General features: G+C 46.6%; 1 protein-coding gene, 1 long non-coding RNA gene and 1 pseudogene across 3 annotated transcripts; 2 read left to right on the top strand and 1 right to left on the bottom strand.

Moving 5' to 3' along the window:
• The first annotated feature begins 18,739 nt into the window (after nucleotides 1–18,739).
• On the top strand, nucleotides 18,740–20,059 carry LOC133245252 (cyclin-C-like; annotated as a pseudogene).
• Nucleotides 20,060–30,630: 10,571 nt separating this feature from the next.
• Nucleotides 30,631–58,634, bottom strand: VANGL2 (VANGL planar cell polarity protein 2). 2 transcript variants are annotated; one of them, XM_061401488.1, is made up of 8 exons: nucleotides 58,291–58,634; nucleotides 43,110–43,370; nucleotides 42,851–42,971; nucleotides 40,371–40,978; nucleotides 39,465–39,601; nucleotides 38,830–38,965; nucleotides 34,976–35,207; nucleotides 30,631–34,187 (listed from the first exon to the last, which is right to left on the bottom strand). In XM_061401488.1, the coding sequence occupies exons 2-8, from the start codon at nucleotides 43,178–43,180 to the stop codon at nucleotides 33,927–33,929; spliced, it is 1,566 nt and encodes a 521-aa protein (XP_061257472.1). In that variant the 5' UTR covers nucleotides 43,181–43,370; nucleotides 58,291–58,634; the 3' UTR covers nucleotides 30,631–33,926. The 2 variants fall into 2 exon arrangements, with proteins under 2 accessions (XP_061257472.1, XP_061257481.1); XM_061401497.1 differs by lacking the exon at nucleotides 58,291–58,634 and adding an exon at nucleotides 57,915–58,157.
• LOC133238415 (uncharacterized) lies at nucleotides 45,708–52,164 on the top strand. Its single transcript, XR_009733527.1, has 3 exons — nucleotides 45,708–48,507; nucleotides 51,184–51,364; nucleotides 51,835–52,164. It is a non-coding gene; the product is annotated as an uncharacterized LOC133238415 (long non-coding RNA).
• Nucleotides 58,635–71,453: the final 12,819 nt, after the last annotated feature.

Genomic DNA, 71,453 nt, shown 5'->3' on the forward strand with positions numbered 1-71,453 from the left:
GGTATTTCATTTGGGAAGAGTTCTAGCTTTCTATTTGCTATAACATTCAGGTTCATTAAAGTTATGGACAGAACATCCGGCCACTGTGGTTTGGATAAATAAACTGACACAACCCTGGGCCATTTTGTTTTTTTAAGTTCTATACTCATGTTTTATTGGCCTCTTTTCATTCTGGAGAGGTGGGCAGTGAAATCGTTGAATTTCAAGGCAGTGAATCTCAAGGTTTACAAATTTCATCATCTCTCCCACAGAATGTGTGCCCTGATGACTATTGTTAGACAAAGATACTGCAAAGTGAGAGATAGTGTCTTTAGAAATCATTTACTGATTCCTAAAGATTTCTAAATGATTTACAGAAATCATTTACAACAGTCCTAAGTGATTACTTATGAACACATGCTATAAAGGCATAAAGGTACATAAGGTCACTAAAGCATCTGCAGGTGAAATTCACTTCTCTTGTGTACAATCAACCCAGTTCAGTTCAGTTCAGTTCACTCACTCAGTAGTCCGACTCTTTGCAACCCCATGAACCACAGCACACCAGGCCTCCCTGTCCATCACCAACTCCGGGAGTCCACCCAAACCCATGTCCATTGAGTTGGTGATGCCATCCTACCATCTCATCCTCTGTCGTCCCCTTCTCCACTGCCCTCAATCTTTCCCAGCATCAAGGTCTTTTCAAATGAGTCAGTTCTTCGCACGAGGTGGCCAAAGTATTGGAGTTTCAGCCTCAGCATCAGTCCCTCCAATGACCACCCAGGACTGAACTCCTTTAGGATGGACTGGTTGGATCTCCTTGCAGTCCAAGGGACTCTCAAGAGTCTTCTCCAACACCACAGTTCAAAAGCATCAATTCTTCGGCACTCAGCTTTCTTTATAGTCCAACTCTCACATCCATACATGATGCTGGAAAAACCATAGCCTTGATTAGATGGACCTTTGATGACAAAGTAATGTCTCTGCATTTTAATATGCTGTCTAGGTCGGTTGTAACTTTCCTTCCAAGGAGTAAGCGTCTTTTAATTTCATGGCTGCAATCACCATCTGCAGTGATTTTGGAGCCCCCAAAAATAAAGTCTGACACTGTTTCCCCATCTAGTTCCCATGAAGTGATGGGACCAGATGCCATGATCTTGGTTTTCTGAATGTTGAGCCTTAAGCCAACTTTTTCATTCTTCTCTTTCACTTTCCTTAAAAGGCTTTTTAGTTCTTCTTCACTTTCTGCCATAAGGGTGATGTCATATGCATATCTGAGCTGATTGATATTTCTGCTGGCAATCTTGATTCCAGCTTGTGCTTCATCAGCCCAGTGTTTCTCATGATGTACTCTGCATATAAGTTAAATAAGTGGGGTGACAATATACAGCTTTCCCTACTCCTTTTCCTATTTGGAACCAGTCTGTTGTTCCATGTCCAGTTCAAACTGTTACTTCGTGACATGCATGCAGGTTTCTCAAGAGACAGGTCAGGTGGTCTGGCAATCCCATCTTTTTCAGAATTTTCCAGAGTTTATTGTGATCCACACAGTCAAAGGCTTTGGCCTAGTCAATAAAGCAGAAATAGATGTTTTTCTGGAATTTCCTTGCTTTTTCGATGATCCAGCAGATGTTGGCAATTTGATCTCTGGTTCCTCTGCCTTTTCTAAAACCAGCTTGAACATTTGGAAGTTCACGGTTCACATATTGCTGAAGCCTGGCTTGGAGAATTTTGAGCATTTACTTTACTAACATGTGAGATGAGTGCAATTGTTTGAACATTCTTTGGCATTGCCTTCCTTTGGGATTGGAATGAAAAGTGACCTTTTCCAGTCCTGTGGCCACTGCTGAGTTTTCCAAATTTTCTGGCCTATTGAGTGCAGCACTTTCACAGCATCATCTTTTAGGATTTGAAATAGCTCAACTGGAATTCCATCACCTCCACTAGCTTTGTTGATAGTGATGCTTCCTAAGGCCCACTTGACTTCACATTCCAGGATGTCTGGCTCTAGGTGAGTGTGAGTGATCACATCTTTGTGATTATCTGGGTCATGAAGATCTTTTTTGTACAGTTCTTCTGTGTATTCTTGCCACCTCTTCTTAATATCTTCTGCTTCTGGTGAATGGTGAGGTCCATACCATTTCTGTCCTTTATCGAGCCCATCTTTGCATGAAATGTTCCCTTGGTATCTCTGATTTTCTTCAAGAGATCTCTAGTCTTTCCCATTCTATTGTTTTCCTCTATTTCTTTGCATTGATCACTGATGAAGGCTTTCTTATCTCTCTTTGCTATTCTTTGGAACTCTGCATTCTAATAGGTATATCTTTCCTTTTCTCCTTTGCTTTTTGCTTCTCTTCTTTTCACAGCTATTTGTAAGGCCTCCTCTGATAGCCATTTTGCCTTTTTGCATTTCTCTTTCTTGGGGATGGTCTTGATTCCTGTCTTCTGTACAATCAACCCAAACCTTTACCAAAGCCACCATGAATGAGGATGAGCTGCCTTCTTTCCTTTGAGGCCTGACAGAGCATAATTTGTACAATACCACTGGACGCTGTGGACCCATGGGGCAAACCAGCCTGCCTGATCATTCCTAGAACCCTTCTGTTAATGTGTGTCGTGTGGTAGGCTATACAAGCCTGGGGCCACCCAGCACCCATTTAAGAAGCCCTAAAGATGATCTGGTGTCAAAAGAAAAAGAAGACGAAGCACCATAGGAGTCCCTAAGAATTCGGAACGTGGGATCTTACTTTGGAGCAGAGCAATATTTGAGAGAATTGTCAGGAGAATACAGTCAGTTGATAAAGATAAGAACAAAGATAGTAGGACTTCCCTGGTGGTCCAGTGGTTAAGAATCCGCCTTGCAGTGCAGATGATGCAGGTTCGATCCCTGGTCGGGGAACTAAGATCCCACATACTGCATGACAACTAAGCCCGTGTGCTACAACTAGAGAGTCTGTACCCCACAGTGAAACATCCCTCACGCCACAACTAAAACACAAGGCAGCCAAATAAATACATATTTTTTTTAAAGACACCTATGAATAGAAAATGACCACAGCCCTGGTTGTGTTATTAACCAAAGAAACCATTTTATAATGACCAAAACAAAGTTAGAAAAGAATTTGAGAAATGTTTATTTGTCCAGAAGCAAGAAACCCCTGTTTTTACAATTAATGCAGTGCCCCAAAGCATAGCCAGATTCAGTGTAAAAGTTAATTTTGAGAAGAGCACCCACTTTGGTAAGACAATATTTTGTCACCTAACAGAATATGCAGAAACAAAAAGACTCTTCATCTCCCCTACAAAATGCTTCAATTTTACACTTTTTTAAAACTCAAAACACTATTACACTCACAAAACTACCCTTCTGACACCAGAGTGTGGGTTTCCTGCCTGTCAAGCAATTCTCTATGACACCAACTGTGCGTCCTGCAGTCATTTCAGTCCTGACACTGTCTACCTGGGGTTAGCATTAGACCCCACAGATGAAGGGCTCAGTCCCATGAAACTACCCCCACTTTACAAGTCTCAGGTTATCACCTGTGCTTCTGAACAATCAGCCATAAACCAGGGTTCCTAGGACCCCTTCTTGGGTTCAGTAACCTGCTAAAACTTCTCACAGAACTCAGGGAAACACTTATGTTTATCAGTTTATTATATAATAAAGAATATTAGAAAAGACACAGATGAACAGTTAGATGAAGACATAAGGTGAGGTCTGGGAAGGTCCCATGGAACTGGAGTGGTCCCCTCTCCCAAATGGTGAATGTGTTCACCAACTCAGGTGCTCTCTGAACCCCTGCTTTGGAGCAAGTGGTGGACAAGAACTGAAGAGTAAGAGTCCCCTATATTCTACCTGTTCATGCAGCTGAGATGTGAGAGTTAAGATTGAGGCAAGCTGTTCAAATAGTGTTTAGCTTTTCCTTTTCTGCTGAGAGAGAGATGTTATTGCAACAATGTAACAGCAAGCCCCACAAGTATCAGCCAAAAGGCTATAAGGAAGTGTTCACTTTAAGTATCCACAAAGTTAAAATTAATGCTGTCAGTAGTAAGGAAATAAGGGTTTTTGGTAGACCAAAACCAGATGTTCAGTTCCTCAAGCCTGGGTCTGTCACATGAAACAGTAACTGCAAAACCTCACATTCCTGACACAGTACATGCTAAGTCACGTCAGTCTGTAACCCGCCAGGCTCCTCTGTCCATTGGATTCTCCAGGCAAGAATACTGGAGTGGGTTGCCATACTCTCCTCCAGGGGATCTTCCCAACCCAGGGACTGAACCCACATCTCTTATGTCTCCTGCATTGGCAGGCGTGTTCTTTACCGCTGAGCCACCTGAGAAGCCCTACTGACACAGAGCCACTCTCAAGTGTCTGGTTAAGTCATTGCCCCCTGCTCCACAGAGAAACATTTGCTTTGTCTTTCAAGGCTATTAGAGGTTGAGCTACTTTGTATTAACCGTTTATAGAAAGCCTCTCTTGGAGGTGACATTAAGCTGACATTTGAATGACAAGAATCTGGCAAAGGAAAGTCAAGTGATCTACATTTCAGGCAGAGAATACCTAATACAAAGACCCTTCATTAAAAATGAATATGTGTTCCAGGAACAGACAGAAGGACTGAATGTGGAGAATGAAATAAAGATAAACCATATGTTTTTTAGCTTGAGCATGTAAGTGGATGGTGATGCTGTTTAATGACACATAACCACCAGTGTGAAATAAAATTCATATTTTATGGCAAGATGAGAAAAATACAAACATAAAAATTCTTCTCTGCCCTTTGACCTCCGCTCTCCCAGCACTCAGCCTCGGACAAATGGTGGTGCCCCAGACAGTAAAGAATCTGCCTGCAATGCAAGAGACCCGAGTCAGGAAGATTCCCTGGAGAAGGAAATGGCAACCCAGTCCAGTATTCTTGCCTGGGAAATCCCATGGACAGAGAACCTGGTGGGCTACAGGCCATGGGACCTCGAAGAGTCAGAAAGGACTAAGCAACTAGCACTAACTGACTAACTCTCCCAGCACTATGCATTGCGTATCCACACCACGCACTGACCAAATCTCCCTCAGCAGCAGGAATACTTGCTCAACCATAAAGAGCAGCATTTTCCTGGCATCAGCAAGACAACTCTTTAAAAGATACCTTTCCTTCTTGATCACTTATCTGTAAGAGAGAAAAAAGCGGCCTCCACAGCCGTGGCTTCTTTCCACCGGAGGCATCCCTCCCTGCCCCAGATAGGGGTGTAGACAGACTTTCCCCCAAAGTTTTCCTTCCCTAGCTGGACTTAGTCTGTCCCTAACCAACGCAGGCCCTTACTCATCCCTCCTGGTTTTACCACCGAGGTGGAGATGCAGCAGAGGTAGATCTGATGACATCTCAAATTGATTTCTGGTTCCTTACCACCAAGACCTTTGCTTGATTTGCCTTTTCCTCTGATGCCACCAGGGGTGGAGCAGAGTAGCGTTTCTGGAAATGTTTTCCGAGGTAGGACTAGTAGGGGAAACATCCGTCTTCCATGTGCCCATGCACATTCCTGAATATAGTCCTCACCACAGTAGCAGCAGTCAGTCATAAAGGGATGAACAACCAAGATGTCCCTTCTGAGAGTCACCATACCAGTATATGTGATACTGGTATCACAAAAGGGTCACCAGTGAGGAAAAAGTGATTTTTGTCCTCAAGCTACTAGGGCCGACCCTTCCAGTTCATTCCCACAGATTCCACAAAAGGAATATCTAGGGAGTTGAGACAAAAACCACCAGAGAGCCTCCTCTGATCCACTAACAGCATTACCAAAGGAAAAGAAGCCTGCTGTACTTCCAGTCCAGAATTCTCAGCCTATATTCTTAGAAACCTCATGCTCACTAGCAGCGCTTCCAAAGCCCCTCTAGCCTGAGAGACATTCCTACAGCTAGACCTCTGCCTTACTCCCAAACGTGCTCTTGTAACTTTCAGCTCCTAGCAAGGTTAGACACTTCCATACTTGGGGTCTAAGTAAAAGCACATGGTATGGATCACAATTCCCTTGAAAGTCTATAACCTGATAGATTAGGTTAGTAGTTTTAATTCCCCCATGCAATTACAAAATGATCAAAGAAATCAGGAAAATGTGACCAAGAAAAGAAAGTTTGGCCCACAAGATTTGCCCATGTCTGGCCGCTCCCCTTGCACGGATGTTCGGTGTCTCTTGGCATTGCCAGGTCGGTATAAACCCCCAACAATGCTCCCCTTTCTGGGCTGCCTTCAGTCATTATGAGCACCTCAAAAACCACAGAGCAGGGCTCATCACTTGCTTCACGCAGGGCGTGTCATTCATTCACACAAGCACACAGTAGAGTTAGTAGAGTAAGAGGAGAAACATGTATACTGAGAAAGCAGAGAGGCTAGAGTTCTTAAGTGTTCTTACCTTGTCCTGAAGATCCCGGATGAGCCCCCAAGATGTTGGCTTATGGTGAACGATGTCAGATTCGTGATCTCTGAAGATTTAGCTTCGGGACCAGGGACCAGGCTTGATCACTCAAGAGCTTTTGTGTAGCAGAGTTTTATTAAAGTGGAAAAGGAACAGAGAAAGCTTCTGACACAGACATCAGGAGGGGGATGGAGAGTGCCCCCCTTGCGAGTTTTAGAAAGGGATTTATATAATTTTTCAGTTGGTTATCACAGTAAATCAAAGAATGTCTCAAGGTTGTAAAGGTCTTACCAGACCCATGAAGGAGAAACATGTCCTAGAGCAGGATCCATTGTTGTTACATAAGCCTTAGTACAGAGTTTAAGCTGAGTTGTTTTGTTGTGTAATCATCAGCTCTGGACTTAAAGAGAAAAAAAAAGTTTGTCCTTTTCTCCTCTTTGAGAACTCCAGACCCCTCTCTCCTCCTCAGGACTCCAGATTTATTATTGACCTACCTAGGAATTGACTCTCTCATCTTTCCAGGAATTCTGGAAAATAGGATTTCCATGTGGCTTGTTAAAAATTCAAGGAAAATAAAATTCTGAACTAACAATTCTTAACTCAGGATTTCCTCAAACAGTACACACCGTTTTATCATCTATTTATAAGTTTTGCAAGGCAAAAAGCTTGCCCTATGGATTCTGCCGTCTAAGCGTGAGAGATTTCCATAGTCTCTCTTTCCTTTGCATGCATGCTAAGTGGCTTCAGTCATGTCTGACTATTCTCGACTCTGTGGACTGTAGTGTGCCAGGCTCCTCTGCCCTAGGGATTCTCCAGGCAAGAATACTGGAGTGGATTGCCATGCCCTCCTCCAGGGGATCTTCCTGACCCAGGGATTGAACTCTGATTTCCTGCACCTCCTGCATTGCAGGCAGATTCTTTACCACAGGGTCACAGGGGAAGCCTCTCTTTCTTTTAGTTTTGAGCAATTGTTATATAGATATATATATCAGCAGGGCACATTAGATGCTCCAATTCTCTCTCACTTTAAATTTCCAAAGAGAGTTTTTGTTCATTTATTTTTTTTTTTTTTTGATTTTGGATTTGAAGTTTTTTTAATTTTCACACAATTTTTAAAAGTTAGTTTCCATTTACAGTCATTACAAAATATTGGTTATATTGCTACCCAATATATTGGTTATATTTGCAAATGGTGAAATTTCAGTCTCTTTCTCTCTTTTAATTGAAGAATAGTTGCCCTGAAAGTGAAAGTGAAAGTGAAGTCACTCAGTCGTGTCTGACTCTTAGCGACCCCATGGACTGCAGCCCACCAGGCTCCTCTGTCCATGGGACTCTCCAGGCAAGAGTACTGGAATGGGGTGCCATTGCCTTCTCCAATATTAATTATTCACAATATTAAAGGTTATATTTCACATATAGTTGCTATAAAATTTTGGCTATATTCCTTGTGTGTACAATATATCTTTGTAGCTTATTTATTTTATACATAGTAGTTTGGTCTTCTTAATACCCTACCCCTATTTTGCCCCTCCTTCTTCCTTCTCCTCAGTGGTAACCACTAGCTTGTTCTCTATGTCTGTGCATCTGTTTCTTTATTATATGCACTAGCTTGTTCTATTTTTTAGATTTCACATATAAGTGATATCATAAAGTATTTCTGTTTCTCTGTTTGACTTATTTCACTTAGTATGATACCTTCCAAATCTACCCATGTTGTCAAAAATGACAAATTTTATTATTTTTTATGGCTGAGTAGAATTCCATTGTGTGTGTGTGTGTGTGTGTGTGTGTATCTCACGTCTTATTTATCCATTCATCTGTTGACACACACTTAGGTCACTTTCATATTTGGAAATTATAAATAATACTGATAAGAACTGAGTCTGATCCCTGGGTCAGGAAGATCCCCTGGAGAAGAGAATGTCAACCCCACTCCAGTATACTCACCTGGAGAATTTTATGGGCTGGCGGGCTACAGTCAATGGGGTGGCAAAGAGTTGGATATGACTGAGTGATTAACACTTTTACTTTCTCAGACTTTCAGAAGAACCCTGGGGTGCATGTATCTTTTCAAATTAGTGTTTTCATTTTGGGGGGGTATCTGTTTAGGAATGGAATTGCTGGGTCCAATGATAGTTCTATTTTTAGTTTTTTGAGGAAACTCCATACTGATTTCTACAATGGCTGCACCAATTCACATTCCCACAGTGTACAGGAGTTCCTTTTTATCCCCTCCCCCCACCCGCCAACATTTGTTACTTGTGTTCTTTTTGATGACGGTCATTCTGACTGGTTTGAGATGATACTTCATTGTGATTTTAATTTGCATTTCTCTGATGATTAATGATGATGAGCATCATTTCATGTGCCTGTAGATCATTTGTATGTTTTCTTTGGAAAAATGCCTATTCAGGTCCTCTATTTTTTAACTGAGTTTTTTATATTGAATTGTATTCAGATCAGATCAGATCTGTCAGTCGTGTCCGATTCTTTGCAACCCCATGAATCGCAGCACACCAGGCCTCCCTGTCCATCACCAACTCCAGGAGTTCACTGAGACTCATGTCCATCGAGTCAGTGATGCCATCCAGCTATCTCCTCCTCTGTCGTCCCCTTCTCCTCCTGCCCCCAATCCCTCCCAGCATCAGAGTCTTTTCCAATGAGTCAACTCTTCGCATGAGGTGGAGTTTCAGCTTTAGCATCATTCCTTCCAAAGAAATCCCATGGCTGATCTCCTTCAGAATGGACTGGTTGGATCTCCTTGCAGTCCAAGGGACTCTCAAGAGTCTTCTCCAACACCACAGTTCAAAAGCATCAATTCTTCAGCACTCAGCCTTCTTCACAGTCCAACTCTCACATCCATACATGACCACAGGAAAAACCATAGCCTTGACTAGATGAATCTTTGTTGGCAAAGTAATGTCTCTGCTTTTGAACATGCTATCCAGGTTGGTCATAACTTTCCTTCCAAGGAGTAAATGTCTTTTAATTTAATGGAGTTGTGTTAGTTCTTTATATATTTTAGATATTAACCCCTTATCAAACATATCACTTGCAAACATCTTCTCCCATTCAGCAGACTGCCTTTTCATTTTGTTAACAGTTTCCTTTGCTATGCTAAAGCTTTTAAGTTTGGTTAAATCCCATTTGTTTATTTTTGCGTTTGTTTCCCTTGCTTGAGGGGCAGACCCAAAAAGATCCTGCTAAAACCTATGTCAAAAAGCATACTGTTTTCTTCTAGGAGTTTTATTGTTTCTGTTTCTACATTTAAGTCTTTAATCCATTTTGAGTTTATTTTTGTATGTGGTGTAAGTGTTCTAATTTCATTCTTTTACATGTAGCTAATATTCCTAATACCACATAGTGAAAAGGTTGTCTTTTCCCCTTACTTCCTATATCATAAATTAATTGCCCCTAAGTGCATGAATTTATATCTGGGCTTTCTATCCTATGACTGTTTTTATTACCATACCAGACCCATACTGTTTTGATTACTGTAGCTTTGTAGTCATAGTCTGAAGTAAAGGAGTATGATACCTCCAGCTTTGTTCTTTTTTTTTCAAGATTGATTTGGCTACTCAGGGTATTTTGTAGTTGTATATATATTTCAGGATTATTTTTCTAGTTCTGTAAAAAATGTCATGTCTATTTTGATAGGGATTGCATTAAATCTGTTGACTGTTTTGAGTTGTATGGACATTTTAACAATATTAATTATTCCATTCTTCTGGATTCAGTGGGAAAAGGCGAAGGTGGGATGATTTGAGAGAATAGCTTTGAAGCATGTACATTACCATATGTAAAACAAATTGCCAGTGCAAGTTCCATGCATGAAGCAGGGCAACCAAAGCCGGTGCTCTGGGACAACCCAGAGGGATAAGGTGGGGAGGCAGGTGGGTTAGGATGAGCGGGGCACATATATACCTGCAGCCAATTCATGTTGATGTATGGCAGAAGCCATTGAAATGTTGTAAAGTAATTATCCTACAATTAAAATTAATTAATTAATTTTTAAGAAGTCTTCTCTTCAATGAACATGGGATAACTTTTCATTTACTTGTACTATCTTCAATTTCCTTCATCAGTGTTTTATGGTTTTCAGAGTATATGTCTTTCACTTCCTTGGATAAGTTTATTCCTAGATATTCTCTTCTTTTCCTCTATCTTTTTTATTTTATTCTTAAAACAAAAGGTTTATTTGTTTAAAACTTTTATTTTAGTTACCATTGCTGACCTGAATAAAGTAACTCCTTCATTTCTCAAGGAAATCTATTGACAACATCCTAAAGTCTCATGATTTTAACACTCACTTTTTAGCAATTATTTGGACACAGTTTCCTTATTGAAGAGAAAGAGAGGCTCTTCCTGGTCAAAAAGCTTTTGTGTCCCTTGTTTTCAAGCAGAAGTTTTTCCATGGAACTAAAATGACATTTTTATCAAAGGAAACCTTCCAAGTTGGCTCCTCTTGGTTAGGTTCCTATAATAAGGTCCCATTACTCCTTCATTACATTCAGTATTTTGTTATCAATATCTATGAACAAAGACCACATCTGTAGTATTCAATGCCATATCACCAATACCTAGCATAGTTCCTGACACATAGAAGATACTCAACAAATATTTGTTGAGTGATTAAATGAGTGGAAAACACTGGACACACATAAAGAAGCTTCCAGAGCATCAACCACAAGATCATTATGATCTCAAAGACTGCATAGTAATTGCAATGACTTTCATAAAGAAACTTGAGAAGGCATTTATTGGTATATTAAATCCTTGGTACATGGTGGTAGTTTTCTTTCTTTCTATACATATGTTCAGTTCAGTTCAGTTCAGTCGCTCAGTCATGCCCTACTCTTTGTGACCCCATGAATCGCAGCATGCCAGGCCTCCCTGTCCATCACCAACTCCCGGAGTTCACTCAGACTCACGTCCATTGAGTCGGTGATGCCATCCAGCCATCTCCTCCTCTGTCGTCCCCTTCTCCTCCTGCCCCCAATCCCTCCCAGCATCAGAGTCTTTTCCAATGAGTCAACTCTTCGTATGAAGTGGCCAAGGTATTGGAGTTTCAGTTTTAGCATCAGTCCTTCCAAAGAACACCCAGGACTGATCTCCTTTAGAAAGGACTGGTTGGATCTCCTTGCAGTCCAAGGGACTCTCAAGAATCTTCTCCAACACCACAGTATAGAAGCATCATTCTTCGGTGCTCAGGTTTCTTCACAGTCCAACTCTCACATCCATATATGACCACTGGAAAAACCATAGCCTTGACTAGACGAACCTTTGTTGGCAAAGTAATGTCTCTGCTTTTGAATATGCTATGTAGGTTGGTCATAACTTTCCTTCCAAGGAGTAAGCATCTTTAATTTCATGGCTGCAATCACCATCTGCAGTGATTTTGGAGCCCCAAAAAATAAAGTCTGACACTGTTTCCACTGTTTCCCCATCTATTTCCCATGAAGTGATGGAACCGGATGCCATAATCTTAGTTTTCTGAATGCTGACCTTTAAGCCAACTTTTTCACTCTCCTCTTTCCCTTTCATCAAGAGGCTTTTTTAGTTCCTCTTCACTTTCTGCCATAAGGATGGTGTCATCTGCATATCTGAGGTTATTGATATTTCTCCCAGCAATCTTGATTCCAGCTTGTGCTTCTTCCAGCCCACCATTTCTCATGATGTACTCTGAATATAAGTTAAATTAGCAGGGTGATAATATACAGCCTTGACGTACTCCATTTCCTATTTGGAACCAGTCTGTTGTTCCATGTCCAGTTCTAACTGTTGCTTCCTGAACTACATATAGGTTTCTCAAGAGGCAGGTCAGGTGGTCTGGTATTCCCATCTCTTTCAGAATTTTCCACAATTTATTGTGATCCACATTGTCAAAGGTTTTGGCATAGTCGATAAAGCAGAAATATATGTTTTTCTGGAACTCTCTTGCTTTTTCCATGATCCAGCAGATGTTGACAATTTGATCTCTGGTTCCTCTGCCTTTTCTAAAACCAGCTTGAACATTTGGAAGTTCACGGTTCACGTAATGCTGAAGCCTGGCTTGGAGAATTTTGAGCATTACTTTTCTAGTGTGTGAGATGAGTGCAATTTTGCAGTAGTTTGAGCATTCTTTGGCATTGCCTTTCATTGGGATTGGAATGAAAAGTGACCTTTTCCAGTCCTGTGGCCACTGCTGAGTTTTCCAAATTCGCTGGCATATTGAGTGCAGCACTTTCACAGCATCATCTTTTAGGTTTTGAAATAACTCAGCTGGAATTTCATCACCTCCACTAGCTTTGTTCGTAGTGATGCTTTCTAAGGCCCACTTGACTTCACATTCCAAGATGTCTAGCTCTATGTGAGTGATCACACCATTGTGATTATCTGGGTCATGAAGATCTTTTCTGTACAGTTCTTCTGTGTATTCGTGCCACCTCTTCTTAATATCTTCTGCTTCTGTTAGGTCCATACAATTTCTGTTCTTTATCGAGCCCATCTTTGCATGAAATATTCCCTTGGTATCTCTAATTTTCTTGAAGAGATCTCTAGTCTTTCCCATTCTGTTGTTTTCCTCTACTTCTTTGCATTGATTGCTGACAAAGGCTTCCTTATCTCTCCTTGCTATTCTTTGGAACTCTGCATTCAGATACTTATAGGTTTCCTTTTCTCCTTTGTTTTTCACTTCTCTTCTTTTCACAGCTATTTGTAAGGCCTCCCCAGATAGCCATTTTGCTTTTTTGCATTTGTTTTCCATGGGGATGGTCTTGATCCCTGTCTCCTGTACAATGCCACAAACCTCCATCCATAGTTCATCAGGCACTCTATCTATCAGATCTAGTCCCTTAAATCTATTTCTCACTTCCACTATACAATCATAAGGGATTTGATTTAGGTCATACCTGAATGGTCTAGTGGTTTTCCCTACTTTCTCCAATTTTAGTCTGAATTTGGCAAGAAGGAGTTCATGATCTGAGCCACAGTCAGCTCCCGGTTGTTTTTGCTGACTGTATAGAGCTTCTCCACCTTTGGCTGCAAAGACTATAATCAATCTGATTTCGGTGTTGACCATCTGGTGATGTCCATGTGTAGAGTCTTATCTTGTGTTGTTGGAAGAGGGTGTTTGCTATGACCAGTGCGTTCTCTTGGCAAAACTCTTACAGCCTTTGCCCTGCTTCATTCCGTATTCCAAGGCCAAATTTGCCTGTTACCCTAGGTGTTTCTTGACTTCCTACTTTTGCATTCCACCTGTTACTCAGTCACTAAGTTGTACCTGACTCTTTGGAATCCCATGGACTGTAGCATGCCAGGCTCCTCTGTCCACTGTCTCCCAGAATTTACTCAAATTCATGTCCATTGAGTCAGTGATACTATCTAACCATCTCATCCTCTGCTGCCCCCTTCTCCTTTGCCTTCAGTCTTTCCCAGTAACAGGATCTTTTCCAATGAGCTATCTCTTCACATTAGTTAGGCAAAGCACTGGAATTTCAGCTTCCAGCATCAGCCGTCCCAATGAATATTCAAGGTTGATTTCCTTTAGGATTGACCTGTTTGATCTCCTTGCACTCCAAGATACTTTCCAGAGTCTTCTCCAGCACCACAATTTAAAAGCATCAATTCTTTGGCACTCAGTCTTCTTAATGATCCAACTCTCACATCTGTACGTGACTACTGGAAAACTATATGGACTTTGTCAGCACAGTGGTGATATCTCTCTGTGTGTGTGTGTGTGTATATATATATATAGAGAGAGAGAGAGAGAGAGAGAGTATTTCAGTCACTCAGTCATGTCTAACTCTTTAAGATCCCATGCACTGCAGGATTCCAGACTTCCCTGTCCATCACCAATTCCTGGAGCTTGCTCAAACTCATGTCCATCGAGTTGGATCTCCTTGCAGTCCAAGGGACTCTTAAGAGTTTTCTCCAACACCATGGTGAAAAAGCATCAATTCTTTGGCGCTCAGCTTTCTTTATAGTCTAACTGTCACATCCATACATGACTACTAGAAAAACCATAATTTGACTACACAGATGTTTGCTAGCAAAGTAATGTCTCTGCTTTTAATATGCTGTCTTGTTTGGTCATAGCTTTTCTTCCAAGGAGCAAGTGTCTTAATTTCAGGGCTGCAGTCACCCTATGCAGTGATTTTGCAGTGATTTTGGAGCCCAAGAAAATAAGATCTGTCACTAGTTCCACTGTTTCCCCATCTACTTCCCATGAAGTGATGGAACCAGATGCCATGATCTTAGTTTTTTGAATATTGAGTTTTAAGGCAACTTTTTCACTCTCCTCTTTCACTTTCACCAAGAGGCTCTTTAGTTCTTCACTTTCTGCCATAAGGGCAGTGTCATCTGAATATCTGAGGTTATTGATATTTTTCCCGGAAATCTTGATTCCAACTTGTGCTTCCTCCAGGCAAGCATTTCTCATGATGTACTCTGAATATAAGTTAAATAAGCAGGGTGACAATATACAGCCTTGATGTACTCCTTTCCCGATTTGGAACCAGTCTCTTGTTCCATGTCCAGTTCTAACTGTTGCTTCTTGACTTGCATACAGATTTCTTAGGAGGCAGCTCAGGTGGTCTGGTATTCCCATCTCTTTCAGAATTTTCCAGTTTATTGTGAACCATACAGTCAAAGGCTTTTGCATAGTCAATAAAGCAAAAGAAGATGTTTTTCTGGTATTCTCTTGCTTTTTCGATGATCCAGCAGATGTTGGCGATTTGATCTCTGGCTCCTCTGCCTTTTCTAAAACCAGCTTGAACATTTGGAAGTTCACAGTTTACGTATTGTTGAAACCTGGCTTGGAGAATTTTGAGCATTACTTTACTAGCGTGTGAGATGAGCGCAATTGTGTGGTAGTTTCAGCATTCTTTGACATTGCCTTTCTTTGGAATTGTAATGAAAATTGACATTTTCCAGTCCTGTGGCCACTGCTGAGTTTTCCAAATTTGCTGGCATATTGAGTGCAGCACTTTCACAGCATCATCTTTTAGGTTTTGAAATAACTCAGCTGGAATTTCATCACCTCCACCAGCTTTGTTCATAGCGATGCTTTCTAAGGCCCACTTGACTTCACATTCTAGGATGTCTGGCTCTAGGTGGGTGATCACACCATTGTGGTTATCTTGGTCATGAAGATCTTTTTTGTAGAGTTCTTCTGTGTATTCTTGCCACCTTTTCTTAATAGCTTCTGTTTCTGTTAGGTCCATACCATTTCTGTCCTTTATTGTGCCCATCTTTGCATGAAATATTCCCTTGGTATCTCTAATTTTCTTGAGGAGTTCTCCAGTCTTCCCCATACTATAGTTTTCTCCTATTTCTTTGCATTGTTCACTGAGGAAGTCTTTCTTATCTCTCCTTGCTGTTCTTTGGAACTCTGCATTCAAATGGATCTGTCTTTCCTTTTCTCCTTGGCCTTTCACTTCTCTTCTTTTCTCAGCTATTTGTAAGTCCTCCTCAGACAACTATTTTGCCTTTTTGCATTTCTTTTTCGTGGGGATGGTCTTTATTCCTGCCTCCTGTACAATGTCATGAACCTCCATCCATTGATCTTCAGGCACTCTATCTATCAGATCTAATCCTTGAGTCTATTTCTCACTTTCACTGTATAATCATAAGGGATTTGATTTAGATCATACCTGAATGATCTAGTGGTTTTCCCTACTTTCTTCAATTTAAGTCTGAATTTGGCAATAAGGAGTTCATGATCTGAGCCACAGTCAGCTCATGGTTGTTTTTGCTGACTGTATAGAGCTTCTCCATCTTTGGCTACAAAGAATATAATCAATCTGATTTTGGTATTGATCATCTGGTGATGTCCATATGTAGAATCTTCTCTTTTGTTGTTGGAAAAGGGTATTTGTTATGACCAGTGCATTCTCTTGGCAAAACTCTGTAGGCCTTTGCCCTGCTTCATTTTGTACTCCAAGGCCAAATTTGTCTGTTACTCCAGGTATCTCTTGAATTCCTACTTTTGCATCCCAGTCCCCTATAATGAAAAGGATATCTTTTGGGGGTGTTAGTTCTAGAAGGTTCTAGAAGGTCTTCATAGAACCATTTAACTTCAGCTTCTTCAGCATATTGGTCAGGACATAGACTTGGATTACTGTGATATTGAATGGTTCACCTTGGAAACGAACAGAGATCTTTTGTCATTTTGGAGATTGTATCCAAGAACTGCATTTTGGACTCTTTTGTAGACTATGAGGTCTTCTCCATTTTTTTTTTAAGGTATTCTTGCCTATAGTATTAGATATAATGGTATTCTGAATTAAATTTGCCCATTCCAATCCATTTTAGTTCACTGATTCATAAAATGTCAATGTTCACTCTTGCCATCTCCTGTTTGACCACTTCCAATTTACCTTGATTCATGGACCTAACATTCCAGGTTCCTATGCAATATTGTTCTTTATAGCATCAGACTTTACTTCCATCATCAGTCACATCCACAACTGGGCATTGTTTTGCTTTGGCTCTGTTTCTGTATTCTTTCCGAAGTTATTTCTCCACTGATCTCCAGTAGCATATTGGGCACTACCGACCTGGAGAGTTCATCTTTCAGTGTCAAATCTTTTTGCCTTTTCATACTGTTCATGGGGTTCTCAAGGCAAAAATACTGAAGTGGTTTGCCAGTCCCTTGTCCAATGGACCACATTTTGTCAGAACTCTCCACCATGACCCATCCATCTTGGGTGGCCCTACATGGCATGGCTCATAGTTTCATTGAGTTAGACAAGGCTGTGGTCCTTCTGATCAGTTTGATTAGTTTTCTGGGATTGTGGTTTTCATTCTGTCTGCCCTCTGATGGATAAGGTTAAGAGGCTTGTGGAAGGTTCCTGATGGAAGAGACTGACTGTGGGAGAAACTGGGTCTTGTTCTGATGGGTGGGGCCATGCTCAGTAAATCTTTAATCCAATATTCTATTGAAGGGTGGGGCTGTGTTCCCTCCCTGTTGTATGACCTGAGACCAAACTATGGTGATATCATATATAAATATAGTTAGTTTTTTAATTAGTAAGTTTTGGCTGTGCTGGGTCTTTGCTGATGCTTGGGCTTTCCTCTAGCTGCAGCAAGCAGGGACTACTCTAGTAGTCGTGAGAAGTTGTGCAGTGCACAGGCTGCTCTTTGTGGTGGTTTCTCTTGTTGTGGAACACTGGCTCTAGAGCACTGCAGGCTTCATAAGCTGTGGCACACAGGAGCAGTAGTTGTGGCTCTGGGGCTCTAGAACACAGGCTCGATAGTTGTGGTGTATGGGCTTAGTTGCTCCATGACATGTGGAATCTTCCTGCAGCAGGGATCAAATTCATGTCTTCTACCTTGGCAGACGGATTCTTTACCACTGAGCCACCAAGAAAGCCCTGATATCTCTGCTTTTGAATGTGCTGTCTTTGGTTTGTCATAGCTTTCCTTCCAAGGAGCAAGTGTCTTTTAATTTCAAAGCTGCAGTCACCATATGCAATGATTTTGGAGCCCAAGAAAATAAAATCTGGCACTGCTTCCTCTTTTCCCCTTTCTATTTGCCATGAAATGATGGGACCAGATGACATGACCTTAGCTGGGTTTTTTTAAATATTGAGTTTCAAGCCAATTCTTTCACTCTCCTCTTACACCTTCATCAAGAAGCTCTTTAGTTCCTCTTCACTTTCTGCCATTAAAGCAGTATCATCTGCATTTCTGAGGTTGTTGATATTTCTCCAGGTAATATTGATTCCTGGAGAATCAACTGGAAAAGGTCAGTTTTCATTCCAATCCCAAAGAAAGACAATGCCAAAGAACACTCAAACTACTGCATAGTTGCCCTCATCTCACACGCTAGAAAAGTAATGCTCAAAATTCTCCAAGCCAGGCTTCAACAATATGTGAACTGTGAACTTCCAGAAGTTCAAGCTGGTTTTAGAAAAGGCAGAGGAACCAGAGATCAAATTGTCAACATCTGCTGGATCATCAAAAAAGCAAGAGAGTTCCAGAAAAACATCTATTTCTGCTTTATTGACTATGCAAAAGCCTTTGACAGTGTGAATCACAATAAACTGTGGAAAATTCTGAAAGAAATGGGAATACCAGACCACCTGACCTGCCTCTAGAAAAATGTGTATTCAGGTCAGGAAGCAACAGTTAGAACTGGACATGGAACAACAGACTGGTTCCAAATAGGAAAAGGAGTACATCAAGGCTGTATATTGTCACCCTGCTTATTTAACTTATATGCAGAGTACATCATGGGAAATGGTGGGCTGGAAGAAGCACAAGCTGGAATCAAGATTGCTGGGAGAAATATAAATAACCTCAGATATGCAGATAACACCACCCTTATGCCAGAAAGTGAAGGGAAACTAAAAAGCCTCTTGATGAAAGGGAAAGAGGAGAGTGAAAAAGTTGGCTTAAAGCTCAACATTCAGAAAACTAAGATCATGGCATCTGGTCCCATCACTTCATGGGAACTAGATGGGGAAACAGTGGAAACAGTATCAGACTTTATTTTTTTGGGCTCCAAAATCACTGCAGATGGTGATTGCAGCCATGAAATTAAAAGATGCTTATTCCTTGGAAGGAAAGTTATGACCAACCTACATAGCATATTCAAAAGCAGAGACAGGTCACCGCCGCAGAGCGGACCTGAGGCCATCAGATCAAGGAGCCCGGTGACGGGAAGGGTTGGGGCTATGGTCGCTCTGCACACCGCTCCAGCGGCTGGTGCTTTTTTATGAGGGCAAGCTGTGTTCCATGGCAGGGAACTTTTGGCAGAGCTCCACTATTTACAATGGATTTTGGACAAACAAGATCTGTTGAAGAAATGCCAAAAAGATTTAAAGTTTCTCTTGGAAGAAGAGTATGGGAAATTACAGATATTTTTTACAAATGTTATCCAAGCATTAGGTGAACAACTTAAATTAAGACAACAAGTTATTGCCACTGCTACGGTCTATTTCAAGAGATTCTATGCAACGTATTCTCTGAAAAGTATAGATCCTGTATTAATGGGTCCTACATGTGTGTTTTTGGCATCCAAAGTAGAGGAATTTGGAGTAGTATCAAATACAAGATTGATTGCTGCTGCTACTTCTGTATTGAAAACTAGATTTTCATATGCCTTTCTAAAGGAATTTCCTTATAAGATGAACCATGTATTAGAATGTGAATTCTATCTTTTAGAATTAATGGATTGTTGCTTGATAGTGTATCATCCTTATAGACCTTTGTTCCAGTATGTGCAGGACATGGGCCAAGAAGACATACTGCTTCCCCTTGCTTGGAGGATAGTAAATGATACCTACAGAACGGATCTTTGCCTACTGTATCCTCCTTTCATGATAGCTTTAGCTTGCCTACATGTAGCCTGTGTTGTACAGCAGAATGATGCCAGACAGTGGTTTCTGTGGATATGGAGAAGATTTTGGAAATAATCAGGGTTATTTTAAAGTTGTATGAGCAGTGGAAAATTTTTGATGAGAGAAAAGAGAGGCAACTATTCTTAGTAAGATGCCGAAACCAAAACCTCCTCCAAACAGTGAAGGAGAGCAGGGTCCAAATGGAAGTCAGAACTCTAGCTACAGCCAATCTTAAAACATTCTGAAGAATTTCATAGTGGACCAGTTGGAAATAAACCACTGGACAGATTTCAGTAATGTCTTCAATGGAACACAAATGAAAATGAATAGCTTGTTTCTGTCAAGCATATTGGCAAGTGATTTTATTTTTGCAAAATGTTTTCCTTACCTAATTTGATTCTAACACATAATTGATTAAAGTCTATTGTTTATGAAAGTTTGGAAACGTTCTAAGAGGACCTACAGACAGACAGACATAGAGTTTTGAAAATTAATAGCTTCTGATTAGTATAATTTTTCTTAATTTGGATAATAGAAATTCTAACTTTTTATTAAGCCAGAAAACATGAAACATAATTTGTTTAAAATTCTCTTTGGTCACTGAATGACCAAAAAAAGGAAATAAGTCAAATACATGAGGGTCTTTTTTTTCCCCCTCCTTAAGTTAAACTTTAAAATTGTATTTAAGGAATCAAATCTTACAAAATCCTGGAAGGTTTTGGTGATGATGATGATGATGATGATGATTTCAGGGAAATGAATCAATTACCTATGATTTTAAAGTGTATTTTATTCAGTAGTTTTGGTATCTTGCCATGGAGGTATCATGCCCAGCCTAGCAGAAAAGTGCAATATGTACAGCATACTTTGACATTTTAAAAGTTATACTCCATTACCATTTTGAAATGCTGGGCAAACATTTTTTAAAATTGCATTTAATTCAGTTAATCAGGCATTTTGAAAGCTAATGGATGAAAACTGTAATATGGTTGAAATTTGGTAACATTTTTGTTATTTTTACTGTGAAGTTTTTATATGACATACACACCCTAGTTTATTTTTGTGTCTTAGTGTGGACTTACAGATTTATCACAGGAATCCTGAGCCAGGAACACAGGTTTCAGGTCAGTTAGATACTGCTGCTGCTGCTGCTAAGTCGCTTCAGTCGTGTCTGACTCTGTAAGACCCCATAGACGGCAGCCCACCAGGCTTCCCCATCCCTGGGATTCTCCAGGCAAGAACACTGGAGAGGGTTGCCATTTCCTTCTCCAATGCATGAAAGTGAAAAGTGAAAGTGAAGTCGCTCAGTCGTGTCCGACTCTAGCAACCCCATGGACTGCAGCCTACCAGGCTCCTCCGTCCATGGGATTTTCTAGGCAAAAGTACTGGAGTGGGGTGCCATTGCCTTCTCCGCAGTTAGATACTGGCTGTTCTTAATTCTCATCTGAGTGTAGGACTTCAGACTAAATGTTATATCACTGGGACTTTGCTGCCTGTAGAAGTTACTAAATTACATGATCGTTTTCTTCAGACTTGAAGGAGAGTGATAAAATTTGGAGTCATAGGATATTGATGTACAATTTAAGGATTAAAAATTTTTATAATTCAATTGTAAATAATGGATTATTAAATGTTGACTTCCTAGTATAAAACTACAAGAATAAAAATACATTCTCCAGCTAAAAAAAAAAGAAAGCAGAGACATTACTTTGCCAACAAAGTCTGTCTAGTCAAGGCTATGGTTTTTCCAGCAGTCATGTATGGATGTGAGAGTTGGACTGTGAAGAAAGCTGAGCGCCGAAGAATTGATGCTTTTGAACTGTGTGTTGGAGAAGACTCTTGAGAATCCCTTGGACTGCAAGGAGATCCAACCAGTCCATTCTAAAGGAGATCAGTCCTGGGTGTTCTTTGGAAGGACTGATGCTGAAGCTGAAACTCCAGTACTTTGGGCACCTCATGCAAAGAGTTGACTCATTGGAAAAGACTCTGGTGCTGGGAGGGATCGGGGGCAGGAGGGAAAAGGGACAACAGAGGATGAGATGGCTGGATGGCATCACTGACTCGATGGACATGAGTTTGGGTGAACTCCAGGAGTTGGTGATGGACAAGGAGGCCTGGTGTGCTGCGATTCATGGGGTCACAAAGAGTCGGACACGACTGAGTGACTGAACTGAACTGAACTGAATCTTGATTCCAGCTTGTGATTCATCCACCTCAGCATTTCACATGATATACTCTGCCTTTAAGTTAAATAAGCAGGGTGACAATATACAGCCTTATGTACTCCTTTCCCAATTTTGAATCAGTCTGTTGTTCCATGTCCTGTTTCTTCTTGACTCACATACAGGCTTCTCAGGAGACAGGTAAAGTGACCACTTTATTCCCATCTCTTTAAGAATTTTCCACAGTTTGTTGTGATCCACAAGAAATGAAGATCATGGCATCTGGTCCCATCACTTCATGGCAAATAGCTGAGGAAATAATGGAAACACTGACAGACTTTATTTTCTTGGGCTCCAAAATCACCACAGATGGTGACTGCAGCCATGAAATTAAAGGACAGTTGCTTCTTGGAAAAAAAGTTATGACAAATCTAGAGAGCATATTAAAAAGCAGAGATATCACTTTGCCAACAAATGTCTGTATAGTCAAAGCTATGGTTTTTCCAGTAGTCATGTATGGGTGTGAAAGTTGGACCATAAAGAAGGTTGAGCACTGAAGAATTGATGCTTTTGAACTGTGGTGTTGGAGAAGACTCTTGAGAGTCCCTTGGATTCCAAGGGGATCAAACCACTCAATCCTAAAAGAAATCAATCCTGAATATTCATTAGAAGGACTGATGCTGAAACTGAAGCTCCAATACTTTGGCCACCTGATGCAAAGAGCAGACTCAGAAAAGACCCTGATGCTGGGAAAGATTGAAGGCAGGAGGAGAAGGGGACAACAGAGGAGGAGATGGTTGGATGGCATCACTGACTCAATGAACATGAGTTTGAGCAAGATCTGGGAGATGGTGAAGGACAGGGAAGCCTGGTGTGCTGCAGTTCATGGGGTCACAAAGAGCTAGATACGACTGAGTGACTGAACAACACAGTCAAAGGCGAAGCAAAAGTCAATGTTTTTCTGCAACTCCCTTGCTTTCTCCATGATTCAGTGAATGTTAGCAACCTGATCTCTGGTTCCTCTGCCTCTTTGAAATCCAGCTTGGAATCTGGAAAATCTTGGTTCACATACTACTTAAGTCTAGCTTGAAGGATTTTGAGCATAACCTTGGTAGCATGTGAAATGAGCACAGTTGTACAGTAATTTGAACATTCTTTGGCAAGGTTCCTCCCTGTACCTCAGACAGTAAAGAATCTGCCTGCAATGTGGGAGACCTGGGTTAGATCCCTGGGTCAGGAAGATCCCCTGGAGAAGGGAATGGTAACCCACTCCAGTATTCTTGCCTGGAGAATTCCATGGATAGAGGAGCCTGGTGGGCTACAGTCCATGGGCTCACGAAGAGTCGGACACAACTGAGCAAATAACACTTCCTTCCTTGCTTGCTTCTTTGGGATTGGAATGCAAACTGACCCTTTCTAGTCGGAGAAGGCACTGGCAACCCACTCCAGTACTCTTGCCTGGAAAATCCCATGGACGGAGGAGCCTGGTAGGCTGCAGTCCATGGGGTCGCTAAGAGTCGGACATGACTGAGCGACTTCACTTTCCCTTTTCCCTTTCATGCATTGGAGAAGGAAATGGCAACCCACTCCAGTGTTCTTGCCTGGAGAATCCCAGGGATGGGGGAGCCTGGTTGGCTGCCATCTATGGGGTCGCACAGAGTCAGATGTGACTGAAGAGACTTAGCAGCAGCAGCAGCAGCAGTCCTGTAGCCACTGCTAAGTTTTCCAAATTTGCTCACACACTGAGTGCAGCACTTTAACTGTTAGGATTTTTAAATAGCTCAGCTGGAATTCTGTCACCTCCACTAGCTTTGTTAATAGTAATGCTTCCTAAGGCCCACCTGACTTCACAGTCCATAATGTCCGGCTCTAGGTGAATGACCACACCATCACGGTTATCCAGGTCATTAAGACCTTTTTAGTGTAGTTCTGTGTATTCTTGCTACCTCTTCTTAATCTCTCCTGCTTCTGCTTAGGTCCTTACCATTTCTGTCCTTTATTGTGTCCTTCCTTACATGAAATGTTCCCTTGATACCTCCAATTTTCTTGTCTTGTCTTTCCCAAGGTCTTTTGTCTTTCCCATCCTATTGCTTTCCTCTATTTCTTTACATTGGTCATTGAAGAAGGCTTTATCTCTCCTTGCTATTCTCTGGAACTCTACATTCAGTTGGGTAGAGTTTTGTCTTGTCTTTCCCTTCGTCCCTTGCCTTTTGCTTCTTTTCTCAGCTCTTTGTAAAGCCTCCTCAGACAATCACTTTGCCTTCTTGAGAGGCAAATTTCTCACTGCACTCACTGCACTCTGTGTGTGAGTAAATTTTTTTCTTTGAGATGGTTTTGGTCACTGCCTCCTGTACAGTGTTTTGAAACTCTGTCCATAGTTCTTCAGGCATTCTGTCTACCAAATCGAATCCCTTGACCATCTGGTGACGTCCACATGTAGAATCTCTTGGGTTGTTGGAAAAGGGTGATGGCTATGACAAGCATGTTCTCTTGTCAGAACTCTGTTAGCCTTTGCCCTGTTTCATATTGTACTCCAGAGTCAAACTTGCCTTGTTACTCTGTGTATCCCTTGACTTTCTACTTTTGCATCCCAATCCCCTATAATGAAAGGACATCATTTTTTGGTGTCAGTTTTAGAAGGTCCTGTAGGTCTTCATAGAACCAGTCAACTTCAGCTTCTTCAGCATTAGTGGTTGAACACAGACTTGGATTACTGTGATATTGAATGGTCTGCCTTGGAAAAGAACAGAGATCATTCTGTTGTTTTTTTAGACTGTACCCAAGTACTGGATTTTGGACCCTTCTATTGACTATATGGGCTATTCCATTTCTTCTATGGGATTCTTGCCCACAATAGTAGATATAATGGTCATCTGAATTAAATTCTCCCACTCCTGTCCATTTTAGTTCACTGATTCCTAAGATGTTGATGTTCACTCTTGCCATCTCCTACTTGACCACATCAAATTTACCTTGATTCATGGACCTAACATTCCAGGTTCCTATGCAATGTCGTTTTTTACAGCATTGGAGTTTACTTTCACCACCACACACATCTACAACTGAGCAATGTTTCCACTTTGCCCCAGCCACTTCATTCTTCCTGGATTTGTTAGTAATTGCCCTCCGCTCTTCCCCAGTAGTATGTTTGCATACTTTCTGACCTGGGGTGGGGGGCGGGATGCTCATCTTCCAGTGTCATATCTTTTTGCCTTTTCATATTGTTAATCAGGTTCTATCTGCAAGAATACTGGAGTGGTTTTCTGTCTCCCTCTCTAGTGGGCCACGTTTTGTCAGAACTCTTCACTATGACTCATCCAGCTTGGGTGGCATGGCTCATAGCTTTGTTGAGTTATGCAAGCCCCCTCACAACAACAAGACTGTGATTTGTGTTTGAGTTCTCGGTTATGTCTGACTCTTTGTGACCCCATGGACTGTAGCCAGCCAGGCTCCTCTGTCATGGAATTTTCCATGCAAGAATGTGGAGTGGGCTGCCATTTCCTCCTCCAGGGAATCTTCCCAACCCAGAGACTGAACCAGCAACTTCTGCATCTCCTGCATTGACAGGTAGAATCATTACCACTGGGCCACCTGGGAAGCCCAAGAGGGACTACACCACAGCAATTAATATAGCATTGAAGTACTGATACATTAAGGAAGCTTATCTGAGCCTCTCCACACTTGGTAAGACTCTCTAATTTCCTCTGTTCTATTGATCATATTGGCAAAAATTTATGGTCAGATACTTTATATTGTAAACTGTTCCTTTAATTTCTATGGCCTCTAGTGATAAAGTCTAATCAGCTTGGCTCTTTTTAGGTCATTATAAATGTCTCTCTGTGTCAGTTATGTGGCCCATTGAATTGGCTTGTATAAACTCTACACATAAGGCTATACCACAACATGTCATTCAAGAGTGCCATAAATAACAGTTTGATGTAGATGGTGCAGTTCTATAATACAAATAACAATGAGTTTACCAAGCTATTTATTAAAAAAAAATTTTTTTTACTTTTATTTTTAAATTTTATTTATTTTCTTTTTGCCTGTGCTGGATCTTCATTGCTGTGTGCTGGCTTTCTCTCTCTGTGACCAGCGGGGGTTACTCTCTAGTTGTGATGCAAGAGCTTCTTGATGGGGTGACTTCTCTTCTTGTGAAGTACAAGCTCTGGACTACAAGGGCTTCAGTAGTTGCCACGTGTAGGCTCAATAGTTGTGGTGAGGGCTTAGTTGCCAGGCAGCATGTGGGATCTTCCTGGGCCGATGATCAAATCCATGTCTCCTGCACCAGCAGGCAGATCCTGCCTGCCACTGGGCCCCTGGGAAGCCCCGACCTTTCTTACTATATTCATGAAATTTAGGTCTCAACAAATCTCCTGGACCAAGGATCTGAGTGCTAAGTAAGGCATATGTGGGCCCCTGAAGCTGTCATAGAAACACAAAGCTTCTTTTAGGGTCTTGTTCTACAGAACAACAGCAGCAACACCTGGCACTGTGGACTGAAATGTGTTCTCCCCCAAATTGATATATGTTGATACCCTGACTCCTAATGTGATGGTTTTGGAGTTGGGGCCTCTTAGAGTTAATTGGGTTCGGATGAGGTTTTGAGGGTAGAAGCCCCATCGTGAGATTATTCTATGTATAAGAAGAGGAAGAGTCCAGATCTCACTCACTCGCCACCAAAGCCCTCACCAGAATCTGACCACACGAGCACCTTGGTCACAGACTTTCAGCCTTAAGAACTGTGAGAAAATAAATTTCTGCTGTTTAAGCCATCCAGTCTAAGGTAATTCTAAGACAAACCGAGCTGACACTTGGGAGCTTGTTAGAACTGCTGAATTTTAGACCCTATCTCAGACCGATTGAATCAGAATCTGCATTTTTATTAAAACTTCAAGTGATTTTCATCCTTGCTACATGGCACAATTAAAGTTTGAGCAGCTCTATTTTCAGGACCTCCCCCAAGATAGAATAAAAACCATCTTAACATTTCAATTCCAGGAAGTAGGTTCTGGGGCGTCAAATTCTTCAGTATTGTCCCAACCAGAAGTACCAAACCACAGATAGGTCCTTGAAAATGAAATCTCCAGAATCAGTTTTTCTTGCTTCTTTTTAAACTGGATTTCACCTTTGGGGTCAGAAGTAAAGTGTTAAGATGTAGGCAAACAGGTGGAAGACAAGTAGGTTTTCAACAACTGTTTTTTCAGCCTTATTAAAGTATAACAGACCAATAAAATGTTATATATTTAAAGTGGACAGTGTGGTGATTTGACATATCTACTTTGTGAAATGACTAGCACAATCGGGTTCACACATCCAATATCTGACATAGTTACCTTTTTTTTTAATGTGTGATGATAAAGCTTAAGATCTACACTCTTCACAAGTTTCAAGTACACAACACACAGTCACCATGCAGTACATTAGACTCCCAGAGCGTCTTTGTCTCATAACGGAGGCAACATATCCTCCAACAATTCTTCACTGCATATCCTCCAACAACAACTCTTTACTGCAGTAAAAACTATTCTAGTCAACTCGCCCTCAAGTCACACATTCTTATGAAAATAAGAACAAGCATTAACAGGAACTTCAAAGGCATCAAAACTGTAACTAAGTTAAACCGCTGTGGACTCATGCAAATGTTCAACTGTCACCCTGCTAATGGGTCACCAGACCCTCCTCTTCCGTTCGCTTTATCAGATTTCCAAACTTCATGGAAACACCCGAGGAATCCAGGCGAAATAGTACAGACTCTCTTCTGAATCACAAGTGCCTATATTATTTCTTTTATTGCTAGGTCTGTGTCTAGAACTAAGATTATGCTTGGTTTTGCTTTGTTTTTAATAGGCTTTATTTTTCCTCCTAGTTTTATTGAGATATAATTAACATACAGCACTGTGTAAGTTTAAGGTATACAGCGTAATGAGTTGAATAACATGTATTGAGACATGATTACCTCAATAAGTTTAGTTAACATCCTTCATCTCATGTAGATACAAGAACAAAAAAAGAGAAAACCCCTTTTTTTCCCTTGTAATGAGAACTTTTAGGATCTACTCTCTAAGCAACTTTCAGGAATACTGCCCAGCAATACGAACCATTGTCACCGTGTTGCTTATTAATACATTCCCAGCACTTATTTATCTTTTAACAGAAGTTCATACCTTTTGGCCAGACTTTATTTTTCAGAGCAGTTTTGGGTTCATGGCAAGATTGAGCATAAAGTTCTCATATGGACCCTACTCCCACATATGCATTGCCTCCCCCATCAGAGTGGTTCATTTGTTACAACTGATGAACCTACACTGACCTCCCAAAGTCAATAGGTTACATTAGGGGGTGTTTTGTTCTAACCATAGCTTTATTTTTTATTTATTTGACTATTCTGGGTCTTTGTTGCTGCATGCAGGGTTTGTCTAGTTGCGGTGATTGGGGGCTATCCTGACTATCCACCAAGGTGAGTTCCTAACTTCAGTGATAGATGCAGTACTTCCATTAAAAAAAAGAATGTGTCTTTTCAGTTAAGTTACAAATACTCTTTGTTATATGACCAATAAGTGGGATTATCTGAAAGCACCTTTGCTTTCAGAAAACCCCAAGAGAAAATACAATTCCATAGATTAAATATTGCAATCTGACTTTAAATCTGTTAATTCCTAGGACTGGCATTAGAGAAAGAGGTTCATGAGGTTAAGTAGACTCCTCTAAGGTCCACAAAGATGGATTCAGCAAAGCCAGAACATATCCACTCTTACCAACCTTTAGTCCCAGGCTGGGAATATCATAGTAAAAATAGGAATAACTTCAGAGGCATGGTAAGGTAGAAATTTGGTCACAGTAAGTCAAAAGCTGGCTTTGAGATGAAAGTGAAAGTGAAGTCGCTCAGTCGTGTCCGACTGTTTGAGACCCCATGGACTGTAGCCTACCAGGCTCCTCTGTCCATGGGATTTTCCAGGCAACAGTATTGGAGTGGATTGCCATTTCCTTCTCCAGGGGGTCTTCCCAACCCAGGGATTGAACCCAGGTTTCCCGCATTGTAGACAGACGATTTACTGTCTGAGCCACCAGGGAAGTAACAGTTTGAGATGAAAACAGTACGTGAAATTAAAAGCCTAGTTACAGAAGGAACAGAGCCATGAGAATGAGGGGCTATAGTTTCAAGGGAAGTTTCTAAAATTTTTTTACATTTATTTTTGCTCTTTTGGCAGTGCTGGGTCTTCGTTGCTGCACACGGGCTCTAGAGCACATGGGTTTCAGTAGGTGTGGAACAAAGGCTTAGTTACATGTGGAATCTTTCCAGACCAGGGATCAAATCATGTCCCCTTCATTGGCAGGATTCTTGACCACTGAACCACCAGGGAAATCCAGAAATTTTTTTTAACTCATTCTCACGAGACCTGACTGCAATTTTAAAGGGAGAAGTAAATATATGATCCTTTTTAACATGTCCCTATTCCCTGGTGGTTCAGTGGTAAAGAATCTGCCTGCAACGTGGGAGATGCAGGAGATGGGGGTTCGATCCCTGGGTCAGGAAGATACCTGGAGGAGGAAATGGCAACCCACTCCAGTATTCTTGCCTGGAAAATTCCATGGACACCAGAGCCAGGCGAGCTGCATGAGTCGCAAGAGTCCATGGGGTGGCACAAGAGTCAGACACAACTGAGTGACTGAGCACACAGCACACAAATTGTATCATTAGTTCTTTATAATTCATTATTCATTCAATACACTTTTTAATTGAACACTGACTGTACGTGAAGAACTGACATAGATGCTAGGAATATGAACAAAGTAGAGAAAGTCCCTCCCCTCAAGAAAGTACTGTTACTGGTGTTGGTTCTTAAACAAATTACTTAAATTTCTTAAAGGTAGGCTCTCTGAGCTCCTTGGAAACCTGCTAGGGCTAACCTGTGCTCTGCTTGAGAACAGACCACACAGTCTTGTGTTAGGTTATCTGGCTTGTCACCTCCCTGTAACTCAGATCTTCCTCCAGGACAAGGACAAGACTCTGGTCTTTGCATCCTCAGAGCATGGCAAAGGAGGGGGCAGGGGAGAAGAGGACAAAATCTAGTAGTAAATGGGTTAACTTCACACAGGGATGTTTACATTTGTTGGTTTGTTTATTTTTAACCTTACAAAGAATTTTCTGTGCTAAGCATTTTGGCCAAAGTCACAGAGAAGCTTGGGTCTGGGTAGAGCTGAGAGAAAGCCCCTCATCTCTCAACAATAATTCCAGGGCTTGATTACAAGCACAGTGTCAACTGAAAATTCCCATTTTAAATAAATGACTCCTGCTGGAATATTCTTTTGTACAGTATCTGAAAGATTAGAGAGATACTGGTAGAAATAAAGCAATCCTTAGAAATATGAGATACACTTCAGGAATGTGTCTTAGTAACATGTGAGAGGCTGTCACTATCGAATGAAATCATCAACTGTTCTCTGAAATTCCCATGAATCTACCCAGAAAGGAATCTTTCCCTCCTCCTTATCTTGACAACCACCCAGAGAACAGCTAAGTCTTCACGTTCCCAAGTGTTTCTCTTCTCAGTATCAGAGTTCAGAATAAGCAGCTTCCTTTTTCATTCACCCTGAGAAGGGTGGAGCAGTGACGAGCTCACACTGCCCCCTCCTGGCCCACGCACTCCCTAACAAGGAACATACATTCACTCCCTGACCTTCTCAGGCCCCTTTCACTCCTGTTAAAAAAAAAAAAAAGAAGAGGAAAAAAAAACAACAGAATGCCCCCACAAAAGTCAAATGCCTTTATTTTATATATAAAAAAAAATTTGTACAGTTTTAATTCCTATGTTTAAGAAAAAAAAAAAAACCTAAAATTGCCATAATGTTTAGATCCACTGCAAACTGTAAAAACAAGCTTTTTATATATTAAAAAAAAAAAGAATTTACATTTTACAACTTTCTACATGCATGCACAAGGTCTCAGCTCTGTAACCCAAAAAAAGGGGGGAAAAAAATCTAGATCCAACAGTGGAAAATTCTACATTTACAATCTCACTTGGAAGGAACTCAAAAAGCCCCCTTCCTTGCACACACAAAAGAACAAATCACAACAATCACACACCAGGACCAACTCCATCAGCAGATGCTGCCCCGTGGGGAAGGCAGAAGAAAGAGAAGACAGACTGACAGACACCACAGAGGGGCAAAGGGAGCTCATCCAGGCCCAGAAGAGAAGGACAGAGGCTTCAACTCTGGGAAACAGCTGTTTCAGATGAGAAGGGATCCCAATGTCTCATCACAGGTATTGCAACAGGGTTGGCAACAGGACTGAAGTGGGGAGGGGAAGTGAAAAGGAAAGGGCTGAGATGGGCGGGGTGCGGTGGGAAGAAAAAAGGAGAGGCGAAAGGGAAATAAACAACAGAAATAGAGAGCACGAACAGGAGCGGAAGAGACAGGGACCAGTGGGGACAGCGGCAGAGTGGCGAGGTAGGCGCAGGACTGAGGCACAGCATCCGGGTGTGGAGGAGAGGACCACCGGCCTTCCCAGGCGGTGGAAAGGAAGGCCTGGGAGCTGTGGCGGGGACGAGCTAGGACGCCATGGGGCCACAGAAAAGAGCACTGGAGAGACGCAGCCACAGCATCCGTGATGACAGTATGCGGGGTGGGGGTGGTAATGGGTGGGCACACCTCCACGAGGGAAGGATGAGAAAATCCAGCCTGTGATGGGACAGACAGAGTGGGGGACACTGGTCAGAGGGACCGAGGCAGCTACAAACCCTACCTCAGTTCACAGTATGGAGACAACTTCCCATACAGGAGAAGCAAAACACAAACACAGCCATACACATGACAGTTCATCCTGACATTTTAAAAAATAACAATAACAGTAATCAAAGAAGACAAGGATACCACAGTTCTGACGCAAAGGACCAAAACACTACCAGTCTCAGTCACAGCCCTTAGTGCTTAGAGAGAGAGTTGGGGGGCGGGAGGGGGGAATGCCTTTTTGTTTTAGTTAAAAGGAATGAAAAAATCACAGTGATTAAAAAACATGGCAGGTTCTTAAAATAAACACTCCCCCACCCCTCATCTAGGGCAGCAACTATGATCACAAATACTTTCCCTCTCCCCACCCAACTCTTCCCCAAACCACACCACATCCCACTCCTGCCCACAACGGCAGTGACCCCAGTCACCATCCAGGCCCCGTTTTCCAGGATAGTGAGGTATTTAGAAATGTGACCCAGAAGGGATTCCTCTGAAACCAGGTCTTTGAAGAAAAGAAAAAAAAATACCTTCCCAGACCCCCAGGACAGGATGTGTATCACTCGGGCTTACCCTCAAACCCACAGCCCCAGCCCAAGGCTGCCCTCCAGGCCCTGCCTAAGTCAGCCGTGTAACCCACCCATGTGCAGACAAGGTAAGCACTGGCTGAAGAGCCCTTCTCGAGGAAGTGGTGTGTGGACAGATGTGCTTTTCCAGAAAGGACGGCAGGACAAACAGTCCCCAGGCTCCATCACACCCAGGGTTGCCAATACAGAGAAGAAGCCTCTCCGGTAAGAGATCAATGGGGGTCTTATCCCAGGGTGCCCTCTGCAAGGCAAGAACCAATGAGTTTTCCAGGGGAGAGATGGGCCTACAAAGGGGCCTTGTGAGTTACTCTGAGGACGGGCCCAGGGACTGCTCCAGCCGGGCCATGAGGACACTCCCCGACCTGGGTGCTGGCTGGAGGTGTGTGAGTACTCCTTAGTTCTATTCCCCTTGGCTAAAACTACATCATTTAGGGATATCTGATTTCAAGGCTCAGATTTACAGTGAAATTAAGTATTAGAAGGCCAGCAACTTTTGCTCAAAATGAGAGTGAACCTCTCAAGAATTCAGATTGGGTGCAAAGACTATGGAAGCTAAATGGGGTGAGGGGCTAAGTACCCAACAAAGGCAGCAATCTTGGTCCCTCACCCCTTACAGAGGGAGACCAGAGCCCAGAAAACCAGGCAGAGAGGGAACGGGGCGGGGGGACCCTGGCCAGCCAAGGAGAAGAGACCCCTGAGGCAAAGAAGTGGACTTAAGGCAGGGGATGAGGAGGAGCTGCTGGCTACCCCCCCAAAAAGAGATGAGGCAACAGGTCTCTGGAGCTGAGAGAAGAGACAGCAAAATGGGGCGGGGGGGTGGCTGGTGAAGAAAAGAAAAACGTTTGTCTGAGACCACTGGGGTGGGTCAGGGTCCAGCCAAGCCACTAAATCTGTACAGAAGTCCACGTGGCACCCTTCACCAGGAAGGGGGAGACCCACCCCAGCACGGTGGGAGCAAAGGTGTGGGCAGTTCAGAGGGTATTGGTCAGCGATGTTCACAGGGCTCTCTCCCGACCTTCCCCAAGGGGCTGCCTAGGAAAGACCCCGTGGAAGAAAAGTACTGCCCCCCAGGGCCCAGGAACTTCCCCTGCTCTGAACATGTGGATGGGGAAGAGGTTCAAAGAGCTGGAAGCAAACAACCCTGGTGGGGAGGCTCCAACTCGGGTTGTGTGGGAGGTCACAGGGGGGTCCCTGCTTAAGAATTCCGGGTTTGCTCAGGTGGGGTGAGCCAACGGGGGAGCAGGTCCATCTGCCGCCAGGAGGCTGCGGGCAGCACTGCCCGGGGGTTTGGCACTGTGGCTCTCTGGAGTCAGATCTGCGCCCCCCAGCAACCCCCAAAGAAATCATTTGGGGAACCACTGGAGAGAACTGCTCTAAGAACCTGGGTTCGAGTGGGGCTCTGCCGGGCCCTTCCAGAAGAGACTGTTGGCAGGGAAAGGAGAGGACGAGAGGCACTGATTACTGCAGGGCCCGGAGTGACACAAAAGTGAGGGGGTGGGAGGAGGGAGGGGGACTTCCCAGGCACTGTTGACGGCAGGATGGTCTCTCCAGGTTCGCATGGGGTAAGTAAAGACCGGGGAGGAGACGGGACGGGGAGGGGGGTAATTCAAGTAAAAAAAACACTAGAGCAAGAGGAAGAAGGGCGGCGGGGACGCGGCAGGGCCTGGGAGCCACGCCCCCACCGCCGCCGCAGGAGCCCCCCGCGCCTCCCAGGCCCTCTGCCGCTGCAGTCACACTGAGGTCTCGGACTGCAGCCTCATGACAAACTTGTGCGACTTGGGGTCCACAAATTCCTCGGAGAGTTTGAAGAATGGGACCTTCTTGGTGCTGACCACCAGGCTGAAGTCCTGGCGTTTCAAGAGGAAAACAATGCCATCCTTGAGCCCATTGGTTACCGGCTCCTCGCTCACAAGTGTCCACTGTTTGGCCAGCCAGCGTTCCTTGTGATACTGGATGGTGGGTCCAGCCGCCAGGTACCGCTCCAGGAAGGCCTGAGGAAGCGAAAGGGGACTTCTCAGGAAGTTTTCCCTCCCACCTACCCACCTCCCCTTTACCCCTCTGGGGGTAAAGCTTCCAAAGACCACCAAGATGTCCCAAGCTCACTCTATGCAAACGATCTCAGAATGTTAGAGCAGGAAAGAGCCTGAGATCATCTGCCTGGGACCCTGGTTTATCAATGCAGGAGCAGGAGCCCACAGCGGTGGTGTGGCTCAGCAGGGTCAGGTCTAGGACTGGCTCTCCTGACCCCTACATCTCCTGCTCTTCCCAGGTACCTGCTACGACCTGGGAAAACCCTCCCTTGTCCTCCTTCCTCTTTCTGCTCGAGTGGGTAGCACTCAGCAGAGCTGCACCAGCAGAAAGCTAGAGGCCTCACAGTTGAAGTGCAACATCTGTAGTGACCTGTTCCCCAAAGATGGCTCAGGGGAGGCAATTCTAGGAAGCTGGCCACAGAACTGGACGGTGGAACTGGCTCAAAAAGAGCATACAGCAAACAACGTCTGGTGGGAGTTTGGATCTGAAAATTCTGGAACCTCTACAGAGAGGAGAAATAGGTCTCAGTTATTCCCCAAATGGTCTGCAAACTCCCTCTTCTCAGCACCTAAGAATGCTACCCCATTCAGAGATGGAGGAGATGGAGTAGGGATGAGAGACTGTAAGGAGGTAGGGACAGGAGAGGGATGGAGGATAGGGAAGGAAGTGAAAGAATCAGGGAGAGGAAGCAGAAGGGAAGGGGCCAGAGTCAGGGAGAGAGAAAGGATGCTGGGGCAGGTGGGCCGACCTTGGGCGTCATGTCGTGTGTGATGCAGAACTCAAGGTGCTGTAGGATGCTCTCCATGGTGTGGTAAGGCTGCTGCTTGGTCGTGCGAAGGTACTTCTGCATGGCACGGGCCATGGATGCAAAGATGGCCTGGGCCGCCTCCCGGGGGTCCATCACCTCCCTGGGGTTCTTCTGCTCCTCTTCCTGCAGCCGCTTAATGTGAGTGAAGGCCTCCTCCACTGCCACCACAAGCCTGGGGGAGACAAGGGGTGTGGACCAGGCTCCCACCTCTCATCTTCCCCCCAGCTTCAGCCCTTCAGCAGCCTGAGAGAGGTCAGGCCTTTGTGCTCTGCCTGAAGCTATAGGCTCTCATCTGGACTCAAGAACCAGGCTTTGGAGGCTGTGTTTGTGCATATGAGAATGCATGTGTATGGGTGGGAGGAAGAGGGTCTTCACCCCTCTAGAAGTAGGAAACAGCTGTAGAGCTCAGTGAGCCCAGCCCACAACCCATAGAGGACAATTCAGTGTCAAAGAGAGAGACAACTATAGATTGAACCCTAGAAAAAGCCTTCTTAATTAAGAGCCCCCCTGAACTGCACTTCAGTGGGTGAAACATTATTAGATATAACTACATCAAAATCACACATGTCTATTCAACCGTGATAGCATGAGCAACATTAACTAACACCTGGGGTGGGCAGAGGTAAGGCAAAACACTGTGCTACAAATCAGGAGGGAAAAGGTAAGAACATAATAGAGAATGGGCCAGGAAGTGAACTAATAATTCATAAGAGACCTGAAAGGCTGAGAAAAGACGACACTGTTACTAGACAGTACCAAGAAAATTAAACGTTAACAGGATACTACTTATTCATCAAAATGGAAAAAAATTAGGCAAATGACTATCATCCAAATACTGGTCAGGATGTTGAAAGTATTCTCTGAGTACTAGACAGCAATAAGATGCAACAAACCAGATATACAGACAGAGTGAATCTCAAAAATATGTTAGTAAGAAGGAAGCAGGAAAAAGAAGCCCGTTTACATTAAAAGTATAGAGACGTGCAAACGAACACCAGTATTGGGGAAACCCAGGAACCTGGGGACTTCAAGTAGCTTAGGATAGCATTCTGGGCCAAGTACACATGTGGATCTGTGTGATTCTGCTGTATCTCTGTTTATTCTTTTGTCTCCCTGAGGGTCTCAATAAAGTTCCTTTAGAAAAGATCCCTTTGTCTGAGGTGAACAAGGGGAAAAGTTTTCTCTTGTTTACAACCAAGGTAATGTGGAAGGAAAGGGTCCCCTATGGTAGCAGCAGCCCAGGAGATCCAGAGATCATGGTCAAGGCAGAAGGCAGAGGAGGTAGGAACTTTTCCAGCTTCCTTCCCACAGCAACTGGAGACTTGCTGCAATGTCACAGAAATGGGACTGCTGATCTTCCATCTACAGCAGCCTCGTGTAAAAACAGGATCAGATGCTGGAGAAAAGGGAACCCTCTTGCACTATTGGTGGGAATGTAAAGTGATACAGCCACTACAGAGAACTGTATGGAGACTCGTTAAAAAATTAGGAATAAAACTTCCATATGATCCAGCAATCCCACTATTGAGTGAATACCCTGAGAAAACCATAATTCAAAAAGACACATGTACCCCAATGTTCATAGTAGATACTAGTACGTACAATAACTAGGACATGGAAGCCACCTATTTGTCCATCAACAGAGATAAAGATGTGGTATGTATGTGTGTGTGTGTGTATATATATATATAATGGAGTATTACTAGGCCATAAAAAAGAATGAATTTGAGTCAGTTCTAGAGAGGTGGCTAAACCTAGATCCTGTTATACAGAGTGAAGTAAGTCAGAAAGAGAAAAACAAATAAAGTATATAATGTATATATATGGAATCTAGAAAATGGTATTGATGAATCTATTTGCAGGGAAGGAATGAAGATACAGATATAGAAAATGAACTTTTGGACACACTGGAGAAAGGAAAGAGTGGGATGAACAGAAAAAGTAGCACTGACATATACACACTGCCATGCATAAACAGATAGCTGGTGAGAAAGTGCTGAATAACCCAGGAAATCCAGCCTGGTGCTCCCTGGTGACTTAGAGGGTAGGCTAGGGGGAGAGGAGGGAGGCGATATATGCATGATTATGGCCAATCTCTGCCACTTTCTGCACCTTCTGGCAGAAATCAGAAATCACTCTATGGCCGAAAGTGAAGAGGAACTAAAGAGCTTCTTGATGAAGGTGAAAGAGGAGAGGGAAAAAGCTGGCTTAAAACTCAACATTAAAAAAACTAAGATCACGGCATCTGGTCCCATCACTTTATGGCAAATAGATGGAGAAACAATGAAAACAGTGACAGATTTTATTTTCTTGGGCTCCAAAATCACTGCAGATGGTAACTGCAGCCATGAAATTAAAGGACACTTGCTCCTTGGAAGAAAAGCTACGACCAACTTCAGTTCAGTTCAGTCACTCAGTCGCGTCCAACTCTTTGCAACCCCATGAACCGCAGCACGCCAGGCCTCCCTGTCCATCACCAACTCCCAGAGCCCACCCAAACCCATGTCCACATGACCAACCTAGACAGCATATTAAAAAGCAGAGACATTAGCTTCGCCAACTAAGGTCCGTATAAGTCAAAGCTATGGTTTTTCCAGTAGTCATGTATGGATGTGAGAGTTGATCTATAAAGCTGAGCACTGAAGAATTGATGCTTCTAAACTGTGGTGTCAGAGAAGACTCTTGAAAGTCCCTCAAGGAGATCACACCAGTCAATCATAAAGGAAATCAGTCCTGAATATTCACTGGAAGGACTGATGCTAAAGCTGAAACTCCAGTATACCTGAAACTCCAATACTTTGGCTACCTGACTCATTGGAAAAGACCCTGATGCTGGGAAAGATTGAAGGCAGGAGGAGAAGGGGATGACAGAGGATGAGATGGTTGGATGGCATCACCGACTCAATGGAAGAAGGTACAGGGTCAGGGCTACCTTCCTCCTTCGAAGCTTGGAGATCATGTGTGAGGAAGGGCTGAGTCCCAAGACCCTCTGTTCCTCCCCTGTAGAAATACCAACAGATGAAGGGCCCTGGCAAGCAGTCGACACCAAGAAAGAATCTTCAGGCATGAACAGCATTCACATAACAATGTGAACAGGAAAAAAGGAAGCATGAGGACAGTGTTTAAGAATTTACCAAGATACGGGCACTAGAACCTCATTTTTTGCAGATAAAAATGTACCATCTGCTGAGCAAGCCTCCAAGATCTCCTGGAAGGAGGGCTGGTCCAGCCTCGGTCCCTGCCACTGCCAGGGAGGCTCACGGCCTTTAACGGTCCCTGCCCCACTGTGCAGGCAGAAGGCCCCATCCACCTCCACCAGATCCCCGTCCCCTGGTCATCCAATAATCTTGGTATGTTTTGCAGAGGTAATGAAAGTGCCAAGTTGGCTGACTTTAAAATAAGGAGATTACTCTCCAGCTGGTGGCAGAAGTCAGAGACCTGGTCTTGCTGGCCTCAAGGAAAACTGCCTATGGGTCCAGGTGACCAGGAATTGATTCTGCCAGCAACCAGTGAGCTTGGAAGGGGACTCGGGCTAAAACTAGATTTGCTCTCGATTTCAGCCCGTGAACCCTGAGTGGAGGAGGGTTCAGCTCACCTGCGCCTGACTCTCAGGACTGCAAGACAATAAGTGTGAGTTGCTTCACAGCGCCCAGTTCATGGTGACTTGTTAAGGCAGCAACAGAAAACGAACGCACACATCACATCCACATCATCATCAGTTACAGAAGCTAGGTGGTCCTCCTCTCCCCAGCCTCCCCAGCAGCCCCCCAGCCCCACTCCTCCCCAAGACCCACCTGGCCCTCCGCTTGCGCACCCTCCGCTCATGCTCGGCCTCCTCGTAGTAGTACTCATTGTGGCTGTTGTCCCGCCTGCGGGCCGCCGCTGCGATCACAGCTCGGGACTGACCCGTGGAGTTGTTGGTACTGTTTTCTGCGCAGAAGCAGGAGAGAGAGAGGCTGGTCCCTTCAGAGCGCCGCCTTGATTCCCACTCCAGGAAGGCTGGGGCCAGCCCCCCGACATGTCCAGAGGAAGCCGTGTCCACCCCCAGAAACACCCCCCTTTCCCATCCCTCCTGGCCACAACGTCTGGGCGAGGCCCACAGGAAGGCCGCCAGGAGGGCACCAGAGAGCAGGAGTCCCGCATGGGCTTCTCCCCAGGGCGGGAGGTTCGGGCCTCGGAGAGCGAGGGCTGAGGAGCAGACACAGCGGAACCAGAGCAAGGGACACACCGTAGCATAAAGGGAAAGACAGCAGACTCAGCAGCTAAAACCAGCCACCTGGTGTGGAGGGAGAGGACAGAACAGGAGGGGCTGGGACACAGTCCGAGGAAGGAGAAAGCACGGGAAGATGGGAGAAAGAGGAACGGGAGGCAGGAACTTGGGAGTCCTGCTTGGGAGGAGACCAGGAGGCCAAGGAGCAGGGCCGCTCACCCTCTCCGAGGGAATACACCTTGAAGCCAGACACTTTCTTGGCCAGGACGGACTTGGGCAGGTTGAGGAGGGCAGGGTTGTAGACAGGGAAGTCATGGTAATACTTCTCCAGGATCCACACTGCCACACGCTGGATGCTGTGGGGGAGACGGCAGGAAGGAGAGGCAGAGAAGACAGACAAGGGGTGCAGGGGAGGGACACAGCAGGGCAGGTCAGCAGGGCAGGAGAGGACAGAGGGCCGGGACAAGCTGCTTCCAAGAAGCCTGGCTCAGGGCCTGCGGTCTACTCACCAGGCCCCTAAGCCTTCCCCAGGGCTGGGCCTGCTACTCCTTCCCTGCTGTGCTGAAGCCCAGGGGAGAAAGGGCAGGGGGCCAGGATCCCCAGTCAGGGGTCACCTCCTCCCCTCCAGCATTCCCCTCAAGATTCCCTGCAGGATTGATGACAATCTGGGTGGCCAGGGGGGCCTCCTGCCCACAAGTCTGGGGGGCCGAAGAACCTTCCTCATCATCTTTTCCCTGGGGGGGCCCTTCCTCTGGCCAGCTCATCTCAGTGACTGCTCACTGAGTGCCCTCAAAAGGCTGTGCCTCCAAGAGCTAGAAACGTGGTGATTCCAGAGAATCACACCTATCTCGTCTTTGGTCCATCCCTCTATAAGATCCCCAATCTCTGTTCATCTATTCACTCCCAGCTCCTAACTCCCACCCTATCTGCTCCAGGACCCTCAGCATGCTCCCACCATCAAGCAGCAAACACTGCTGAAAACCTAGAATGTGCAGAGCACACAACTGCCCACCCAGCCCTCCGAGCGCGCCACCTCCGGCCCGCCATCACACCCCGCCGCCCTGCGCCCTGCAGCCCCCTCCGCCCCCGCCCCAGGCCGGGCTGCCTGTCCCCACGCGCCGGCACCTGAGATGGCCCACGTTGTAGAAGCGGCTGGCCCCGTCGGTGGAGCGCACGACCTTGAGCGTGAACTGCGGCTGGAGCTGGCGCAGCTCCAGCAGGACCACGGCCAGGTAGTGCACAAAGAGCAGGGCGTCCACCAGGGACACGGCAAACTGCACCACGCCCTGGTAGCTGCGCTCGCGGGCGTCCAGAATGCGAACACCGTAGAAGAGCCAGTAGGACACGACGAGCAGGAAGACGAGCACCATGAGCAGGGCGCGCAGCACGAAGACGCGGGGCAGAGAGGCCTTGGGCCGGCGGAAGAACAGGGCCCAGCTGCCCAGCAGCAGGATGAGCAGCTTGAAGGCCACGGAGATGAAGAGGCCTTCGCAGGCCGTCCCGCACGGCTCCAGCTCCTCCCGCCACAGCAGTGGGGGCAGCAGCAGGAAAGCCAGAGGCGTGAGGAAAGAGAGCAGGGCCAGCGTAGCCCCCGCCGCCACACCCAGGTGCCGGGAGCAGTCCAGAGGGACGCTGTCTTCCATGTCCTTGGCGATGCGCGTGAGGTCATCGTGGGAGATGCTGTGCTCCGAGGTGCCCGTTACCACTGTGGTCGTCTCCCCCCAGTTGTCATCCTACAGCCGGAGCGGCCGTGGTGATGGGGAAGAAGAGGAGGAGGCAGGGACATGGGAGAAGAGGTGAGTGGGAAGAAGACAGACAGCAAAGCAGGGAGAGAAGAAAAGAGGGTAATCAACACACACGCAGCCATCCAAGTATTTACTGAGCTCCACTGTCAGAGGAGCCTGGCGGGCTACAGTCCATGGAGTCACAAAGAGTCAGACCCAACTGAGAGACTAACACTTTCCCTGCATGCCCAAGTCTGGCCTCTGCAGGGATGGCACATCTGAGACCTGGGCCTTCGGGGAGCTTCTTGCCGTCAGCCAACCAGGAAAAACCTGCACATACACCCTCAGAACAGAGGGTCCAAGAGAGACGCCAGGGAGCTGCTAAGTCAGAGAATGGGATCTGAGGTCAGACTCCCAGGCAAAGCAGGCAGGCTCAAGCAACCCACTTGCAAGGCCAGGATGAACCATGCTGTGCTGTACTAAGTCGCTTCAGCCATGTCCAGCTCTTTGCGACCCTGTGGACTGTAGCCCATCAGGCTCCTCTGTCCATGGGGTTCTCCAGGCAAGAATGCTGGAATGGGTTGCCATGCCCTCCTCCAGGGAATCTTCCCAACCTAGGGATCAAACCTGAGTCTCTTACATCTCCTGCATTGGCAGGTGGGTTCTTTACCACTGGGGTTCTACCTGGGAAGCCCAAGGCCAGAGTAGGCCATAAGTACCTATCCTCGGAGTACGGAGAGGTACTCGAGTATCTGGTTAAGGGAGTGACCTGACCAAGGCAGCATGGGGGAGAGAAGAGGACATTGAGAAGGGATGGGGAAGGTGAGAGACTAGTGCAGGGCATGCAAGACATGGTGCAGACTCAGGGCCACTCTGGGTCTCTGGTCTGCCTGGCTGGCTCTTCTGGCCCATCTGAATGCCCACCACATGGGCATTTCCCCAAGGAAAGCGGAGTCTGAACAGAAGGCGGAAAGTGGAGGCACTGCCTGTCTCAGCTCAGGGAACCCGTGAGTAACCACAGCCACTAGACCTACACATGTGCTCCAAGTTTCGAGAGCCTGGGCACACCCCCCAACAACAGAAGAGTTGATCAGGCTCACTTCAAGAACTCAGGAGGCCAGGTCTCTGGGAGAAGACGGGATTGGGAAAGAGGGAGAAAGATCATTTTCCTCAGGTACTGATCTGCTTCCAAGCCCCAGGAATCCCCAGGGTCGGTCATAGAGATGTCTCATGAGGTCTCCAGCTCCCTAAGATGCTCCCAAGGAGGCATGGACCACCTCAGTCACCCCAAATCCTGCCTCTTCCCTCTTCTAGCACTGGGCGCTGCCTCCTGCCCTCCCTGCCAGGGGCACACAGTGGGCCAGAGAGGCCGGAGCAAGAACAACCAGCAGAAAACCCCCTCCCATCTCCCCAAGCTCACTTCCTCCCCTTTCTCCATCAACTCCTCCCTCTGACTAGCGGGTGCTATTCTACAGTCCGACACCAGAGGGCACCAGAGTGCCCAAGGGAAACTTTGGGCTGCCACACCTCCAGCCCCCACCCACCACCGTCCTCCCACTCCAGATTCCCAGTGCCCTAACTGGTTGGCGTGAGCCCAGAGAAGAGGCAATTCCCATTACACAGCCCGGGTCACATGAGTCATAAAAGATGACGGAGGCTGCTGCTTCCAAAGGGATCTCTGAATTCTACCAAGATTCTACAGAATTCTACTGAGACGAGGTCCTACCTTGGGACCCTTAACAGAAGTATGACCCAAAATGCCCTCCTCTCTCTGTCGAAAGAGGCCAGGTTGCCAGTCCCTTCCCCTTTTGGATGGACCTCCAGCTTCTCGAGGGATCCGAGTGGAAACACCTGGTCCAGACCTCAGCCCATGACGCTCACCCGCTCATCCCCTCTCGTGGACTCATTGTCCAGCAGGGGCTCCCCTGGAGCCTGGATCGTCACCGACTTGTCCCCCCGGCTTCCGTCTCGGCTCTTAGAGCGGTGTCGGTCCCGGCGGTCCCTGCAGCAGAAGGCCAGGGGAAAGGGCACGGAAGGTCAAGGGGAGGACCCGTGCTTCTCAACGGCCAGCTTCAGCCCGCCAGCCCTGTGGTGCTCCCACCCCGCTCCCCGACCTGCGTCAGCCCTCATGCACACACACCTGTGCTTGCGGGAGCTGCGGGAGTGGCCAGACTTGTAGGAGTAGCCCGAGTACTGGGACTCGGTGTCCATGGCGTCCGAACGCCGCGCCTTGTAGCGCTCCAGGGCCACAGGCTGGGGCCTTCTGGGGGGCCCCCCTGCCACCTCCTTCAGCACCGGCTTCTTCAGGCCAAGGGGCACCTTCAGGAAATCAACCGTCACCCTGAGGGACTCTATTTTGCTGGACAGGTGGGCTTGTCTCAGAGAAAATCAAGCGGCGCTCCTGAGGAAAAGAAGCAGCTGGTCAGGGTGGGGCTGGAGCTCTCTGTGGGGTCAGAGCAGAGAGGGAAGCCGTGCCCAGGAAGCAGCCGCAGGAAGCTCAGGGGAGCCTCGCTCCCACCTGAGAATGCACCCCCCCCCCAAGCTCCTGCTCTTTCCAGTGAGCCCAGTTCCTCCTGCCCTGCCTCCTAGAAAGAGCAGCCCCAGACTGTGCCCCAGGGTGGGGGAAGATGACAGCAAAGGCCACCCAGAATGACCCAACTCTGGACCCCCTGCAGGGGAGAGCTGGGCAGCACTTTCCTATTCTCAGCCAGGAACTGGAGAACGTGGGTTCTGGCCAGGCCAACTGGCTGGCCCAGCGTAGACCACAGCAGGAGGCAGCTAGCTTCAGTCCAGAGGCTACCCCAGGCCTCTCATCTCCTCCCATTCTTAATGTCTGAGTGCCCACAGGGGGCTGCCTACGGCTGCTTCTCTTGGCGTTGTCTCCCCTGCATGTATGTCAAACATACCCACAGTTACTGTGAGGTTAAGCTGGCTGCTCCCCTTAAGGCTGTGTGTGTGTGTGTGTGTGTGTGTGTGTGTGTGTGTCTGTGAGTGGCCTAACTTGTGCGCATGCACAAATGTGCTCACATGGCCAGGGTGAAGAATGTAAACTACAAATCACGTGGTGAGGGGCAGGAGGGGAAGGTAAGCAGAAACCGTTCTCTAAAAACCTGACATCCTGAACCAGGCAATGTCAGGAGCTTGTCTGACGGCTGTGGATCAAGGGGCAGCGTCTTTCTTCTACATTTCCACCTTCCAGTTCAGCAGAGGAAAGGACCTCTCCTTCTCCCGTCCTCCCTAACTCTCACCCAACCCTGCTTACCACCTCACAACCCAGCCCTGACCCCTTCACAAAAGCCCCCTTCACCCCCAGCACCCAGTGGTACATCCCTGGGCACTGAGCAGTTATTTCCCACCTTCACTCACTGAGTCATCACCTCTTGTTTAGGCCCCATCTAGAAACCATATCCCCTGCCAAGCCCTGAGTACAGTGGGGAAGAAACCCCGGATTCACGGCCCGGCAGGGTTGGTGCATGTAAACAGGGGCATATAAACAACCAACTACATCAGTGATGAAAGGAGAAGGATGAGGACAGAATGACAGACAAGCCTGGGGAGCAGGGCTCCTTTAAACTGAGTGGTTCTGGAAAATCTGAGGAAACACCAACCAAGCCTGAAGGAGCACAGGGGCTAAGCAGGTAGAGTGGAGGGGAAAGCCTGCAGAGCAGACAGCCACCCACAGGAAGGCCAAAGGCAGCAGAGAGTTGGGTGGCTCAGTGGAGCCAACTGGGTGTGAGGAAGGGAGAGGCTAATGGAAGGTGAGGCTGAAGAGGTGGCCAGGGGTAGGGGTATTGCAAACCCCATGGGTCAGGGAAAGTGTGCATGCATGCTAAGTTGCTCAGTCACGTCAGACTCTTTTCGACCCCATGGACTATAGCCCACCAGGCTCCTCTGTCCATGGAAGTCGCCAGGCAAGAATACTGGAGTGGGTTGCCATGCCCTCCTCCAGAGCATCTTCCCGATTCAGGGATCAAACTCGCGTCTCCTGTGACTCCTGCAGTGCAGGCGGATTCTTCACTGCTGAGCCACGGGGGAAGCCCCGGGTTGGGGGAAGAGCTGGATTAATTCAGTGGGAAGCCTGCGAAGGGTTTTAGCTCTCCAGACAGAGACTGGAAAGAAGGGAAGGCAGAAGTAGGGAGACGAGGAAGGAGGTGACTGCAGTGATGGGGCAGAGCAGCAGAGGAGGTGTGAAATGGTCACATTCATGACACATGTTGGGCAGGACCAGCAGGACTTAATTGGACTGGCGGAGGGGGAGGGGAGCATCAAGATCTCTGGCCTGAGCATGAGAGAAGGTGGCAGTGCCATTATCAGGTGGGAAGGCTGGGGAGGAATTGGTGAGTTTGGTTTCCGGCATGCTGAGTTCATGGCCGTGAGACAGGCAGTTAAACAGGCAGCTGAGTGTCAGAGAAGCTAGACTCAGAAAAGAGTCTGAGCTGGAGGTATGGATGGTGTGCAAGGTCAAGGGAATGAATGGGATCACCCAGTGAGAGGGTTAAATAGGGGGTCCCTTAGAACCCCAACATGTAAACATGTCTGAGGACACAGAACAGGCAAAGGGGTGAGGCCATGAGGCCAGAGGAGCAAGGAGACCAGAAGAGTGGGCTCTCATGCAGCCAAGAATTACTGTTTCAAGGTAGGAACAAAATCAGCCAGGTCAAGTGCTGCCACAAGGTCAATTATGCTAAGAACTAAAATGAATTTGCTTTATGTAGTTGTTAACTTTTCTCCAACCGAACTGAACCATCAGTAACTTCAGAATAAGAACCATGATTGGTATGGACCTGTATCCACCACCTTTCCACTGGCACACGGCTAGTAACTGATACCGCCTGACTCTCGGGGAAACTGCAAACACTGCAGGGAGAGGAAATAGATGCTACCTCATTCATTTATCTTCCTCACAGAGGTATGTGGAGACACTCCATGGCCTGGTGACATTTGTCCACAGCCCCATATCAAGACAAGTATGTGACAAAGACACACGCAGGCAATGGAGACAATATCTCAACCCACCCACCCTAAACCCTTCTAGAAACCTTTGCCACAAACAAGGCCCTATTCCACTTCTTATCTGCAAATTATGTTGGACTCCTCTACCCCATCTCCCAAGAACCCATTCTACTGGTCTCGTCCCTGATAGAGTTCAGACACATCACCTGTATCTCTCCTGTTGTGGTTCAGCCCATTCTTTGTGGTCTTCCACCTACAAACTCAATTTCACCAGGAGGTTCAAAGAGAACACGTGGGTGACAGGGTGAGAGAAGTGGAGAAATAAAGAGGAAAAGGACTGGCATGGACTCAAGTCTAGACAGAGACACAATAACCCAGACTCTCTGAATTCTCACATCTGCCAGAGGAGTCAAGAGCAAAAAGAGCCTGGGATTTGCACCCAAGTATCTGAGTTTAAAACCTAACTCTCCCACTGAGGAGCTGTGTGCTCATGTGCAAGTTACTTAACTTTGCTGTGCTTGGCAGCCTGGTAGGCTCATTGTTAAAACAGGGGAAATGATGTTTTACATCCATACCTCATGGGGTTGTTGTTAAGTATACTGGGGATAAAAGAAGTACTTTAACAAACTGCTCAGCAAGTAATAAGTTAAGCAATTAATACACTCTGACTTCAGGGTCACTCCTGCTCCAATCCCCAGACACTTCCTCTGAGACTTGGGAAAAAGGTGGTATAAATAAATCTTGCTGGTTGTACAACTAAAGTCACACACACAAATACTCACACACACACACAGCAGATCAGAACCACCACTTCAAACACAGCCAGGAGGGAAGCTGATGCCATTGTGCTTCCCCTACAGATAAATTTCAAACCAGACAGGGTGCCAGTCCCCTCCCAACCCTTTGTTCTAAACTGTTCCAGCCTAGAGCTCCCTACCTTCCTCCCAGCTGCTGATTAAAGGCCCAACATAAACCTGGCTCCCCTGGCCTGTTTCTCCCACCCCTACCAACCCAGCTCAAGGTACTCGGAAAGCACCCAAACATGCTGCTCCCTCCCCTACCAAACAGAGAGGCCAAAAATGAACCCAGTTTCTGAGACCTTTGCCTGCTGTCTCATGGAGCACCCCAGGAATCTAACCCAAGCACTGGAGAGGCTATGGGGAGGGACTTAAGGTGAGAAACGAGAAGGGCAGAAGTTCCCCTTGTTTAATCGGACCCAGGAATCAGGGGTTTGGAGGGTCTCCCGGGTGGGCAGCATTCCCAGGGAAGAGGGTGGGGGAGGGGATCACTGGATGGGATCAACAAGTGGAAATATGGGAGGCATGACGGACCGGGAGGGAAGTCCGGACTTCGTCCAGGGCAGGGAGGGCCCTGGTTTAAAGGGTGGGAGGCTGTAAAAGGGAATGTGTTCCGTTGCTTTTCACCATGCCCCCAACCCCACCTCAGGCACAAGAACACAGAGACTCGGTCCCCTGCTCAAGCCAACCGTGGATTATCTGGGGTTAAAAACAGGCCAGAGAGGAGTGAGCAAAGGAAGAGAAAGTCTGTCACAAAAAGGAGACCCTTCTCCCCTCCAAAGGCCTTTCAGAAATAAAATTAATGGAATGTGTCTCAGTACCATCCCATGAGGATTGGGGTGAGGACCAGGGGGGAGAAATGTGGGGGCTTTTGTCCCCGCTGCCCAGCTTCTCCCACATTGATCACCATGGCAACCAAAGCCCCCTGTTGCCTAGGTGATGGCAGCCAGGTCCTGGAACCCATACCCAGCATCCAAAGCGAGAGAGGTTATGGAGGTGGGGGGGTAGGGACAGAGCGGGAGAGAATGGGGTTTCTCCTCTGGCGGCCCCAGCTTTTGTATAAGCTCTGGGATCAGGTTTCTTCAGGAAACAATCAGAGGCCTTTGGAAAAAATACACTCAGAACCTGGCAACAGGCAGAGGGAGTAAGGCCCTGGGTAGACTGGGAGGCATGGGAGGGCTTGGTGTTGGCCAAAAGGCAGACCAAGACTAGACCCTTCCCCACTGCCCCACCCGGAGGAGCAGCCTAGGTGGATGAGACCTTGGACACAGACCCGGCAGCCTCTGGCCAGGCGCGGGCTGAGGACCAGAAGGCGGGCGGCTCTGGTCCCCACTTCTCCCCACTGCTCTAGGCCACCACACCACCAGTCCCAGCCCCTGTCAGGAGTGGGGAAAGGGGGCAGTGAGGACCACCCGGATAGGGCTGGGGAAAGCACCGCGGGGGCAGGGCAACCAAGCAGAGAATACGGTGGGGAAGGACAGAACAGACATGCACTCAGAAGACAGGGCCGGGAGTTCCAGACCAGTGCTACCACGGAAGGCACTCGCAGAGGAGTTCAGAATGAACTTCCAGCTGGAGCAGGCAAGAGGAAGAGAAAGAGGACAGGAAGCCAGAAGTTCTCCCCTGACAGGGGCAGTACTCTGATCGGACCATCTTTTAAACAAATGGCCTTCCTCTCCTCAGCCCAGGACAGGGGAAGGGTGGTCCTGCTTGAATGCAAGGAAATGGATGTGATCACCCCTTCAGACCTCTCCTGCAGAGGAGTCTGTGGACCCTTGCCCACGAAAGGTCTCTGGTTCCTGTAGCCTTCAAGAAGACTGAATCACTGTGCTGTACATCTGACACTAACACAACAGTGTAGATCAACTATACTTCAATTTTTTTTAAAAGTGTCTGATTCCTACACAAGAACCTAGATCTTATTGCATGTACCTGTGCACCCCCTTCCCCACTAAAACCCATGAGAGGTGTGGCCATGTGGGCCGCCAGCCTCATGGCTCCCTAAGCGTCACCCACCACAGCCTCAGTGTCCAAGGGTATCAATGTGAGTTCCACCCAAAATGCTGGATGCCCACCCTCTAGAATGCCTGCCTCCCAGCCCAGTATCCAAGGAGCTAGATGTCTGTCCACAGAGACGGAGCCCCTTGCCAAGACATCAGCTAGTGGGAGGCAGGGCAGATTCCAAGTCACAGCTGACTGTCCAGCTTGGTCCTCCCCTTGCCACATCGCTCCGAGTCTCACGGGCATGCTCAATCCAGGCCTCCCTCTCAGACACTGGTGGACACAGGAAGTGTCTGGTGTTGGGATTGGGGGAGGCAGCCCCTAACACACTCCCACAGAGGAGAGGGAAGTGCCAGGGCCTCTGACTGCACCCACATCATTCCCCATGCTCACCCCACCCACCACAGGAGGAACAGTGGGCTGACCCACGCAACTCTTGGTAGGCTCCAACACTAACACAGCAGAGGCCTTCCAAGGTGCGACCCCAAGTTTCACAGATGAAAAGGTAGGGCCAAGAGAAAAAAAGGCACTCGGCCTGGTACTGCATCTGAGGCAGGCCCTTCTGGCCTCCTTGTTAGAAAGACCTCACTGACACTGTGACTCAGGCGTGCTCCTCTCAGAGTGAGACCAGGTCTCTCCCTGGCACTCCTTCCAGACTCTGGTTCTTGAAACAGCCAAGACTAGAAGATGGCCAGGACAGGAGAGAATTCACTGGCTCCTGCCCTGTCCCTTCTTCTCTCCAGTGACATAGGGACAGAGACTGGACAGGCCTCAGCTTGTTGAGATAGTTGAGACTGAAGAACCCCTTGCCCCTTGCCCCTTCCCCTCCCCACCCAGCAACCACTCCTGCCTGAGGATCTCCACGTTTCCTCTTCATTCCCATCTAGCCATGCATCGGGGACAAGCCCTCCATCCAGAAGGCCCATGCTGGGTTCTCTCTACCACAAAAACAGCTGAGGCACAGAGTGGGCCAGGACCAGCCCCAAGCCCTAGACCAAAAGGGGGTTTCACCCCCCACCCTCATTCCTGTACCCTGAAAAAAACCCCCAATGTCCTTAAGTGACAATATGGTCCAGGGGGCCAGAGAGAACAGTTGGATCTCAGTGGGCCGAGGGGTAAGAAAGAGCTGGACCCAGGAGTCTAAAAGCTGGCACCGAGCCCCGCCCCCGCCCTATAAACCCAGCACTCTCCCAGGGCAGCCCCAGACATGAGCTCACCATCCTGAGAGCCCTGGGGCAGGGGGCACGATCCCTCTCCTCCCTGGGCTGAGTAGCAGGGGAAGGCCCATGCTTGGGTCACCCAGACAGCCCATGCGGCTGTTCACCACCAGACCCCGGTGCAAGGAGCCTGCCGGGGAGAGGGGCAGGGGAGCCCCAGACTGGGCTCCTGGCCAGGATACCTGAGCTGGCGTTCTAGCTGAAAGGAGCTGGGGGAGCCAGAGGCAGGCCTTTCTCCATCTACTTCCCTCACTTCCCTCTATCTCAAGCAAGGGGGAGGCTGAGTACCGTCCAAGTCCACAAACACACTTGAACACAGATACACGCACGTGCACCCCCACACTCGTATTCCCCCTCGGAAACCTGGAATGGCTCCTGACTGCCCCACCCAGCTCCACCCGCCCTGGCAAGGCAGGTTCTGTAGAGACCTGCTCTGCTTTCTCGCCAGCACCCCCACCCCCACCCCGGCGCTCAAAGCCCTGCTCCCAACACACTGCACACAAGTACACGCATGTTGCACACACACCACAGCGGTCCATTCCCTGACTCCCCCAGACCCATTCCCAGTCCGTCTGGAAGGGAACCCTGGGTGGGAGGATGGAGCATGGAGCAGAAAGGGTGAGTAATCCCTTTGGCATCTCTCCCAGGGGCAGGCCAGAAGGGAGTCGGATGCTGAGCTGGTGAGAAGGGAACCAGGGCTTCTAGGTGGCTGGGTCCTCTGTTTAATTCTCACCCATGAGCAGCCCCCTAATTCCCACCTGCCAGGCTCTGAACTTCTTCCTCCCTCAGCTGGAGCAAAGGCCCAACCCCTGCGTGCCCACCAGGGAAGCTGTGGAAGAGTCAGGCAGGAAAGCAGGCCCCGTGAGTTGTCCTCAGGGCCAGGAGAAGGTGGACCATGGCGGGCAGACAAGCTGGGTTGACCCAGAGGCCATGCCTCACCCTCTTCTCAGCCTGCTCTCCGAGGCGGGCCCCAACCTCCCCTAACCCTGAGACCTACAAAGCCTGCTCACCCAGCCGCCACCTCGGGGTGGGGTCAGCAGGAATAGAAAGCAGTTTCTCAAGATGAGAAGTCAGCCACCCTTAGGTCTGCACGTGGATGGGAAGAGCTGTGGCGTGGGGACACAGGCAACAACGGCTGGTTTGCATGGCAAAAGCAGCAGGGTGCGAGACACAGTGTGACTAGGGACAGGGGTGGCGGACCCGGGTCTCCCCGTTCTGAAAATCTTTTCCTCCTGCTTCATTCCAGGGCCTCTGACCTGGTAAATCAGCCAGTTCCTGACTAGGAAAACCACGCCAGCTGGAGGGCCCAAGCACCAACCAATCTCCTCCATCTTGACAAACCCACAACCTGAGGTTTTCACTCTTTCGGAGGAGCCTCAACATGCCCCAACCCTTGTATCTGCCACCCCAATCCTGGAGTAAAGCAGGTGACAAAATAAGTGTTTCTGTTCATACTCGGTTGCTTTTTAAGTCACTGCAGTCACACCTCCTCGGGCTCAGCACCTGCTTCTGCGCACCCCCACTCCCCAGACTCCCCACACAGACACACCCTCTCTTCTAGCCAGAGTGGGGGAGCCAGGAACTCTCTGGTGAAACTCTCTGGGGTCTGAGGGATACTGTTAGGGAGTTGCTAGAAAACTCTCCAGGGAGAGCCAGGCCCTTCCAAACAAGACTCCATGGGTCACGGTGCTGGAGCCCCCACATGCGAAGTGACCCAGCAGAGAGGAAGAGGCCAGCCCCCGAGGACGTTCTGTCCAGGCGGCAGGCCTGCCCCAGGCTGTGCCAGCAAGCTGCTCCACCCGGGAGACCCCCATTCTTCCAGCAGACTGACACCCTCTCTAAGGACAGACTTCTTTTACATCTCAGGCTGACATCTGGACTCATGTCTGCTTTTCAGGAGACCGGGAAACTATTCAAGTTCAAGAATAAAGGTAATAATGAACAAACCTGAACACATGAAATGAGAGGATGGAAAGGCGGAAAGAGCGCTTTAGGGAATGGAAGAGAAATGACATCAGACAGACCGGGCACAGCCTCTGAGGAGCTACGTAATCTTAGATGAGACCCTGGTCCTCTCTAAACCTCAGTTTTCTCACCTGCAAAATGGGGATAATGGTGACAACTTCAGAAGGTTGAGGATTCAACAAAATAATGTACACAGAATATCATAGAATCAAGCACGAAATAGATGCTCAATAAAATGTTGGTTTCCCACCTCCTTCTCCAATAGAGGGTGAGCAGCCAGTTCCTTTCACTCACTCCCTGTTCCCAAAACCTCACTGTGAGAAGTAAGACCCCACCCAGAATAAGACGGAACCAACACTTTGGCTACCGTGTTGGCCTCAGCCCCTATACGACGGCTGCTCTCTAACCTAGACCACACCCAGGTCTGAGAGAGCAGCCAAAACCCCTCATCCCACACTCTGCCTCTTTCCTCGGAGGCTCCTGGATCCCCCAGCCTCTCTCTTCCCTTCCCTGCTTCCACATTTAGAGTGAGGCAGGGCCTCGCTCTAATCACCTCCTTCTCTCCTGCAGGTGCTAAGCCCAGCGGTGCGTGGAGCAGTAGAAGGGGCCCCCAACCCTCACGCCCCACTCAAGCCCCCAGCTTCTTCCCACTCTCCCCTCTCACTGCCCCACCCTGATTACCAGGATATCCTCAGCTCTGCTGATTCTAAGCCGCTTCTCCCAAGCCCGTTCCCAGCTGTCATGTCTGTAATTACCAGCCTTGCCAGGGGCATCAGACAGGCACGGCAACACCTAATTTCCAAAGTGCTCTTGGAAATTAAGTAGAGGCCATACCAGGCCTCTACTCTGTACCAAGCAGGGTGGAGAGAAGGATGGAGGGATTCTTCCTGACCCAGCTCATTTCCCTCCAGAACACAGGAGAGAAGGTGACAGAAGGCTGCCCAAGCCAGATCAGCAAAAGACAGGATTAAAAAAAGGGAAGGCTTCTGGGGAATGGGTGTGAGTAGGATTTACTCCCAGGCCTTTTCCTTCATCTCTGCTATCAAAATCTCCCCATGAACAGGGTTACCCACCTGGAGAGTGTGAAAGAAATTTCAGGTCAATTCAGAGAGAAGGGAAGTCAGTGCCCAGTAAAACAAGAAGATGGGTACCCACAGGGAAGACGGCAGATGCATAAAGGAGGGAGCTGCCCAGGAAGGAGGAAAGAAAGCAAGTTTTAAAAAGTCCCATCTGCGACCCAGACTCTGAGAACACCCATTAACATCCCAGCCTCTCCTCTCCCTAATACCTCCAACCCCACCCACCACACAAGGCTTCATCTCATAGGCAGGAAAACTGAGGCCAACCCCCCAGTTAATACTTCAGGATCCAGTAACACCCGCCGCTCCCTGACACCCCTGCTCCTTCCTCGTGCTCAGCCTCTACCTGCAGCGCCCTCCCAAGTCCCTCCCTGCTTGCCTAACTCATCCTTTAAATCCAGCTAAGGTGGACCCTCAGGGCTAACCCTGAATCTTCACTGGAAGGACTGATGCTGAAGATGAAGCCCCAGTACTTTGGCCACCTGACTTTAAGAGCCAGCTCAGTGGAAATGACCCTGATGCTGGGAAAGATTGAGGGCAGGAGGAGAAGAAGCCAATAGAGGATGAGATGGTTGGATAGCATCAACGACTCGATGGACATGAGTTTGAGCAAACTCTGGGAGATAGTGAAGGACAGGGAAGTCTGGCATGCTGCAGTCCACAGAGTTGGGCATGACTTAACCACTGAATAACAAAGTTTGATCCACACAGTGGAATATCATTCAACCACAAAAAGGAGTGGAGTTATGATGCTCTAATGTGGATGAGCCATGAAAAAATTATGTTAAGTGAAGGAAGTCAGACACAAAGGGTCACACATTGCACCATTCCATTTACATGAAATACCTTGAATAGGTAAATCCATAGAGATAGAATGCAGACTGGTATTTGCCAAGGGCTGGGAGAAAGGGAACGGGCAGCAACCTCTTAATGCGTACAGGTTTCCTTTGGGGATAATGAAAGTGTTTTCAGAAAGAGGCAGTGGTTGCACACTATAGGTGTGCGAAGTGCCACTGTTCACTTCAAAACAGCTGACTTTAGGGAATCCCCCGGTGGTCCAGTGGTTAGGACTCCATGCTTTCACTGCTGAGGGTGCACGTTCAGTCCCTGATGGGGGAACTAAGATCCCACAGGTTGCATGTGCAGCCAAAATAAATCAATAAACTGGCTAATTTTATGTTTTGTGAATTTCACCTCAGTTAAAAAATTTCCAGTGGTCACGTACAGTTATGTACAGTTGTAACAGTTGGACCATAAAGAAGGCAGAATGCCAAAGAATTGGTGCCTTCAAACTGTGGTGCTGGAGAAGACTCCTGAAAGTCCCTTGGACAGCAAGGAGATCAAACCAATCTTCAGGGAGATCAACCCCGAATATTCACTGGAAGGACTGATGCTGAAGCTGAAGCTCCAGTATTTTGGTCATCTGATGTGAACAGACGACTCATTGGAAAAGTCTCTGATGCTGGGAAAGGTTGAAGGCAGAAGGAGAAGAGGGCATCAGAGGATAATATAGCTGGATGGCATCACTGATGCAAAGAACATGAATGTGGGCAAACTCCAGGAGATGGTGAGGGACAGATAAGCCAGGCGTGCCATAGTCCATGGGGTCACAAAGAGTCAGACACAACTGGGCGAAAGAACAATGACAAAAACTTCCAGTGAAGGGCACATGTCCTCTGGGAAGTCTCCCTGCCACCCACAGCTGGACCAAGCACTTTTGCTCCATGCTCTGGTAGCCTCCTCAACACACCTCCGTATACTACGCACGGGGTTACAGTGAAGCGGCATGTTTATGCACGTCTCCCCTGTGAAAGCCCATCTTCTTCACCTTTCCATGCCTGTACTTCACACAGCACCTGGCAGAGAGCAGGCAGTGCCCAACATGGTCTGCCAGAAGTGCAGGACCAAAGTCTAGTTCTGCCCCCCAACCCAGAGCCCACTCCCTTACTAATCATCCATCAGAACCTGAACCGTTCCAGTTATCACTTGGTAGGGCGTCCCAAGTGCCAGGCACTGTGCAAAGTGCTCTCTATTACTTCATTTAATCCTCATAAATGGGCTTCCCTGGTGGCTCAGTGGTAAAGAATCCGCCTGCAGCGCAGCAGTTGCAGGAGCCACAGGTTCCTTCTCTGGGTGGGGAAGATCCCCTGGAGGAGGGCATGGCAACCCACTCCAGTATTCTTGCCTAGAGAACCCCCATGGACAGAGGAGCCCGGTGGGCTACAGTCCGTGGGATCCCAAAAAGTCGGACATGACTGAAGTGACTTAGCACACACGCACAATCCTCATAAACCTACGAGGAAGGGCCTATTATTAACTCCGTTTTACAGGTGAGGCTTCAAAAGTTATCTAGGCTATCCAAGGTCTCAGATCTAGGAAGTGGCAAAACCAGAATTTAACAGCTAGCTGACACCCAGGGAAGGAGGCCCAATCTGGGGTGGGAAGATGGTGTCTTAAGACATCTAAGAGGCTAAGGAATGTGTTTAAGAACTTGCTCAATGTCATAACACTTCTAAGTCCTAATTCCAGCCAACTCTGCTGGACTCTTCATTTTGGCCTCACAGTGTGAGATGCTCAGGTGAAAAACAGCAAAGAAGACTGGAGATCCACAAACTCAGGGGATGGGGGTGGGGGTCCCAGATGTCTTCCCTGTTCTGCTGGAAGCTTCTATATAAGTCAAGGTCATGCTTTCTTGACTGGAAGGGGTCTTGGAAACCAAATGAGCAAATAAAAGTCTGTCCTGCTCTAGAGCCAGGGAAGGGTACCCTTCCTCGGATCTAGAAGAAGCAGAAGGAGCCGAGGGGGGCATACCAGAGAGGTCAGCCCCCAGAAGAATTAGGGAGAGAGAGGGGAGGAGCAAGACAATGGGGGAGGAGGGGCCAACTCGACCACTAGTTCCAGTATGAAGCACTTTCAAAGGCGGCCTTTCCTAAGGTCTGACCACAAGTCCTCCTCCTTGGAAGAGCTCCCCACCCCCCAAACACACCAGTATAATATATCACGCATTCAATCAGAGGACAGAAGCAAACAAGGCACCCCAGAGCACACTGTCCAGATTCAAGTGCCGCCCTTGCCCCTGGGGACCTTACCCAATGGACAGGTGTCAGGTTTGGGGCAATCGTGCATTTCTTTAATCCAGTCTTTTCCTTCTCTGCCCTACCTCTAGTCCCAACATTTTCTAACTCTTACTGCTCTTATCACGGGGACTTAAGAAAGGTGGGGAGCCCTGGGGGCTAAAATGCAAACATTCCAACTGCACATGCCCCTTAAGGACTCCCATTAGGGAATTACCCAGAGACCCTAACGGGCCTGTGCATTCACAGTCTCAGCTTCTAAAGCTGGATGCCTCGACCAGTTCCTCTGGCACGAAGAGGGAAATGACTGAGTGTGAGATATGCAAACAAGGCATGCATGCCCGCCCTTCCCCTTCATCCCAAAAGAGAAATAATAACAGAGAGAAAACAGCCCTCAATGGGTGCTTGCCCCTTCCTCGACATAGGGACAACCGCCCTCCTGGCAAGTTGAGCCCCCTATCCATCACCCTCAGACCTGGCCCCAGATCGCATCTCCATCCCAATCATGCTTCTCATCAGTAAAAAGGGGAAAACTGTGAGATAAATCTGTACAAACTCCTGAAAAAACATCCCCCTCTGCTCTCCCCAGACCTCCCATGCCACCTTCTGAACCCCGTGCAACAGAGAACCGAAGATGTCCGGACCAGGTCTCATCCCTCCAGGCGTGCTCCTTCCCACGCCTCTATCCCATACCAGAATCCCCAGACTCCTCAGAAACTGTAGGATCCCAGAGGCAGGGCAGAGTTGAGTGGGCTCTGAAGCAGCAAACTCCAAGGTGGCTTTATAGGACAAGTGGGGCCTGAGGGGGGCTGAACATGGGCTAAGAAGCCAAGAATGTGGCCTCTCCAAGTACAAGAACCCAACCTACAAGGGGGAATAAGAGGATATCCCTCTGATTCTTTCCCCTGACTTCTCCAATCCCTCAGACTCCCCTTGGACTACAACCCAAATCCCTATTCCGTATTCCCCACCACACACACAACCTTTATCTAGAAAAGCCCATTTCCCAAAACAGGTACCTCAGGGGTCTCAGATACTTAAGGCACTACCCTCAAAACCAGGGCAGGGCATCCAAGAAGCCTCAGAACCCCTCCAGACAGCCCTCCCTTTGGGCTCCCTGCCAAGAAAATCCGCCTGCAGAGGCAAGTGGCAGTACCCCCAACACACACTCAGAAATACACACACCACCTAAAGCAGGCACACGGTGGCACTTATCTATCAACACAGGTGGTACACAAGAGAACACAGATTCACTCACATCTCTTTCTAGTACACAGGTGTGCACACACCTACCCAGTACACCCTATTCTGCTCTTACACACCCACCTTCCTCAGAACCTCTTTCCCATAAACCCCTCCCCAGTTCACACACAGGAGACACACACCCCTTCCCCAGAGTATACCCATAAATACATATCCTAACACACCACACATGCATGATCAGCTGCTCCTTGCGTGCACACACACTCAGGCACAGATAAACACCTTCATCTCCAAATCCAGGGGCCCACCTGCAGGGACACGCAGCATGTCAAGGCGCACACATACACAAAAACAAAAGAATCACGCACACTGATGCTTCACCAAGCCTCTAAAACTCACCGATGCAGAGCCCACAGGCCCTTAGACGGGTAAAGACAAGTGGAGAGAAGGATGCCGGCGCCTGTCCTCTGGGCCCCGGAATACAGTGCCGGGGTCTCCAGCCTCCAGCCCCATCCTCGAGCCGCACACACGCCCCCGCCACTCTCCTCGGGCGGCTCCCGGGACTCCACCTCACGCCCTGAACGCATACCTGCCCGGGGTCCTCCCCACACTCCTGAGGTGGGTATGCACCCCTAAACATCCTCGCCTTCCAGTACCTCCAGACAGCGATCCTTGCACTGCCTCTGCCTCCACCTCCAACACACACACTCCAGTCTCCAGCTCCAATCGGCTCCCCTGGGAACACTGAGGCCCCCGCCCCCGGCCCCGGGCCCAGGAAAGTCCCCGGCTCTCCAGGCCCGGGCTCCACCCCCTCCCCAAGCGCCCCTTCCTCTCCCCAAAGTTGGGGGGCACTCCGCTGTGCAGTGGGGGGATGGACCGGAAGGGGGTTACCCCACGCCCCCTTTCCCCATAAGCCACCCCGCTCGCTCCGCGGCTGGGCACCCCCTGGCCCCTTGCATGATTGTCCCTCTTTCTGTTTCTTTTTTTTTTTTTTTTCAAACTTTGCTCGCGCCCCCGCGGCCCGGCACTCACCCGCCGCTGCGAACTGCCGGGTGGGCTCGGCCGGCGCCCGGCTCGGCCCGGCGCCTTTGTATCCGCAGCGTTCGGGTCGCTCCGAACTCCGCGCTCGTAGACGGGCAGCGCGGACGTTGGGGGGGGGGTGTAGAGGGGGGCTCCTGAGTCCGGTCGCCCCCTTTCCGTCCCAGACCGCTGTCTCTTCCCCCTCAGGGCCCCGGGGGCAGGGGGCCAGAGGGGAATGGGGGGCGCTCAGGCTCCCATGGCGGGACCAAGGATCAAGGAATCAGGGATCAGGAATCAGATCGGGAGCCCGCGGAGGAGGGGGAGGGGGCAGAGGGGGAGGGGACGGGAGCCGAGGGGGTGCAGGGGGCGGGGGAGCGCGCGCTCCCGGGTGCCGCCTCCCGGCTGTTCCCGCAGCCGCCGGCCCGCCCGCCGCCGCGTCCATTGTCTGCGGCCCCGCTCTTCCCCGAGTCGCCGCCTCCCCCCCAGCCTTTCGCATCCAGATGCCCGGCGGCCCCCCAGGATCCTGGGAATCGGCAGCGGGGCTGTGACCCCGGCCCAGGACGGTGGTCTGGGAGATGCCTCGATTCCTGGCCTGGGCCCAGCCCGTATCCCCTCCTGGGGCTGTTTCCCTCTACCCGCCTGCGGGAGACCTAGCCCCCAGACCCTCGGGGATGGCGATGTTCAATTCTTAGTGCCACAGACCCGGCTACACGAAATCCAGTGGAATCTGGGACGTGGAAAGATTGAGTTTTACCCCCCGAGGGCTGCGAGAAGAGAAAGTCATCCTTGATTTTAATTACTGGCGAGAAACGCTCCCTTCTTGCCATTCATACGGGAGTTTTTCTGACACTGTCACCACCATATCCCCCCCGCTTCCTAAAATAATTTAATTACTTGGTGTTCTAGCTGCGAGCGGCGACCGCCCAGCCAGTCTGGGATGCTCTCTCATTAACACTTTTTTTCCTCCCCTCTGGTTTGAGCGTTGAGATTAATTACAAAGGGAACCCTGCCCTAGGGGAGTGGGGGAGGGGGGAACGACGAGGGCGCCCGGGAGTTTGGATGGCGGGGGAGAGAGGCCCTTCTCCCAGGAAACCTCCAAGTGTAAAAATGCGTTGGCCTGTCGAGTCCCTAACCCCAAGCAGGCAAGGCTCTCGTCCCCAGGGGTTTCACATATCCTGGAGTTCATAGCACTACACAAGGATTGTAGGGTATCACCAGTATCCAACATAATCAGGCATTCCTGCCTTAGAGTACGCCAAGAAACCAGTTAGGTTCATGAAGTTGGGTCATAATAGCTTTGAACCCAAAGAGATTGACCCCCATTATAAAAGTCTGGGTTTGTGAGAAGTCTATGTAGCCCTTGGAGTGAGTGCAAACAAAAGTATTGTTACAAAATCATTAGTATTGTGTGCAATTCTCCACTTACTTAGAATAGTAATACTTCAAAACACCTTTGCACACTTCTCCAGCAGGGCAAGGTCTCTCCGCATTCTCAACATCCTCTGGCTTCCAATCCTGATACCTTCTCACCCAACCCTGTGATTAAAAGTCTCAGGGTAGGAGACTCCCAGACTCTGTACCTGACTTGTTTGGGGATTTTTCTCCTCTCTGATGAAAAAAATTTTTGAGACTTAATCTCATTCCCTTTGGTCATCCATTCTAACCTGACCAAAGATGAGAACAGAATCATCTTTGTCCCCTGCACTGTGACCATTCCAATATGTCATTCTTTAGGTCTTAAGAGAGCCTTAGGATACACTTCCCTTCTTCACCCAAACACTTGCCTTTCTTCATCCTCTTTCCCACATCACAGGTCAGCAAGTGACTCAGCACCAAGACTACATGAAATGTGCAGATTCATCGTTTCAGGTACCCAAGTCCCTGCATGCATCTGAGTGCTCATGTACTGGGTGCCTATCACGTGCCAGGCCCTGGGCTGCACTCGGGGCCTTGGCGGTGCCCATGACCAGTTGTATGGGGGATAGCTGGCAGGAGAGCTGGGGAAGGATAAAGGGAGGTAGGCTTAGGGTACTACCAGCTCTGCGCAGAGCACCCCCACACCCCCGTGCTGGGCAGCAAGTGTGTAATTTGACACAGTGTTAGGCTTGCCCTAGCTGCCACAGCCCTGGCTGACTATCCAGCAGGTTTACTGTGAACTGTGTTCAACATGATGGTAGCCCGTTTCACAGACCTCAAAAGGGCCCAAAGAATGGGAAACGTGACTTCTGGTGCCAGAATTACAGATAACTCTGTAGTTTCTCCCCACCTAAAGCTTGAAACCTAAGTCAGGATGTCAACAAATGAAGCTTCAGGATTAACAGAAATCAGGCATCAAACTGGAATAAGTTCCATCCCTCTTCTCTCTCTGAGGATGATATTGGAGGCTTTCACTTTTAGCTCTGTAACGAAACCACTGGATTACAGAGGAGAGGTCCGACGTTAAATCTGATTGGTGTGTGTGTGTCCCATGCATCTATGCTCTGAACTGCCCTCCACCCTAACCCCTAGGATGGAAGCCCATCTGGACTTCACATATCCTTAATTCACAGAATGAAGAAATGGAGACCCAAAGAAGAGGCCCATGCACCTTGGGGCCCAAGGGAACTAGTCTAATTCTTTAGCAGGGAGGAGAATGTTGAAGTGACAGGATTTCCCAAAGAAGTCAACCGACAGTGACCGAGGGAGGTCAGGAGGCTGAAGGACAACAGAGTGGAGCAGACTGGACTCCAAATGCACAGCTCCTAACTTGGAGCACGTGGGCAAGTTTCTTAATTTCGTCAAGCCTCAACTTCTGCATATAAAATAGAACTAATAAGGTAACAGAAGGAACCCCCGAGCAAAGCCAGAGTGCCCCAGTCCACGCCCAGCCAAAAGTCCCCATTCTCTTATGTGCCTTGGGGATTCCTGGTGCTCTGGTGAATCTTGATTAAGGAAGGGAGCATCCAGACAAAAGCCAGGGTCCTCAGTAATAATCCTTTCAACTCCTTACCAGCTCATGGGCCTGAGGCAGCAGGGTTGGGGCAGGCCGACCACAGGCCCCCCCGGAACCCTGGAAGTTTGAGTCTCCAGCAGAGATGCAAAGGGCTCAAGACGTGGCAGTGGACGCTCTCCAAGGAAGGGTCAGCGCTGAAGAAGCGTGTGCTTTCCGTGCAGGTGAAGCTGTTCCTGGAAGTAAGGGCCCGTACCAGAGTGGCAAAGGTTAGGTCTTCAATTTTGGTGAAAAGTAGGGCCCTTCCCCAGCTTCACTGCTTAGAAAGAGGAATCCTTAGTATCTTGACCAGATATGGAATTCACAATCTATAGAATAGCCATCAAAGGTTTCCAATGTCAGTGATTAATAATATCAGCCACCTCCCAGGTACAGGGAACCCCAGTAATGTACCCCATGCAGGACCAGAACCACCATCTTTTTAACCCTGTTAATAAAACTGGAGACAGTTCAATCTCCCAGGTTATCTCGTGCTTTCTCCCCAGCACCCACTTTCCTAGAAAGGCTAGTCTCAGTGCTTATAATAGTATTTCCAGACCCAGCTTGTATTGTGAAATAACTGGATTTTTTTTCACTTTCAGTGAAAAAGGAAACAAACAAACTAACTAACTAATAAAAAGCCCATACTTGATTAAGAACTGTAAGATGTAATAGGTTTGCTGTGAGGAGTCTCTTTCAGATAAGCTCCTGATCTCTTTGAGAACAAGGACCAAACCTCATTCATAGCCACATGAATGTCACATAAAAGTCACTAAGTTAGTACTAGTTTCCTTCCCTTCTAACTTTCCTTCTCTTTCTCTATTCCACATGCACATGTGTGTGCTAACTCACTTCAGTCGTGTCCGAGTCTGTGCAACCCTATGGACCATAGCCCGCCGGGCACCTCTGTCCACAGGATTCTCCAGGCAAGAATACTGAAATGGGTTGCCATGCCCTGCTCCAGGGGATCTTCCCAATCCAGGGATTGGCCCACATCTCTTTGTCTCCTGCATTGGCCAGAGGGTTCTCTACCACTAACACCACCTGAGAAGCCCCTCTGTTCCTCACCTATCCCCAAGCTTTACTAGTCCCTATGCGTCCAATCTTTATCAAGTGTGAGCTTCCTCAGATCCCATCCTATTATCACCAATTTTAAAAGTTGCCTATAATTAAACCAGTGGTTCTCAACCGTGACTGCAGATTTTAATCACCAGGGAAGCTCTGAAAACATACCAATACCCAGGACCCATGCCAGACTAATTAAACCAGAAACTTCCAGGTTATAGCCCAGCTATCAGCACTTGTGTGTGTGTGTAACACTGGATATTTGTTGCTGCACAAGGGCTTTCTCTGGTTGTGGTGTACAGGCTTTTCTTTGCAGTGGCTTCTCTTGTTGCGGAGCACAGGGCTCTAGGGTGCTAGGTTTCAGTAGTTGTAAAGCATAGTTTAGGTGCCCCGTGGCATGTGGGATATTCCCAGACCAGGGATTAAACCCATGTCTTCTGCGTTGGCAGGCAGATCCTTAACCACTGGACCATAAGGGAAGTCCCAGGTAAGTTACCTTAGTAATACTAATGTGAGAACCACTAAATCAAACTCTTTGTGATACTCTTCCTCCTTTCTTGGCACAATGAATGCCCCCACCTCCCTTGCCTAGGACTAATCCCTCCATATTTCATTAGATCCTGTCCATTCCCATTTCCAACTCTTATCCCCAGGCTCTCCTGTATCTATTATAACTTCCAACTCTAGTAGCAAAATAAAACATCTCCCACCACTCTGCAGCCTCTTCTTGCTTCAGCCCTCTCTTTTATTTTCTTATCGTCCAGTGTTCTCTAAACAGTAGGTTCCTCTCTTGCACATTGGTGGGAATGTAAACTGATATAGCCACTATGGAAAACAGTGGGAGACTTCTTTAAAAACTAGAAATAAAACTACCATCAGTTCAGTCACTCAGTCATATCCGACTGTGCAACCCCATGGACTGTAGCACACCAGGCTTCCCTGTCCATCACCAACTCCTGGAGCTTGCTCAAACTCATGTCCATCAAGTCTGTGATGCCATCCAACCATCTCATGCTGTCGTCCCCTTCTCCTCCTGCCCTCAATCTTTCCCAGCATCAGTATCTTTTCCAAGGAGTCAGCTCTTCACATCAGGTGGCCAAAGTATTGGAGTTTCAGCTTCAGAATCAGTTCTTCCAATGAATATTCAGGACTGATTTCCTTTAGGATGGACTGGTTGGATCCTATTGCTGTCCAAGGGACTCTCAAGAGTCTTTTCCAACACCACAGTTCAAAAGCATCAATTCTTTGGTGCTCAGCTTTCTTTATAGTCCAACTCTCACATCCATCCATGACTACTGGAAAAACTATAGCTTTGACTAGACAGATCTCTGTTGGCAGAGTAATATCTCTGCTTTTTGATATGCTGTCTGGGTTGGTCAGAGCTTTTCTTCCAAGGAGCAAGTGTCTTTTAATTTCATGGCTGCAGTCACCATCTGCAGTAATTTTGGAGCTCAAGAAAATAGTCTGTCACTGGTTCCATTGTTTCCCCATCTATTTGCCATGAAGTGATGGGACCGGATGCCATGATCTTAGTTTTTTGAATGTTGAGTTTTAAGTCAGCTTTTTCACTCTCCTGTTTCACTTTCATCAAGAGGCTTTTCAGTTCCTCTTTGCTTTATGCCATAAGGGTAGTGTCATCTGCGTTATCTGAGGTTATTGATGTTTCTGCCAGCAATCTTGATTCCAGCTTGTGCTTCATCCAGCCCAGTATTTCTCATGATGTACTCTGCACATAAGTTAAATAAGCAGGGTGACAGTATACAGCCTTGATGGATTCCTTTCCTGATTTGGAACCAGTCTGTTGTTTCATGTCCAGTTCTAACTGTTGCTTCCTGACCTGCATACAGATTTCTCAGGAGGCAGGTCAGGTGGTCTGGTATTCCCATCTCTTGAAGAATTTTCCACAGTTTGTTGTGATCCACACAGTCAAAGGCTTTGGCGTAATCAATAAAGCAGAAGGAGATGTTTTTCTGGAACTCTCTTGCTTTTTCGATAATCCAGTGGATGTTGGAGATTTAATCTCTGGTTCCTCTGCCTTTTCTAAATCCAGCCTGAACATCTGAAAGTTCACAGTTCATGTACTATTGAAGCCTGGCTTGGAGAATTTTGAGCATACTTTACTAGCATGTGAGATGAATGCAATTGTGCAGTAGTTTGAGCATTCTTTGGCATTGCCCGTCTTTAGGACTGGAATGAAAACTAACCTTTTCCAGTCCTGTGGCCACTGCTGAGTTTTCCAAATGTGCTGGCATATTGAGTGCGGCACTTTCACAGCATCATCTTTTAGGATTTGAAATAGCTCAACTGGAATTCCACCACCTTCACTAACTTTGTCCGTAGTGATTAACCCTAAGGCCCACTTGACTTCACATTCCAGGATGTCTGGCTCTAGGTGAGTGATCACATCATCATGGTTATCTGGGTCATGAAGGTCTTTTTTGTATAGTTCTTCTGTGTGTTCTTGCCACCTCTTCTTAATACCCTCTGCTTCTGTTAGGTCCATACCATTTCTGTCCTTTATTGTGCCCATGGTTGCATGAAATATTCCCATTTCATGTCTCTAATTTTCTTGAAGAGATCTCTAGTCTTTCCCATTCTATTGTTTTCCTCTATTTCTTATAAAACTAAATAGAGTTTTCTATTTCACATAAAACTACCATATAACCCAGCAATCCCACTACTGGCCCTATACCCTGAGAAAATCATAATCAAAAAAGATGTATGTGCCCCAGTGTTCATTGCAACATTATTTATAATAGCTAGGATAAGGAAGCAACTTAGATATTCATCAACAGATGAATGGGTAAAGATGTAGTACATATATACAATGGAATATTAGTCATAAAAAGGAACGAATTTGAGTCAGTTTTAGTGAGGTGGATAAACCTAGAGCTTGTTATACAGAGTGAAGTAAGTCAAAGAGGGAAAAACTAATAATGCATGCATATGGAATCTAGAAAAACCGTACTGATGAACCTGCTTGCAGGGCAGGAATAGAGATGCAGACCCAGAACAGAATTGTGGATACAGTGGGGGAAGGAGAGGATGGAATGAATTGAAAGAGTAGCATTGAAACACACACATTATCATATGTAAAACAGATAGTTAATGGGAAGTTGCTTTACAGCACAGGGAGCTCAACCTGGTGCTGTGTCACAGCCTAGAGGTGTGGCATGGCATTCGAGGTGAGAGCGACGTTCAAGAGGGAGGGGCTGTATGTACACTTACGGCTGATTCATGTGTTGTATGGTAGAAACCCACACAATACTGTAAAGCAAATATCCTCCGATTACAATTTTTAAAAAAAGAATAGGTTCCTTACCACCATCCTTCACTCTTCAGCTCCTTATAACCAGCCTTCCTCTCAATAACTCCCCTTTTCCTGATTTCACATATCTATATTTCGAAGAATGCAGCCTTTGGCCCCTTGACTCCTTACCTTAAATGCTCTCCCGAAGTAATGTCATTCTCTCCCTTAGCTTCAGTCAGTACTTATTTATTGATGTTGTTCAGTCGCTAAGTCGTATCCAACTCTTTGTGACCCAATGGACACAGCACCGCAGTCTTCCCTGTCCTTCACTATCTCCTGGAGTTTGCTCAAATGCATGTCCGTAGAGCTGATGATGCTATTTAACCATCTCATCCTCTGCCACTCCCTTCTCCTTTTGCCTTTAATTCTTCCCAGCATCAGGGTCTTTTATTGATGCTCCTAAATCCAGATCTCTCTTCTGAACATCAAGCTCATATTTCTAGGACATTTTAACTTGCCTATTCTTTGGGTCCACTAAATGTAATAGGTTTAAATGAAACATATTATCTTCCCTCCCCCATCCCAAGTCCTTTGGCTTATTCAGACCTTTCTCACTTCCAAACTTGGATCACTCCCTTCTACTCTATCTTTCTCTCTGTTGCCACTGTGATTTTTCTGAAAGAGAAATCAGTCTACCCCTCCATTGCCTAAAACAATTCAGTGACTCCCCACTGTCCACAAGATGAAGTCAAAACTTCTTGGCACTCTGTGTAAGGACCTTGAGTCTCCTCCTCCAGCCTTATCTCCTATTGCTCCTTGTGTATTCAAATCTCAAACTTGCAACATGCACATTTTCTAACTAGACCCACCAACTGGTTGTTCTACCAGCTTGAGGCTTTGTTACTGCCTCTGCCTTTACATGGTATCACAAAAGTCTTCGTGACTAAAACAAAGTACTCCCTTTACATCATGTTTTTTTTGCCTGATATCTCATCCCCCTCCTCTCTGCCTAGAGATTCTGTATGTCCTTCAAGATTCGGCTTTGGTCTTCTTTTTGTGCACGTGTGCTCAGCTGTGTCCAACGCTTACAGCCTGGAGTGGGTTGCCATTTCCTTCTCCAGGGGAATCTTCCAAACCAGGGATCAAACCCACGTCTCCTACATCTCCTGCATTGGCAGGCAGATTCTTGACCACTGGAGACTTCAGGGATGCCCCATGTCTCCTCCTTGACTCCTCCTCAACTTTCCTGAACAGAATTAGATGTTCCCTTCCCCAGAGAGCCTCCTTTACACTCTCAGAGCTCTGCATTTTATGACATTCTATGGTGATTTTCTATTTACTTTTCTCTCTGTCCTGCTGGTCTGTGAGCTTCTGGAGTGAAAGAAGCAGTGCTTAATGTATCTTTCGACACCCAGAACTTGGCTCAGTAAGTGAGAGTCAGCAGTAAATGTTGTCTAGTGAAACAGAAAGAAGAAGAGTATGAGAGGAGATAAACTAGAATGCTTGATGTCAAAGGGATCTTTCTGTATTTTACAGATAAGGAAATAGGGGTGGAGCAGGTAACTCATTGTCCCAGAATCATACAACTAATTAAATGGCAATACCAAAACTGGAAACTAAATGTCCTGATTTCTTGTTCAGTAGTCTGTCAACTATACCATATTAACTGAATATTCATTGTTTCACGTGAAATAAAGCTACAAGGCAGTGGCTCTTAGCTTTTTGTGGACCCATGCTCTCTTTGAGACTTTGGTGAAAGCTACAGGCTCTCTCCAAAAAAAAAAAAAAAACTGCACATAGAATTTCACATTCATTTTCAGGGGATTCAGGAAGTTAGTGGTTGAGTGAAGGATGACTGGAAGGAAGAAGAATCTAGAAATGGAGAGACCGGTGGAAGACTAATGCAGTAGTTGAGGAGTGAGACAGAACAAGCAGGCTGCAAGAGTAGGGGAATAGAAATGAAAGTCCAGCTTTCAGATGTGACCTGCAGGTGGGATGCACAGAGCTGAGAAAAGAGGAAGCATTTAAGATGACTCAGGTTTCTGGTATAGATGTTAAGGAAGATGGTGATGCCACACATCAAAGTAGGAGCTGCTGAGAGAGTAGGTTTGAAGGGTAGATAAGGTGTCTCATTTGACAGGTGTCTTAAATGTCTGCAGGCCATCAGGGTGGGGATATCTATAGGAAGCTGGCAACAGCACAAGTACCTTCCACATCTACTCCCCCCACTCTTCCTCAGGCCATCTGGATGATCTATTTTTCCCCGAACCAGATGCATACTTCCCTGCCTCCATCCCCTTTGTTCATCCCACATACCTTACACTACATTCACCCTTATCCAAAATATTTCAAGGTCCAATTCAGGCGCTGTTTTCTCTGTTAAGTTATTCCTGACACCACCAATGTGATCAGTTTAATCTCTCCCCTCTCTAAAATCCTAAATTTTTCTCTGAACTTCTCTTACCATATTTTCTATTTTGAATTTCAGTTGTCTTATTGAGAAAAGGGCAGAAAAAGAGAGAGAAAGAAACCAAGGAAAGATATCACAAATACATGACAAATAGCGAGATGGAGAATTTAAACCTAGCTATATCAATAATCATATTAAATGTAAATGGTCTAAACACACCTATTAAAAGGCAGCATTTGTCAGATTGAATTATAAAGAGTGATATTAAACTATGTACTGCCTACAAGAAACACCTTTAAATATAAAGTTATGAATAGGTTAAAGGTAAAAGGATGGGAAAATATATGCCATGCTAACACTAATCAAAATCGAGTTGGAGTTAACTATATTAATACTGTGCTACTGTGCTAAAGTAGATTCCATGGCAACCTACTCCAGTACTCTTGCCTGGAAAATCCCATGGACAGAGGAGCCTGGTAGGCTGCAGTCCATGAGGTTGCTAAGAGTCAGACACGACTGAGCGACTTCACTTTCCCTTTTCCCTTTCATGCATTGGAGAAGGAAATGGCAACCCACTCCAGTGTTCTTGCCTGGAGAATCCCAGGGACGGGGGAGCCTGGTGGGCTGCCGTCTATGGGGTCGCACAGAGTCGGACACGACTGAAGCGACTTAGCAGCAAAGTAGATTCCAAGGCAAAGGTATTAATAGAAATAAAGAGGATCATTTTTAAATAATAAAGAGGTCAATTTATCAAGAAGACATAATAATTCTAATCATGTGTACGCCTAGTAACAGAAATAAGTACATGAAGCAAAAACTGATAGAACCACAATGAGAAATTGACACAGTTATAATCAGAAATGTCAATAAACATCTCTCAACTCATAAGACAAGAAGACAGAAAATCAATAAAGATATAAAGGACTTGACCACCACTATCAACTCACTTGACTTAATTGACATTTATAGACCATTCCACTCAACAACAACAGAATACACTTCTTTCTCAAGTGACATGGAAGACTGTCAAAGAGAGACCATATCTTGGGTCATAAAAATAGGCTTGATAAATTTAAAAGGAATCAGATGGTACAAAATATATTCTCTTTCCAGAGTAGTATTAAATTATATATCAATAATAGAAAGATAGCTGGAAAATCTTGAAATATTTGGAAACTAAGTAACACATTTCTAAGTAATTCATGGATAAAATAAGAAATCAAAAGAGAAATTAAAGTTTTTGAACTGAATGAAAATAGGAACACAAACATAATCAAATCTGTGGGATGTATCTAAAGCAGTACTGAAAGGGAATTTATAGCTTTATCAGCCTACGAACAGAAAAGGAAATATCCTCAAGTCAAAGATACCAGCTTCCACTCTACAAAATTAGGTGAAGAGTGCAAGTTAAGCCCCAAGTAAGTGAAAGAAAGGAAATAATAAAAACCAAGCAGAAATCAACGAAATAGGAAATTAACAGAGAAAATCAATGAAACCAGCAGCGCGTTCTCTGAGAAGATAGGCAAAAGAGATAAATCTGCCAGACTGATCAGAAAAACAAGGGAAAAAAAAATACAAATGAATAATATCAGTAATGAAAGAGATGACATCACTGCAGATTCTAAAGGTGTTAAAAGGATATTAGAAAATAAGTATGAAGGTGGCTCTACGCCAATAAATGTGACAGTTTAGATGAATATAAAAGTCTCTTGAAAGTACCAATATGTCAAACTCACTCAAGAAGAAATAGATTATCTGAACCACCCTGTAACTATTAAAGAAATTAAATTGTAGTTAAAAACCTTCCCACAAAGAAAACACCAGGTGTAAATGGCTTTACTGGTGACTTTTACCAAATATTTCAAAAAGAAACAATATCAATTTTATACAAGCTCTTCCAGAAAAGTAGAACACAGGGAATACTTACCAAGTCATTATATAAAGCCAGCATTACTCTGACACTGGAATAAGACAAAGAAATTACAAGGAAACTACAGACCAATATCCAATATAAAATAGTTAAAGAATCCTTAACAAAATTTTAGCAAGTCACATACCACATCATGTAAAAAGGATAATACATCCGGACCAAAAAATTCTAGGTGGATTTAACGTTTGAGACATTGAAAACATTTTAAAAGATTAAAAAGGAGGCAAAGGGAATACATGGTCATCTCAATATCTATCAAAAAAACATTTGACAAAAATTCAATATCAATTTTTAATTTCAAAAAACCTTTAATAAATTTGGAGTGATAATAGTGGGCATCTACAAAAAATTATGGGTAACATCATATTCAAAGATTGGTTCTCTTAAGATCAGGAAAAAGGCAAGGATGTACGTTCTCCCCACTTTTGCTCAACATTATGCTGGAGGTTCTAGCCAGTGTAATATGTGAAAAAAAAAAAAAAAAAGCACTGGAAAGATTGGAAAGGAAGAAGTAAGATTGTCTTTATTCAGAAACAACATAATCAGACTTCCCTGATAGTCCAGTGGTTAAGAATTTGCCTGCCAGTACAGGGGGCACAGGTCTGATCCCTGGTCTGGGAAGATCCCACATGCCGTGGGGCAACTAAGCCGTGTGCCACAACTACTGAGCCTATGTGTCACAACTGCTGAAACCCACACACCTGGAGCCCATGCTCTGCAGTAAGAGAAGTCACTGCAATGAGAAACCCACGCACTGCAAGCGGAGAGGAGCCCCCACTCCTTGAAACTAGAGAAAAGCCCATACGCAGCAATGAAGACCTAGCCGTCAATAAATAAAGGAATAAATAAATGAATAATTTTTCCTGCTGCTGCTGCTGCTAAGTCGCTTCAGTCGTGTCCGACTCTGTGCGACCCCACAGAGGGCAGCCCACCAGGCTCCCCCGTCCCTGGGATTCTCCAGGCAAGAACACTCGAGGGGGTTGCCATTTCCTTCTCCAATGCATGAGAGGGAAAAGTGAAAGTGAAGGCGCTCAGTCATGTCCGACTCTTCGCGACCACATGGACTGCAGCCTACCAGGCTCTTCTGTCCGTGGGATTTTCCAGGCAAGAGTACTGGAATGGGTTGCATTGCCTTACATAATCATCTTTAAAGAAAATTCAATGAAATCTTTTTAAAAAGTTATTAGAACTAATAACTAAGTTTAGCAAGTTTTCAATATATAAAATCAATATGCAAAAATAAATTACATTTCTGAATACTAGCTATATGAATTTCCTAAAGCTGTCAAAACAACAAAATATCACAAACTGAGATGGTTTCAAACAGCAGAAATGTATTATCTCACAGTTCTCAAATCCCTTATGATTATATGGTGGAGGTAACCAGTAGACTGAAGGGATTAGATCTGGTACACAGAGTGCCTGAAGAGCTATGGACAGAAGTTCATAACACTGTACAGGAGGAGTAACCAAAACTATCTCCAAGAAAAAGAAATGCAAGGCAAAGTAATTGTTTGAGGAGCCTTTAGAAACAGCTGAGTGAGATTGAAGC

This window comes from Bos javanicus, chromosome 3 (assembly GCF_032452875.1).
Source record: "Bos javanicus breed banteng chromosome 3, ARS-OSU_banteng_1.0, whole genome shotgun sequence".
Classification (NCBI taxonomy): domain Eukaryota; kingdom Metazoa; phylum Chordata; class Mammalia; order Artiodactyla; family Bovidae; genus Bos; species Bos javanicus.

What these genes read in the sequence shown, in the direction of transcription:
- VANGL2 (XM_061401488.1), bottom strand. Translation starts at nt 43,180, where the DNA reads ATGGACACCGAGTCCCAGTACTCGGGCTACTCCTACAAGTCTGGCCAC. An exon ending in CGCAGCTCCCGCAAGCACAG is followed by an intron (nt 42,972 to 43,109) that starts GTGTGTGTGCAT and finishes CTTCTGCTGCAG; the next exon opens with GGACCGCCGGGACCGACACC. An exon ending in CCACGAGAGGGGATGAGCGG is followed by an intron (nt 40,979 to 42,850) that starts GTGAGCGTCATG and finishes CTCCGGCTGTAG; the next exon opens with GATGACAACTGGGGGGAGAC.